General features: G+C 42.9%; 2 pseudogenes; both read left to right on the top strand.

Annotated features, from left to right (window-relative positions):
- Window positions 1–38,763: 38,763 nt before the first annotated feature.
- LOC147442848 (uncharacterized) lies at window positions 38,764–54,880 on the top strand (annotated as a pseudogene).
- A 22-nt stretch (window positions 54,881–54,902) lies between these two features.
- On the top strand, window positions 54,903–55,769 carry LOC147442847 (uncharacterized; annotated as a pseudogene).
- The last annotated feature ends 16,320 nt before the right edge of the window (window positions 55,770–72,089 follow it).

Raw genomic sequence — 72,089 nt, 5'->3', positions numbered from 1 at the left:
GCTATGGTAGTACATATGATACTCGGCGCAACAAACGGGCAAGAGCAGTAAGAGGCCCCCCATTACATGAGGTGGTTCTTGTAGTTTGCATACTTAACACAGTAATACGTGCCCGTGCACGTGCGTGCACACACACACAAAGGCGCCTCACATGTCACTCTAGAAAGAAGGGGCCTGCATTTTGATGGAAGCCCCAGTGCCGTTGTTGCAGCTGAGGCATGCATTGTACTGCTGCGAGCAATTGAAGGCATTGGCTACAGTAGTAATGGTGGCATTTTGAAGCAAGCAAAGGGAGAGCGCGGATGGTGATCCCTTGAGTGGCACGAGAGGCAAATTCTCGCATGTGCACACCTCGATCATGAAGCCGTTGGGGTCGTGGAAGAAAATTTTGTCCACCAGGATTCCACCCTCCTCCACTTGCACGCGAATGTAACGCACTCCCTACTCCTTCAGCCACTTTAAAAATGAAGGACTAAAGACATTCTAAATGTACGTGAGTTGGTCTCATAGATCATGTTGGTCTCATAGATCATGTGTCCCTATTTGTTGGGTGGACTTGCATCCTCCTATAAGTGGTTTTTCTTCTTGAGATGACACCTTAACCTTCTTGCTTCTTTCCTCATATGCTTTGCGACGTACATTTTGTTGCATAAGAGTGCGATCCTCATATACATTACAACCCGTTCCTTTGAGGTAGATCCAACTATTGTCAAGGATGATCTTTCTCTTTACCTCATCAGCCATGGTACATACAATAGGTCTTTCTCCCGAGCGAGGGACTCCTTGTTTTCCAACTCGATGTGCACCATAAGCCATGATTCTTGACATGTCAAAGTGTGTAGAAAAACACTCTTCAATAGCAATCGCAAGAGATTGGGGTGTTTCCATGCTTTCCTCCTTGATTCCACGAATGACGATGTTCTTTGAACGTTTTTGTCGTTCTTGCAATTTTTGAGTGTTCACATTCTCTACATTCTTTGCTTCGACAACGGCTTGTGTGATAGCAGATGTAGAAACCACATTATCCTTACATATATCAGCCCATGATTTGGATGCATTTCTCATCTCACATACATCATGTCGTATTGTATCTATCGTTTCCTCTTTCAATACATGACCACTCTTAAATTTGCTCAAGCGCTCTTTCAGTACATTCATGTCAAGAAGAGAGCGTTTACATTCTTGAACTTCATTCTCAAGATGCATCAAGCGTGCTGTTTGCATTTCAAGAACCTTCTTGAGGTGCTCATTCTCCACAAGGAGAACTCTTAAAGTGCCATTCTCCATTGCAAGTGCGTGCAACTCTTCACCTTGCTTGTTGACAGTTTCTTGTAATATGAGAGAGAGAGAGGAGAGAGAGAGAGAGAGAGAGAAGTATTCTGTTGTGCCTTCGGATTGAACGAGGGGGGGAGAGAGGAAGGTCAACGGGAGTGAGAGAGAGAGAGAGTGTGGATGTGGGTGAGTGGTGGGGAGAGAGGGTGACGGAGTTGAGAGTGTGTGTGTGTGTGTGTGTGTGTGTGTGTGTGTGTGTGTGTGTGTGTGTGTGTGTAGGTGTGTGTGGTGGGGGTTAAGAGTGAGAGAGAGAGTGAGCTCTATTGCCATGCATGGCGGCTAGTTGCCGACACAGGACAAGAAGAGAGAGAGGGAGTTTGATTGAGGGGAGAGGGAGTATGGACGAGAGGGGATAGGGGGGGATGTAGCAGTCCAAGGAGAGAGAGGAAGTGGGCAAGGGAGAGAGGGAGTGGCATGGCGGCCCGCCTTGGTTGACAAACAAAGGAGAGAGAGAGAGAGAGAGAGAGAGAGAGAGAGAGAGAGAGAGAGATGGAGACTCTTGTCCCATTGCATGGAGGCCCCTCGTGGGTTGACGAACGAGAGGGAGAGAGAGAGAGTTCAACTACATGTGATAATGTAGGAGGGAGAGGGGGGAGTGGTGCCAAAGGAGGGGCAGCCCACTGTGGGCGTATTCATGGGAGGGAAGGGGGTGGTAGGGTGTGTGTGTGTGAAGCATTGCAGAATGGGGTTGACGGTCCAGGCCATGAGGGTGATAAGGCTGGCCAAGTGAGGGGACCATGTGACGAGGACATGACCATAAAAGCCAGGGCTACGAGGGCGTGAGGTAGGACAGGCGGTTACGGGCCATGACCAGGGCATTGCCGAGGCCTCTGGCGGTGTTGCGGTGCTTAAAAAAGGAATGTTTCTCTTCTTTTTTTTTCAAAAACCAGCTATCTATATCATTGGTGTAAAACATGCAAAGCTGGTCAAGTGTCTAGTGATTGAACACTAACCTATGAGCCACAGACTCCTATCATCTCATATCGTTTGAGAAGTTGGGAGTAGATGTAATTGGTCCTTTACCAAGGGCCCAATCAGGTAAACTATACATTATAGTTGGTGTAGACTACATTACCCGATGGGCGGAAGCAATAGACACCAGACAAATTATAGCCCAAGAAGTGGCGAAGTTCATATTTGAGCACATTTGTTACCACTTTGGCACACTGCGAGGGATAATATCTGATAGAGGGCCAGGTTTCAGAGGCGATTTAGTGGGAGAATTGATGAAAAAGTTAGGCATTACACGCCGACACTCCACCCCATACTATCCGCAGTGCAATGGTCTAGTGGAAAAGGTAAACGACACGATATGTAAGATCATCACAAAGCAGGTGAATAACCACACAAGTTATTGGGATAAGCATCTCATGGACGCACTTTGGGCCTACCGCATGACATTCCAAACATCACTAGATTCCACCCCTTTTCATCTGGTATATGGAAAAGAGGTCATTCTACCCATCGAGGTATAGATAGCCAGCTTGCGAGTTATGGCTAGTCATTTACAACACCCAATTGCCCATCTCCGCAACCACATCTTGGATCTAGAAAGGCTTCAGCTAGATAGGGAAGATGAAATCAACCATTATGCAGCGCAGGCAGAGCGACTCCGACTCACATTCAATCAAGGGCTTAAAGAAAAGGGTCTGAAGAGAGGCATGCTAGTGTTAAGATACGACAACAGATTCGACACTAAGAAAGATAAGAAGTTTCAACCCAGATGGAAAGGGCCATTTATTGTCAAAAAGCGATGGGCCAATGGCACCTACAAATTGAAGGAAGCAGATGATTTAATTCACAAGACCAGAGTCAATGGATGGAGCCTTAAAAGGTACTTCTTAAGATTTGATCCAGAGTTCATGCTAGATATTCCAGAGGAGGGAGAACCCTCCAACTCCGCTGCGAGGGAATCAAAAGTAGAGCTAGAAGCATGAATGCCTCTATCCATAAGGGAGGGCTAATGACGGCCGGTTTTCAAAACCGCGGCCGCGAGAACCAACCCACTCGGAGGGGGGAGCCTAATAATAATAAACGAAATAAAAAAAACATTTTAACCTGCCACCCCGCCACCCTCCTCCATCCCATGCATGCACCCACAGCGGGCTGTCTCTCATCTTGGTCACACTCTCTCCATCTCTCCTCCATTATCATCAGAGGACAAGCTCTCTATCTCTCTTGCTTGGCTCCGTCAACCCACTAAGACCATAGGGCACATAAAACAAGTTTTCACCTGGTCACTAAGCCCATACGGTGCATAAAACAAGTTTTCTCCCTCTCCATGTTCAACCCAAGGCGGGCCGTCATTCATGGGATAAGAGTCTCCCTCTCTCTCTTTCATTATACACACACACACACACACACACACACATACACTCTCCCACCTTCCTCCCTCATCTCTCCCCTCTTGTCTATACTCTCTCGTCCTCAACATAATATATATATATATATATCTCCCTCTTGTTTGTCAACCAAGGCAGGCTGTCATGCATGCTCATCTCTCTACCTCATCTCTCCCCCCTCATCTCCCACTCTTGCTCACTCTCTCTCTCTCTCTCTCTCTCTCTCTCTCTCTCTCTCTCTCTCTCTCTCTCTCTCTCTCTCTCTCTCTCTCTCTCTCTCTCTCTCTCTCTCTCTCTCTCTCTCTCTCTCTCTCTCATTCTCGGTGTTGGAATCCGCCATGGGGCACGCAGGGCAAAAAATTCCCTCTCTCTCTCTTCAATCTTGACACCCACCACATACACACACACTCACACACTCTCCCTCTCTCACCCACACATTCCCCCAGTGACCCGCAACATGCCCTCTCTCTCCCTGGCCCGTTGACTCCCTCTCAACCTGTCGTTTCCTGTATCGGCTGAACGGGTACAAGCAATAGTTTTTCTCTCTCTCACACCCACACACACACACACATACTCCATCCCTCTCTCCCCATTTCTCTCCCGTGGGCCATCCTCTCTCTCTTCCCCTGTTGTTCAGCCTCCAGGGTGTAGCAGAGAAAAAAAATCTCTCTCTTAGCGCACACACACGCACCCACACACTCACCCCAGCCCCTCTCTCCCCACCACACCCTCATGCAATCTCTCTCACTTTCACTTGCACTTTGTGTGTAGCTAAGCAGGCAACAGGTAAAACTATAAAAAATACATAATATATATTTTTTCTCTCTCTCTCTCTCGTTCACACACACACACACTCTCGTTAGTTACACACACTCTCACACACTACCCCTACACACACACACACACACACACACACACACCCTCACTCCATATCTCACTCACACCTATCTCACCCATCTCTCGCTCTCTTTCCGTACACACATGCACACACACATACTCACAAACACTTACACCCTCACACAGTTACATACCCCACACACGCATTTACGCACTCATAGGCACATGCGCACGTCCACAATCAAACACATCCACTCCATACACACACACAAGAAAATAAAACAAAGAAACTCGACAATCGACGCCCAACACAACAACAAAAACACAACCAAATCACGCGGTGGCAACTCCGAATCAAGAAATGACACCGAAGGCATGCCCTGACCGATCCCGAAACTGGCAAACGTGCTACACCGATGCACCGGCAAAGCTTGCGATTCACCCGTATCTCGTCCACGATGCATCTCCGTAGTAAATATCCATAGGGTAATCTACTTTCCCGGTTTCAAGACAAAATCTTGTATAAAAACCCAGGTGGGCCTTTGTGACCATCACCTAGAGAGAGGTGATAATATACAACTAGGAGATATCATTTTAAAATTTTTCCTAAGACAAAGCAAGGGTCAACCATCTGGGACCAAACTCCTTGCTTTGTCTCTCCTGATTAGGGCCCTAACCTAATCAAATTATCCTAAACTAATGCAGCCTGCACCTATAAAAGGGCACTGAGAAGTCACTATCAAGGGGGTGGCACTTGAGCACTGGGGGTCTTGGGGAGTCAGCACTTGAGAGAACGAAGCCATGCACACTCCCTGACTGTCCACATCCTAGCCGCTCAAAGATAGGTGGTGCCCAGTGTTCATTTCCCGTGACGAGCTCGGCCTGCACGGTACTGGCATTGAGGCCATCGGGTTCTATTTTGTGCTTTACGCTTATCACCGTCATTGAAACATAAAAATAATATTCATGATTGGGAGGACACACAGGAGGCAGTTGACAAATATATAATTTCACCCTGTCAAAAGCTACTTGAGCATCTTCATCCCATTCAAAACCATGCACTTGTTGCGCCCTCTTTTGAAGGGGGTATACATACTATGACAACATACAAAAAAATTGGACAGATACTTCAGCCTGTGCACGAACGACGCCAAAGCATGTGCATTGGATGGAGGCTCCATCAAGAATAGAGCCTTGAACTTTTTTGGATCCGCTTCAGTTCCAATTTGTGACACCACATGCCCAACAATGATGCTTGAGGGTTTGCTAATTTGCACTTCTTGGGGTTCAACTGACCTACCTCTTCATCCAGACTCTGAAAACACATTCGCAACTTTGACAAATGATCCACCCTTGAGCTATAACATCCAATGACATCCATGAAAACCCTAATGAACCTACCCAAATAGGGACCAAACACCTTGTTCATCAAATCTTGAAAGGTGGCATAGGCATTTACTAGACCAAAAGGCATCCGGCGGTATGCAAAGCAGCCCCATAGAGATATGAATGTCGTCTTTAGCTGGTCTTCAAGAGCAATCCCTATTTGAAAGTAACCTAAAAATCCATCCATAATGGAATACCTTTCATGTCAAGCCACTTGATTTAAGATCTCATCTTGAAATGGCAATGGGTAGTGGTTTCTCTTAGTCGCAGCATTCAATGGCTTATAATCGACACACACCCGCCATCTCCCATTATTTTTAGGAGTGATAACTACTGAGGAAACCCACTCTAACTCCTTCACAGGGTACATAACACAAGCATCAGTATGTGATTGCTTTCCTGCCAAAGGGCTTCCTTTTGAATTTCACCCAATCTCCTTAGCTTCTGCACCTTAGGCTTGTATCCTTCCTTGAGGATTAATTTGTGCTCAACACCCTTGGCTCCTCGCAAATCCTTATAATCCTTTACAAATAAGTTCAAAAAAGATGCACACAATTGTACATAGCTTTCTTTATCCTGCTTGGGCAACTCTCCACTTAGCATATTGATCACCCCTTCAGTACCTATGGCATGCACGTGTGCTTGTACCTCCTCTTTTGCACAAGGTTCTTCCACAGTGACCCCAAACAAGTCACCGTCAATCTTGAGCATATCATCCTTGCTTTCTTCTTCCTCTGTATTTATATAACCTTCATCATAGGCCTTTTTAGTCTCATACTCATAGCTGGTGGTGTCATCCTTGTCCCTTGCCGCCATAGGATGGAAATGGATTTCCTTGGTCTTCAGATCTAACACCATCTGCCTCCCTTTTTCTTTATCAGGCAAGTTAAACACCCGGATTTCCCAATCCTGTTTGGCACCTATTGTCAGCAGCCACGGCCTACCCAAGATTATTGAATAAGCATTATCACCTGCTTTCATCACAAAAAATTCAATTAGGCACTCAATGCCCATAACTTTCACTCTTATGTCCTGGGCCATGTGCAAACACCTATCTTTAGTATGGTTAGCCATCCTCATGTGCACATTCAACTTGGCTACCACTTTAGCACGTGTTTCCATCATCGCAGCTTCTGTCATGACACAAACCTGTGCTCCGCCATCTATATAGGCTTGAACCTGCATCCTTTTCTCGATGACAACATCCACCAAATGAAGAACATCCATCGGGCTACCGACCCTCAGTGCCATAATTTGCATCGTGTGCACATTGCCCTTACCCCTTGGTAGCCTAATGCTAATGCTAGTCGACCATTGTTGCCTCAACATTGGGTTCAATGCCAACAACTGTCCAGAAGTAATATTAGCTCTTAAAATTTGGACATCACTCACCAAATCATACTCTGGATGGCCACGCCCAAGCTGGAAATCTGTTTGTTTAATCCTGCGATGCCTTCTTTTCTTTCTAGTTTCAGGCTTCTCTTTCCTCTCGTATACTTTCTCCTTGCGTTTATGAGCTCTAGTCTCCCGCTCGGTTTATGTCTCCCTTTCAGCTCTAGCTCTTTTATTGGCCAGCACTTCAACATCCTGTTTATCCACCCCAATGATGTTCACCCTAGGGACTCAACGCCATCCACTAGGGCTTGTTGCATTGGATTCTCAATTGCCTACTCCCTCAGACCATTAAACTGTGCTTGGCCTCTCCCTTTGCCAAACAATGGGAAGATGCCACCTCTTTCTCTCACCGGATGGGGCCAGTCTGGTGCATAATTCCCTTCTTCACCGCAATTATCGCACCTTCCAGGAACTGGCCTTGCCCTACCCCTTGCTCCTCTTGGTTGTCCCTTGTCCATTACACTCAACCGTAGCTCTTGCTCCGATAGATCCTGAACCGTATGTATCCACTGCTAGGGAATAGTAGTTGTAGCCCTATTCCCTTGATTTTTCTCTTGATTTGACTCTCGAGGACTTTGTGGTTGAATGGGTGCAATTGCTTCATAACCTGCTACGGTCTCCTCTATCTTCTTTTTAATTTTTCTATTTTTTGACCTTGCAATTTCCATAGTCCCATTGTAGTTCTCTGGGCTTTCAAAGTCAACTTTCTCTTGCACCTTTGAATGTAAGCATGCCATAAACTTATCCAATTTAAAGTACTCACCATTGGCTAACTGCATAGACGCTGCTAGCTCTGTCCAACATGCTTCAAAACGATCCAAAAATAAGCTAAATTTCTAGCCTACATCTTGCTTTAGAGCCTTTAGTCTCGCATCCATCTCAACTAGAGATGCTTCTTTGTGAAAATCATGTAGAAATCTTGCCCGTAGAGTCGGCCATGCCTGTCTCGGCTCAATCTCCAAAGCTTCGAGCCACAGTTTGTCCTTTTCGTGCATCACCAACGGGAAGATTTGCATTTTGCTGTCCTCATTAGGCATTCACAAAGACAACGTGTACAATTCGCAAGCCATTAGTTTTAGATTCTCTTCACCTGTAAAAATTAAACCATAGCTTTGGGATGCCATCCTTACCAATACCGCAACCTCTATTTTTTACCTCATCGACGGGAGCAATAAGCGTGGTTCTCAGTGGGGGACACTAGAAGATGGATAGGGGGAAGGGGTTATGCACCCAAAACACAAAAAATTTTCCTCTCTGCAGCTCAGAGTAAACACAACATCCCAATCCACTGGGACTCACCTTCAAAATCCTCCTTCCTGCTAGCAAACCACCAGCAGCACACCTATTGAGTCTAACACACTATATCACAACACGATCAAACGCATACGCACCACATGATGCATTTCATAGCTTCCCACATATACTCAAAGCCTCTTTCTCGCGATTTTCCACAAGACACCTCCGGTTCAATGGGGGCACACTTGCCTACACACACATTCAACACCACGGACACAAGCATAAGAGCAGCAGAACAAAGGGGGGAAGGAGGAATGACACCAAAAATATGGGCAATCCTTGCTTTCCTTTTTGCAAAACAACCTAGTATAAACAACCTCATCAACACAGCCTCGACGAGCACAAAAAGTTGATTATGGCAACCCTTGTTGGTGTCGTCGTCGGAAATCAAAGTCCTCTTGCCTTCGTTGTCGAAGCACGCAGACACGCATGCATGTGAGCTCTTTTGTCTCTTAAGCTTTTGTCGCTCGAAAGCCCTCCCTCCATGAGCCAAGCCAATGACCATGAGCCAAGCCAATGAAGAAGAAGCCCCTCTAAAGCTCGCGTCGTTGCCAAAAAACCTTCTTCTCTTCCAAAAAAAACCCCTCAAGTCTCCTCCTTTTCCCCTTAAGGATTCTTTTTTTTCCCAAAGGGGCCTTAGTTGCTCCCTCTTCTCCCCTTTTTTCCTTAGGTTAAAAAATGTGTTCTTTTTTTTTCCTTGAGACCAACCGTTCAACTTCCTAAGAAGCTTTCATGGCGACAGTGAAACTCCTTTTATTTCTTTCCCTTTTTAGCTTTGGGGCTCCACCTCCTTTATTTTAGCCTTTTTCAGTTTGAATCTATAACCAAGAAGTTTTTGTCCATTCATAGAAGGAGCTTCTCACAACTTCGGCACTTGCACCTGGTTGGACTTACCAATTGACTCTTTTGATCATGCTGCATGGGAGCTCCATCGTCAACTTCGAAATTCCCAGGCTTCTCCATCATCCTGCATCATGGCCTTTGACAACATGCTCAAAAAACTAAAAATAGAAACACGTGATCTCTTTTTGTCGTAGTTGCCTGCTATCCCGCACTGGGTGCACCTTGGTGAACATGACTTTAATCAGCGAGCCACAATTTTTTGGTCAATCTCCCACATTGCATGCAGTTTTCCAAGAATCCTAGCGAGCTCAAAAAAATCTCCTATTGGTGCATCTACCAACACGGCCCATTCAACACACAACTAGCCCCCTTGAAAAATTCATCGGCCTATAACTTGCCCATCCAGATTTTGGTCGGCAATCGAAAAAGACCCGCATGCTCCACAATTTGAGCTCTTCAATCCTATATGATGACGCCAACTCTGACCATCTGTCCCCATTTGCTCTATCGGTTGGGGATCTACAAAACTTTCCAGCTTTGAACTAGCATATCTTTCACAGTGAAGCTCCATTTGACGAGCCGTCCATACAAAACTCTAGATCATCTTGAACGCTGTATTTTAGGACACATTATTTATATTTTGGACACCTTGAGATGCCATCTCGATTATCTCAATTTGGAGGCCCCCTGACCTAAAAACCACTTTGAGCATACATTTTTGTTTCCATTGTCTTGCCCAAGTCTCCTGCATTGGCTTTAGCCCTTTACCATGCACCTATTTATATACACAACATTGCACTTAACATTTTTCAGCACGGATCAACATTGGTTGCACCAACTTTGTTGGGATGGTTTAGCATAGTAAACTAGGATCTAACGTGCTTTCTGGTCACTACATACAATCAAAGGTGAGTTTTGTGTCGGCATGCAAAGCTATGTTTAATTTAGGTTCATACTATTTCTCCTCATTTGATAGTTTTGGTTTCTTCTTTCTGCGTAGTGAAAATTGGACTCTGGCTATATTCAACATTGAAGCGAAGGTCCTCTACTATGAAAACTCTAGGCAAAGCAGGGGACTTCATGGGCGAGTAAAGGCGTAAGGCTTATCTTTATGCTTTTGCATGCAGTCTATGTTTCTAATGCCCTATTGAGCAAGTGCTTATGTATGTAGTTCCACAAGAAAATTGGTTTGCTTAGAACATGATCTAGGTGCTGCCACTGAGCATCAACGGGTCGGCCTGCCCACTCAAACTGATGATTTAAGTTGTGGATGTAGGACGTGTATGAATGCTATGCTCCTTCTAAGCCAAATTTTAGATGTACCAAACGTAAGTATGCATGTTGTTTTAGTGCTTGTATCGCTACAATGCCTTTATGAAATGAATCTACTTCGTTACTTACTTTCTTATTATCACATATCTATAGGACCTTGAATTAAATGACTACAACCCCTAGGTGCATAAATTTTCTATAATGGCCATTCAACATATTATGAATTTGGTGCATAGTCAATTAAGAGAGAAAATTGCACGAGCTGAGAAGTTTGAACAAGATCGCATTGACAAAATCACAGAGAGGTACCAGCAAACTCAAGAGGAGGTTCAAAACATGCAAGAATCAATTAATCAATATTATGTGGACTCTGCAAAAGTAAAGAATTGGGTTACACGTCAACATCAAGGGAGAGAATAGAGTGAAGCTTCACAAGTTCAAGATGCACGGGAAGCCATGGGCGAAGCCCAAGCATTCGAGTGATGCAAAAGGGCACCCAAGACCAGCGTCCACTGAGGGAGAAGGAGCAGCAATCGGGGGAGAGGTGTAACATTTAATGCACTAGTAGCTTGTGTGTAGCGGAAATTGATAACATAGTGAGCATTTCATTAAGAACAAGTTACTAATGAGTATAGAGAGAGTACTTAATTGAGAAAGCAACATAGCAATTTACACCTAGCAAATTTGGCATTGACAATACTTAAAAAGAGAGAGAAATAGAACAATTGACAACAGTTGAGGACCGGATTTACATGGAGCTAGTCCCCCCTCCATAAAGGCTTTGTATTATAGCTTCTCCCATCAAAGGAGACTTTTGTCCCGGGGCAATCACTTATCAAAAGACCCCTATATCACGTGCGTTCAAGAGGTAATTAATAATACCCCAATATACATACTATACTTACACTGTGAGCCTATTTAAAAAACCCCCACCCCCCTCTGTATGTATACATTTTTAAACATTTTGGTCTTTTAATAATCTTCTCCGGTTAACTCATGTGATATCATACACATTCTAAAAAGTGACCGCCCCGGGACTTTTGTACAATACAATTCTTGTGTTCCTTGACAAAACTCGTTGGTGCAATGAAGATGGAAGCTTCATGCACCAAATTATTCTTGAAAATCAGACCTAGTGTCCCAAGACTCAGTCCCAAGACCTCACACACCTTCAAAGATGGTGAGAGCTAGCAGGGAATGAGGATAGATTGAGAGGAAGAAGAGGTATCTTACAAGAAAGAAGTATTTTTCCTCACATAATCACTCTTAATAGCTTAGCATATCTTAGTAATTAGCATGGTAGAGATGACCATGCATTGGAGCTTGGATCTTGGTTGGATTTGCATTACAAAAGCTAAGATTTGTTGGTGTAGGCATCCCTTCTCACAAGCTTGGAGTAAATGATGAGCGTTCTATTAAAGCTTGAGATAGAGATAGTCTTCTTTACTTCACTCATGAGTTAGTGTGAGTGTGTGTGCAATGAGTTACAGTAAAAATCAACCTTCTTTCTCATCTTGGTCGACCCCTCTTGCTAATTGCTCATGCTGGCATCCCATTGGCCCTTGTAAATCCTAGTCATAAATTAGAAGCATAATTGCTAGCCTTGTGATGTGTCCCCATTTCCCCTTTTGTAAGAGATTTATGTATTTAAATAATTCAATTAAACTCTCATTGGACCTCATAGTCTTCTGGCTAATAGGTATCAGGCAAGCCATTGGGCTGTCGGACCCCTTGGTAGATTGTCCAATAGTCTTCTAGAGAGCTTCGTTTCTATTGGTTCTTTTATCAAGTATTTTTAAATTGATTAGACTAAAGTTACTCTAGCCTAATTCTCATTGGTCCACCTATATGGCCATCCAGTAGGATTTGAGGGGAGGTTGGGGGCAGCTAGCCTAGGAGCTTGACATGTGTCCATTATTCCCTTTGTGTAAATGGGGATCCTTTGAGTGTGTGTGTGTGTGTGTGTGTGTGTATGTGTGTGTTTCTCTCTCATCCCCTATAATCTGGGCTTGCCCCCTCCTTCCTAGGGATGTGGGAAGACTTTTTAGTCTTCCCATGACCATCCAATTTTTCCCCTACACTGGCCTTTGGACAATTGAATAAAAAAATTAGGAACCTTAGCCTATGGAAGTCTTAATGGATCTGAACCTTAGGTCTTTTAAGCCCCATTGAAGAAGATTTCTCTATTTGCAGACTGTCTCCCTTTGGATCCCTATTTTCCCTCCTTTGGATCCCTAACAGAAACCTGTTTGGCAGCTTTACCAATATTCTAGCTTTTACTCCCTGGTACTTCCCAATATTAAATGATCATTTTAACATGAGAAAATCATTTGGGATTATTAGATATTAGTTTTTATGATATTATCTCTCTCTTGAAATCATAGTCATCGTCGACTATGAGGTAGAGAAGATAAAGCCTAGTCATTAGTCCATTTGCTAGCACGTAGAGGACCCCTATTTTACCCTACGACATCGTCCCAGAATGGATGACTAGTCCATTTGGTGCTTAAGAGCCTTAGCTGCCGCAAGCATGTCTGCACATTAGTCCATCTTCCATAGTAGAGTGGCAAGCTCTATTTGGTGTTTGGGAGACATCGTCTCCACAAACATGATCCTAAGCATGCATACTCATTAACATGTGCACACAATAAATAAAAAGAGAGTCTTATAAGACCAAAACTTTGTTCATTTATACATATTTACATTTTCTTACTCTAGGGAATCATTGTAAGCATTGACAAGGTTTATGTTATCCTTTAGTTGTATGCCTTGCATCCATCTGGCATCTTCAAAAGGATAATTTTTTAAACTTGATAAGATATCATTGGTGGATAGTCTTACCGCCTCGTAATACCTTGTCTTCATGTCAGAGAATGGACTCGGGCTGTAGCACCTCTTCTTGGTCCTTGATCTCCGGTGGGTCTTCAATAATTGGTTCTTAAGGTGGCTCTCCTTTGTAAGGCCTTAGTAGGCTCACATGGAAAGCATTGTGTATGAGCCAATGGCTGGGCAACTTGAGTTGATAGGCAATCTCATAAATTGGTCTAAGAATCTAGAAGGGATCATGGTCCCTTTTTTCTAACTTAGCGTAGTACTTTTGGTGTCCCGTAGGATTCTGGCCCGTTGTGTACCTTAATCGAGCCTTGGGAAACTTAAGCAGGACCCAATCATTTTGTTTAAAGGCTAGGGCTCTTTTGTGCTTGTCAGCAGCAGCCTTTTGCCTATGTTGATAGATGGATATAGCATCCTTAATCTTTTGGAAATATTCTTGTAGGTCCCGGCTATATTCATCTGCAGCAAAAATCTTTCCATGTAACTTGAGTAGCAAGGAACCTTTTGATATTCCCTCTATCACCTCAAAAGGTGCTTTTCCCATGGAAGTATGTACAGTGTTATTGTAATCATACTCCACTAAGGGTAAGTACTTCGCACCATTGGGACTTTTGATCTACTTCTATGACATAAGCTTTTAGTAGATCAAGAATTGTTAGGTTAGCTATTTCACTTTGGCCATCCGTTTGGGGATGATAGGCCGAAGAGACGTTTAGCTTTGTACCTAAATTCTCAAAGAGACCCTTTTAAAAATTAATGGTCCTTCTAGGATCTCTATCTGACACTATGGACATTGGCAAGCCATGGTATTTGAAGATTTGTGATATAAAGAGGGTTGCCATTTGATGGGCTTTGATAGTCTTTTTGACAGGTATGAAATGTGCTTGTTTGTTAAACCTGTCTACTATCGTCCATATTACCATATTCTCATGGATAGACTTGGGAAATCAAAGATAAAATCCATGGATATGCTCTCCCATGGTGAATTGGGTATTGGCAAAGATTGAAGCAATCCAGGTTGCCTTCCTCTATCAAACTTTGTCTTTTGGCATACCACACATTTTGAAACATACTCTTCTATGTTTGCTTTGATGGCACGCCAATAGAAACATGTTTTTATTCCTTTTAAGCTAGATTGAATCCCTCTATGCCCCGCATAAGGAGGAGCATGAGATTCATATATTACTTTCTCACGTAGTGAGTTAGCAACGCATAGTCTATTTCCATAGAGAAGATAACCATCTTGTAGGGTAAATGGTTCTTCCTTCTTCCCTAGTGCAAGGGCTGAAATCACATCTCAAAAATTGTGATCAATAGCGTACTCATCTACCATAGAAGATAGATCATTGTGAGTTGCTATGAAAACCGCATTCACTCTCCGTCATCTTGAGAGCACATCGAGTACTTGATTATGCTTGCCAGTAATGTGAGCAATATGAAAATGAAATTGAAAAAGGAAATTTTCCCACCTCATTTGTTTGTCGGGCAGCTTGGTCTATGTCATGAAGTATTTAAGGCTTGGTGATCCATCTGCATAATGAAAGGAGTCCCTAATAAATAGTGCTTCCACAAATATAGAGCATGTAGAACTGCTAGGAGTTCCTTCTCATATATGCCTAGAGATTGCTCAACAGGGTTGAGCCTTAGACTTTCATAAGCTATGGCGTGCCCTTCTTGGAGCAAAACAGCTCCAAGACAATCACCACAGGCATCACATTGGACCTCAAATGGCTTTGAGAGATCCGATAGTGTAAGCACATGTTGAGAGATAAGCTTTTTGAAAGCATTGTTCTCCTTAGTGGACCATATATACCTAACATTTTTCTTTGCTTGGTCATGTAATGGTCCCGGGATCTATGAGAACTTTTCTATGAAGCATCTATAGTATGCACACATACCTATAAAGCTTCTTAGTTCATGTAGATTCCTTGGATTAGGCCATCATTTTATTACCTCTAGCTTTGATGGATCCATTTGGATGCCATCTTGAGAGATAATGTGACCTAAATTCTAAATCTCTCACTTTTCTTTCGTTTAATATAAATTTTATTCTCTCATAAAACTTGAAATATTACTTGGAGGTGTTGCTTGTGTTCATCTAGTGATTTAGAGTAGATGGTTATATCATCAAAGAACACTCCAGGAAAGGTTCAGTGAGGCCTGAATAGCTTCTCCATCAAGCGGTTAAATGTGGCTGGTGCATTGGTCAAGCCAAACGGCATGATAATGTACTCATAAAGACCAAACATAGCGAGGAATGCAGTCTTTATAATGTATTGATCAACTATCCTGATTTGACGATAGCCACTTTTTAGGTCAATCCTACTAAAGTAGGCCAACCCTTGTAGCTTATCAAATAGGTCCTCTAGCCATGGAATGGGAAACCTGTTTTTGATAGTGATCCTATTTAGTGCTCTATAGTCGACACACATACGATATGTGTCGTCTTTCTTTTGCACTAATAATACTGGTGAACAAAATGGAGATGAGCTAGGGTTAACCATGCCCTTCTCAACTAGCTCATGCACTTGCCGCATAATCTCCTCTTGTTGAGCTTGGTATACTCTATAAGGAGGTTTACTAGGCGGTGAACTTCCTAGAAGAAGTTCAATTGCATGGTTGTCATTGCCTCGTTTTGAAGGTAGTTCACAACGGATATTGTCAATAAGAGCATCTTGAAACCCCTTGAGGAAATTAGATAACTCTAATTTCTTTTGATTATTTACATTTCCTTTTGCTAAAGAGTTAGGTTCATTTTGAGGATCTTTAACAAAAATCATGTACACGGAAAATAGAGCTCATTATTGACTTATTGAAAGCTTGCTTATGTACAAGAGGTATGGTACTACCCAACACCTTAGCATCTATGTACATATCTTTTTCCCTGAACCTAAAGTAGATTTACCTTTCAGGGAATTTAACATTGGCAGCCATGTGATCGAATCATGGTGCCCCTAGGATTACATCCTCATGCTTGAGAGGAGAGATAAAGAAATCCTCCTTGTCCACATAGATTTGGACATGGAGCCTCAATTTTCCAATCAAGGGAGTGACTGAGGATTCTTTCCCCTTGAAAGAAGATCAACAGGTAGGACATCTCCCATCTCATAGGCTTGGATGCCTAGCTTGGTGGCCAACTTTGTGGTTATGAAATTGTGAGTAGAACCAGGGTCAAAGAGAATAAAATCATCATGTTCTCTTACATTTATCCAAGCATGGCATAGAGGAGATCCTTTGTGATGAGCATCCTCTTCTTGAATTTCAACCAAGGTAGCTCTAGGAGGCTCATTACGTGTATTTTTGTGGGGGCAAGCACGATAGGCATGCCCTTGCTCCCCGCACTTGAAAAACCTCTTTCCGATAATGCTCTAGCTCTTCAATAGAGAGTTTATTTTTGCCTTTATAAACTCCCTTCTCCTTATCTTTGTTGTTGTGGGCGTTGCCTTTGGGAGACTTTTGGACATCAGCCTTCCCCTTAGGCTCGTTACAGTCCTTTTTTTCTATGGGCTTAATATTTCTCTTAGCCCCTTGTTGGAAATTGATTTGTGAAGCCACCATGGTATGGTGTATGATTGCAGATATGGTCCATGGCCTTTGGGAGTTAACATACTCCACCATATCCTCAGTTAAACCCACACAAAATTGTTGTTTTTGCTCTCCAAAATCTATCTTTTTGAAGACAGTGGCTTTGAGATGTAAATCCCAAAACTTGTCTACATATTTGTGAATAGATTCGTAGGGAGAGAGCTTCAAGCTTCGCCATTCAGTGAGTACTTTGTCTTTGGCATCAGTAGCCAAAAAGTGCTTCATAATGGAAGCTCTTAAAGCTTTCCATGTTCGAAGCTTCACCATTTGCTCGTAGGCTAGATCACCATTGCCTGGTAGACTTTTGAAAATGCATAGCTATATGGTGAAGCTTAGAGGACTCCGTGAAGCCCTCATCTCCAAATGCCGCATTGAATTGTTGGATGAAGGCCAAGACTTTGTCCGTAGCACCAAAGGTGCCATTGTAGGTAAGTAAAGAGATGTTCTTTCCTCCCTCTTTGAACCTTTTGAGCTTGGACGAACTCTTCCACGCGGCATAGGATTTCCTATGACCTCTTCTTTTCAGTGGTTGAAGAGTTGCACCATCACTTTCTTCAGAAGAGGAAGAGTATGAGGAGGATGGAGAAGAAAGTGACCTCTTTCTTTCCTTTTTCTTCCCTTGTTCCTCCTTGTCCGCACCATCACTTTCTTTAGAAGAGGAAGAGGATAAAGAAGATGGAGAAGAGGGTGACTTCTTTCTTGCCTTTTTCTTCTCTTATTTTCTCTTGTCCTTCTTTGAATTATGGTGTAGAGAAGTATGTGATGGCCTTCTCCATTTAGGGGGTGTTGGAGAGCGTTTTACCTGCCGTCTTCCTGGAGCCATCTCCGTCAAGGTGGCAGGAGACTCGCTTCTTTCTCATTCTTTCGTGAGGGCTCTACCATTGAAACTTGGGTTCTCCTTTGGGAAGGAGACGCATTGACAAGCACAAGCGCAAAATGGATCCCAGTGGGCTCGTAGCCTCTACGCGAGGACCGTGCATGCTGAACTTGTATGGGAAGTGAACAAGGGGCACCACCTAGATTTGAGCGGCTAGGACACGGATAGTAGTGATTAAAATAACGCTAATACAATGCACCATAGAGAGAGATAGAGATAGATAGATAGAGAGAGAGTAGACATAAACATAGATGATGAAAACTGCTCGGGATGTGAGGGAAATCTTGATTCAAAGTGGTATTTATAGAAACCTTAGTCTTGGTGAGATGGTGATCGTGGTGAGAGAGAGAGAGAGAGAGAGAGAGAGAGAGAGAGAGAGAGAGAGACAGAGAGAGGGAGAGAGAGAGAGACTATAGTGCATTTTCTACGGAGAATTCCATATGTATGGAGATTCTACTCTTGCATGTGGCAAACCTTGGAGTCAGGGTGTGTGCATGGCTTCCTTCTCAAGTGTTGATTCCCAAATGTTGCCCCTTCAATGCCCCTGATAGTACATTAGTTTAGGATAACCTGATTAGGTTAGGGCCCTAATTAGGAGAGACAAAGCAAGGAGCCGAGTTCTAGATGGTTGACCCTTGCTTTGTTTTAGGAGAACTTTAAAAGGATATCTCCTAGATGGGTCTTTGTGACCATCGCATAGAGAGAGGTGGCAATATACAATTGGTTTTTTTAGACAAGGTTTTGTCTTGAAAATGGAAAAAAAATTACCCTATGGATGTCTACTTCGAAAATGAATCGTCGACAAGGTGCTGTGAAGGAAGGAGGAAATCCATACACCGAGCAAGAAAAATCGAGCATGTCATTTTTCTGAGCAAAAGTAAAGAGTATTGTAACACAAATTGCTTTTTAATTAAGATTTCCATATTGTCAAGTGAAAGCAGTAAAAAAAATGATCAATTTATAGAGGACATTTGAAAACTCTAGCGCATGAAGGTGATCGATGCTATAATATAAATCCATACCTGATTCAATTACATAGGCTATCAAAACTCCAGGCACCCCTCTTGGAATGGCAATTGCAAGGAATCCAATAAAATGGCTAATCCATATAGGATCGTAAACCTTAGCTCAAGACACCAATGCTATGCTAAAACTTTGGCCCCACCCAACTCTAGAACAACTCCAATTTTATTAGTGCAGCCTGATGCACAAACTCATGAGTTGTAGTCGAGTCCAAGCCAAGGACACAAAAATAAACAAAGTACATGTGTTTGCAAGGCATGTGTGTGAGATGTTGTTGTCTCTTTTTTGGAAATCCTCACAAGTACATTAAGGGAATTCATGTGCAATGGTCACAGCATACGTCACCTCCTTTTGAATGGAGCCAGGAGTGTTAAAATGAAAACCATGTGATGCAATAGGCACCAATATAACCTCTCTCACTAGCTCTGCTTGCATGCTTTGGCCCAATGCTATTTCGTCATTGAAGTCTTTGGTTAATTTTGACCTCCATCTAATGTGCTTTCCATCTCTAAATTTAGCACGGAAAGAACTATGGTGTGGTCCACATTGCCTAGTAGGGTGGTTATTTGATTGAACTGTTGTGTTATTGCCTTGCAGCACAAATCCATTTTTTTGTAGCATTTCAAACTCCCATGAAAGCAGGCAGATTCCCTCTTCCACAACCCACATCCTTGGGGCTGACCCGGGGGGTCCAATAATCATCTCATCAATACTCCAAGCATGAGTGTTACTCTCCTTGCAAAACCATACGAACCCCTCCACAATTCCTCCTAATTTGCCCCCCATAGTGGGATATTTTCTCCTTCCCCAAAAGCAAGGTGCAGGGACACCATTTTGCAAATTATCCATATTTTTTTTAATGAACCTTTCACAACCTTATTTTTTATTACAATATTAATTTAGGGTTTCACAAGTAGGTCCACTCAATTTCCAAAATGAGGCTCATTAGATGAAATCTTGCTTGATGCTTTGTCTGGCTTGAGGGGGAAAAGGAGGGGGACGACACATGGAGGAGAGAGAGAGAGAGAGAGAGAGAGAGAGAGGGAGAAAGAGGATGCAATTTACAGATATTTTTCATGTGTTGTAGTGGAGGAAAGAGTGTATTGTGTGTGTACGCCAAACAGAACCATGCGGGTGGGAGCATGTTGTAGAAGGCGCAATGAGAGAGAGCAAATATGGTCTAGAGATGGTGGTGGAGATAAAAATGGGTTTTTGTGTTGAGTGTTGTTCCTAGCTTGCTTGCAAGGGAGAGGCATGTGAGGTGCAGGTGAGAGGAGGGAAACACAGAGGAAGAGAGATCTCAAGATCAAACCAGGGGAAATGGCGAGTCTGGGGGTAGGGGAGGGGGGCGCATGCACGTTTTGTGTTCAGGGGCTGCGTTATATTGTGTTGTAGGCTAGGGATCGAGATGAGAAGGTAGACTACGAGCCAAGGAGATGGAAAGCTTTGAGTGCCTTAATGGGCACGCAAAGAGAGCGAGAGAGAGAGAGAGAGAGAGAGAGAGAGAGAGAGAGAGAGAGAGAGAGAGAGAGAGACGTTGGTAGGGAAGACCTGCAAAAAGGATGCAGCAAGTCGCAGGGCATAGAGAGGAAGAATCTCTTTCTCTATAGATACAACAAAAATGAAGGTGATGATGTGGATCCCTTTCTGTAAGTGTAATCACATATGCCTGCAGCTTTGGCCGCATACATGGCGCAACGAAGGAGATTAGTGAGGAAGGATTCCGCCTAGTTTGTGGTGGGCACAGGCTAGGTTGTGTGATGAGCCACCTGTGAGTAGGTTGTTGAGGAGAGCAGGCACTCGACACGAGGGAGGGAGGGAGGGAGGGAGGGAGGGGAGGGGAGGGGGGGCATTCGTCACCATTGCAGTAGGGTTGGAGGAGAAGAGGATGCATGGGAACATGGAGAATGGTATCCTTTCCTTTTCCCAAAGTGCCTTGGGAGCATCTTGACATGTAATTAATGAAAGGTTTCAAAAGTGGACCTAGTATGTGCTACCCATTCACATACCCATTTTTGGAAAGGGAAATATTTTTAAAGGTCTCGTTTATCGCTAAGTCTGTGAACAACATATTTCCTCGCTATTGTTATGTGTGCTCAGAGGAGCAGTTTGTAGGGAAACACGGCCAAGAGCAAATTGCCCTCTGCGGTTGACTGCTTCTTCAAATAAGCGGCAGACATGATGGGGCACCCTCGTCACTATATATATATATATATATATAGGGGGAGGGGGAGAGAGAGAGAGAGAGAGAGAGAGAGATTGTCTCCTCCCTTCGCTGTGCCCAAATTCCCTGAAACCAACTTCACCTTTCAATTCCACAGCCCAACTGCATGGGATCGCCTCTCTCTCTCTCTCTCTCTCTCTCTCTCTCTCCATGGCTTTCGGAGCCCAACCACTCCTCAGCGCTTGCGTAGCCCAACCTCCGAATCAATATATCAAAGCTTGAGCCAGTCGATCATTCTCATGGTGCTCCACTCGCAGCAACCCACTTGCAGCTTTAGCTAGTTGATCATTCTCATGGTGCTCCACTCAGAGAAATCCACTCCTCAGCAACCTACTCACAGGTGGCTCTAAAGACGAACGTTGTGATGGGGTGGTTGGAGGAAGGCCCAGCAGGCACGAGTTCAACAGAGCTAGTGGGTGAGGGATAGGCCCATCAGCTACGTCAATATTCACAGAGGTGTCCAGGTAGTGGAAGTACCAGAGTGCGTGTGTGTGTGTGTGTGTGTGTGAGAGAGAGAGAGAGAGAGAGAGAGAGAGAGAGAAAAAGGTGCACTGATGGAACATCTGCTTGACAATATTATCGGCTAGCATTGGCTGAAACGTACCTTATATAAGGAGCTTCCACCCCAAATGACGGGGCCGCTAAATGGCGTATACAGGATGGCTTTAAAAAATGGAAGTCGTTTGCGGGTGTAACTGGTCCCGCATCGGCGCGATACTCCATATAGCAGAAAATGGGCTGCATTTGAATGCGAGGATGGCATTAGACAAGGCAAAGCTGTTCGCAGGTGTAAACGGTCCCGCGTTAGTGCGGAATAGCATAGAGTAGAAAACGGGTTGCATCTGCATGCGAGGATGTGGTTATTAGAGTTGCGTCCCGCCTGGGACATGCAATGCTTGTAGTGCATTCAAGCGCTCCATGCTTGCAGCCACACACAATTTTTACAAAATTTGTAGCGCAAAGCTTATGCGCTACAGCCCCCACAAAACTTGAAAAAATAGCAAGATTTGCAGCGCTTGGCATGCACTACCTAGTCTCGCAAGTTGTCTTTATTCAATTTACCGGCTCCTGCCCTTTCAGATGAAGCACTGCATACCACTGCATACCTTTTGCCACCTCTTTACAACCACTTTCCGATTTACTTGGTTCCATGCCTCCCACGAGCTGCAATCACTCAAGTACTGTGTGTGACTGGTCCCAAGGGTAACGAGGACAACTTGCAGCACAAGGAGCCATGCCCTGCACGTGCTAGGCAAGACGCAGCTCTTAGACAAGGCAAAGCCCTTCGCAGGTGTAAGTGGTCCCGCATCGGTGCGGTACTGCACATAGCAAAAAACGGGCAACATCTGAATGCGAGGATGGCATTATTAGAAAAGGCAAAGCAGTTTGCAGGTGTAACTCGTCCCGCGTCGGCGCGATACTGCATATAGCAAAAAACGGGCTGCATCTAAATGGGAGGATGGCGTTAGACAAGGCAAAGCCGTTTGAAGGTGTAACTGATCCCGCGTCGGCACGGAATAACATAGAGTAGAAAACGGTTGAATGCGAGGACGGCGTTAAATTACAAGGAAAAGTCGTTCGCAGGTGTAACCGGTCCCACGTCGGCGCGGTACTGCTTAGAGCAGTAAACGGGTGGCTCTGATAAGAATTAAGGTAAGAGGATCATGTCTTCAGTGCTGTAGACAGGTAAACATATGATCCTTCAATGGGGCATCGCTCTATGCAATTCGTGGGCGTCAGATATTTATGTTCAAAACTTCTCCCTCAATGGTGCCATTGCCCAATCCGGTATTGCGTGAGGAAACATGGTTTTTATGTAGGCAGTGGATGACCATGTGCAAATGTATTTGTCATACGAGACATTGCACTATGTGTTACCGCATCGGCGCGGGAGCATTTTGTGCAGGAAACAAGGAGTTGCACTTTTAAGCTCACACATCTTCCGCTTTAAGTGCCATGGGGTCCCAACCATGGGATCAATGGTCCCAAGTGAAAGATCTATCTGGATCATCGATCTACTGAAACTAAACTCGGAATCCCGAGTTTAGATTTTTCAAAACTAATCTTGGGATCTCAAGTTTAGTTTTTACCGGCAACGGGGGCCCTCATCTCGGCATGCTCTTGCTTCCCCAGCCGGGATTGAACCCTCAACTCTAGCTTGAGATTCCGGAGTCTTAACCATCATGCCCGTGTGCGCTTGCTTGAAATCGATGTGCTTTTCCATAAACTTAAACTTACAACAATAGACCTCGACATAAAAACTAACTCAGGATCCCGAGTTTAGTTTTTACGCATTGACGATCGAAATCTGCGAACGCCTTTGATTTTGCACAAGAGCCATTGATCCCATGGTTGGGACCCCGTGGCACTTAAAGCTGAGGCTCACATATTTCAAAAATAGGCTGTGTATTGGTGTTGAACGTCGGTGATGAAAGATACAATGTAGAAAACATCCACTCATGATGAAAGATAGAAGTCACATGGGACATTGCTCCAATTAGTTCCGTGTCTGTGCGGAAGGGTTTAGGGTAGAAAATGTGCGGTCATTAGAGCTTCCAAATTACAAAACTGTGCTCACCGAGGTATGAATATTTTCAGCACCAAGTGCATGGCTTCTCTTTAATGCGTTTGTCTAAAGTTTCTCAACTTGCACTTTGATAATGGATGGCTTGTGATGAGACCAATAATATAATATGAGTCTCTAGAGAAAAGCTAAGAGTTCTAGAAAATGATGGGAGTCCCCAGAGAAAAGCTAAGAGCTCTACAAATTGATGGGTATTACAATAGTTTAGCTTTTTCGTGTCTTAACGTTTCGACTTGATGCTTGAAACACCTTCCTAAATAATTTTGCACCAATGCAGGATGCTAAAGGACAATGTCTAGTGCCACCATGCAATCGCATCAAACGCTTTAGTCTTCATGTAAGATATAAAAATCATATTATGGTTAATCTTTTATGAGTATTATCATCTTTTCTTTCTAGTCAATCAATAATTGTTTCTATTGCAATTTTTTTTGGGCTACTGCCCTTATCCATTCCGTGTCAGCAAGGGATAGTAAAGGGCAATGTTTGAGTGGATAAGTAATCTCTGTAATATAATTGAATCTACAATAGATATGTACATCACCATGTTAAAAGTTAAGCAAAAGTTATGTGTTTATACATTAGTCGAACATTTGTTGAATGAAACATATCTTTTGTTGTTTAAATGTAGTTCTTCTTCTTCTAGGAGAGGTCCTAGAAGACATGGAAGGAGTGCATCCACTCCAAAACCGTTTGTAGTGACTAAGTAAGCTCAGCGATATAAACAAAGGTGATAGAAGATAGCAAATAGTCATTGGTTCAGGCTCTTTGCATGATGTAGATTAAGAGATAGCTTCAGTTGAAGCTCCTATGGAGATTGTGCCATTTAAACTGAGACCTGAAATATCCCAAAGTGTAGCACATGCGGATGATAGCGTATTGCACATGGACATGGGAGAAGACATCCTTAATAAAACAAGAGTTTTTAGTTGCTTTGAATGTCGTGATGTTCCACTTTGTAGGCTTATACCACATGTCATTGAAAGTACATAGTTTGAGGCTAGAGAAGGGTGCATTTATTGTGTCTTTGACTACATGTCAAAAGGAAGAAACTTTGGTCACATGTATGCTATCTAATTATTGCTTTTGATTGTTTCTCTTAATATCTATAATTAAAGTATGTTTAATGTTTGTAAAGATGCAATTATTGATGGATGGGATCGAATCTGGAAGGAAGTTAATTTGGATTTTTGAAGAAGAGGTTGTTGCGCATCCTCAATCTAAATCCCTTGTACAAAATTTTCTTTATGTATGGGAAGGCAATCACAGAACTGCCGCTTGGCAAGTAGCCATTAAAGAAATGTACTTTGCAAACAAAGATAGGGATTGTAGAGTTTTATGTACGATCATTGATGCGACAAAGGTATCAAAGATTTATTTGTTGACAAGTCTTCAAAGAATGAACTTGTGAGTGCACTGTTGAACGCACATGCTTTGGCTACCTCTTGTTGAGAGATGAGCTTGTCAATTGCTCAAATATTTGTGATTCCGACCATAAAGTTTATCTACAGGTCCTTGGTTTTTTGGTTTGCTCGTTAATGTTCGCTCGGTGTTTGGTAAGACTCGCGTCTGTTTGAACTGTGGTCGCTGTCGCGTGATTTTTGTCGTACTTCTTTGTTGTCTGGGCGCCGATGTCGAGATTCTTCTTTATCTTTTCTTCTTGTGCATGCGTACGACGTGCGTGTATTTGTTTGAATGTGTGTGTGCGCTCATCCGTGTAGTGTATGTGTGTGTGTATGGAAAGAGAGGGAGAGAGATATTTTAACTAAAAGAGAGAGAGGAATGGAGAGAGAGGCTGAGGGAGTGTGTGTGGGTGTGTATATGGGGTTTTGTGTGTGTGTGTGTGTGTGTGTGTGTGTGTGTGTGTGTTTCTGTGTTGGAAGTGTGTGTGTGGGACGAGAGAAGGAGAGAGAGATAAATTTTTTACATGCCCTGTCGATACAGAAATGAGGAAGAGAGAGAGAGAGAGAGAGAGAGAGAGAGAGAGAGAGAGAGAGAGAGAGAGAGAGAGAGAGAGAGGGAGTCAACGAGGGTGAGAGAGAGGTTAAGCATGGGTGGGGAACAAGAGAGAGAGAGAGAGAGAGAGAGAGAGAGAGAGAGAGAGAGAGATTTTCCTATGGCCCTTGGGTTGATGAACGAGAGGGAGAGAGAGGGTTTTGGCTGCATCGGATAATGGAGGAGAGAGAGAGAGAGAGAGAGAGAGAGAGAGAGAGAGAGAGAGAGAGAGAGATAATGGAGGAGAGGGAGAGAGATGGTGGTTCCAAGGGGGGGGTGGCCTACTTTTGTATGCGCACAAGCAAGGGAGGGGAGGTGGGGTGGCGGCAACAACAGGCAAATTTTTGTAATTTTTTAAATTTTTCCTCCTTGCATTATAAGCTCCCCGAATGGGGTTCGTTCCCACGGCCGTAGCTTGTCAAAGCCGACCATCATTAGCCCTCCCCTTTTGGCTAGAGGCATTCATGCCTCTAGCTCTGCTTCCGATTCTCTAGTAGCGAAGTTCGAGGGTTCTTCCTCCTCTGGAATATCCCTCATGAACTCTAGATAAGACCTTAACAAGTACCTCTTTAGCCTCCATCAATTGACTCTGGTCTTGTGAATTCAACCATCTGCTTCCATTAATTTGTAGCTCTCATTGGCGTATCTCTTTTTGACGATGAATGGCCCTTCCCATCTGGGCTGAAACTTCTTATCTTTCCTAGCGTTGAATTTGTTGTCATATCTCAACACTAACATGCCTTTCTTCAGACCCTTTTCCTTAAGCCCTTGATTGAATGTGAGTCAGTGTCGTTTTGCTTGTGTTGCATAGTAATTGATTGCATCTTGCCTATCTAGCTGAACCCTTTCTAGATCCAATATGTGGTTGCAAATATGGGCAATAGGGCGTTGTAACTGAATAGCCATGACTCGTAAGCTGGCTATATGTACCTCAATGGGTAGAATGGCCTACTTTCCATATACCAGATGGAAAGGGGTGAAACCTAGTGATGTTAAAAATGTAGTGTGGTAGGCCCAAAGAGTGGCCATGAGATGCTTATCCCAATCACTTGTGTGGTTATTCACCTGCTTTGTGATGATCTTACATATCATGTCGTTTACCTTTTCCACTAGACCATTGCACTGTGGATACTATGGAGTGGAGTGTCAACGTGTGATACCTAGCTTCTTCATTAGTTCTCCCACCAAGTCTCCTCTAAAACCTGGCCCTCTATCAGATATTATCTCCAAAGGTGTACCAAAATGGAAACAAATGTGCTCAAATATGAACTTCGCCACTTCTTGGGCTGTAAGTGGTTGCTGCTTGTGCCCAACCGGTCATGCAGTCTACACCAACTAGAATGTACAGTTTACTTGATTGGGAAACTTGGTAAAGGACCAATTGCATCTATTCTCCACTTCTCAAACGGTCCATATGAGATGATAGGAGTCTGTAGCTCATAGTTTAGTGTTCGATCATTGAATACTTGACAAGATCTTCATGTTTTACACCAATGATGCACATCCCTGTTTAGACTAGGCCAAGAGAATCTTGCATGTAGAATTTTCCTACTAGTAATATCTAGGGCAAAGTAGCCACCACAAACACCATCATGGAAACTTGAGATTACCTCCGTGATTTCACTGGAGATTGGCACTCGCCTGAGAATATGGTTTTTGCTCTTGTAGTATAAGTTGTTGTTTATAAGGCGGTATCTTGTTGCCTTTTGGACAAGGCATTATTTTTTGCCCTTGGTATACCCTTTAGGACACTCTCCTATATCTAAGAAGCTGATGATATCATGCATAGCATTGCTACCATGAAAGAGGGGCAGTTTCAGTTTGATTGCTCCTATGGGAACATCTTGTATTCTTTCCTTGGATAGAGCATCTGCTTCTTGATTTTCTGTCCTAGGGACATGAATAATTCCACTGCTTTGAACTTTCTTAAAAGATCCTTAACTTGGCATAATTGGCCAAGAAAAACCTAATTTTTACAAATCCAAGTGCCATTTATCTGCTTTATCAAGACCATGGCATCACCAAACACATTTAGGCACTAAACTCCTTGGAAAACACATTGTTCTAATCCAAGAATTAGGGCCACGTACTCTGCTTTGATGATCAGTTTAACATGAGAAAATCATTTGGGAGTATTAGATATTAATTTTTATGACAAGAGGGTAGGGGAGCAGTGGTAGCAATAGGGTCAGGGGCATGCGAGCAATGGTAGCAACCGAGGAAGGGGGTAGGGAAGCAATCATAGCAATTGGGGCAGAGGGCAGGGGAGTAATTGTAGCAACACTGGAAAGGGGAAGTAATCATCACCCCTTCGTATAAATTTTGAATGAAAAATTATTGTTTATACAGTCTTGAGACAATAAAAAGTTTGCAATTTTGAAACAATGTTTGAACGACACAAAATTTCTTTGTATTAATCATTTTGGGGTGTACATCTTGGATGGCATGGCATTAAAACTCATTGCGTGCATAGGGTTTGTGATCTAGCTTTCGGCTGAAGCAATCAAGTGAAGTGTATTTGAGAGGGGACTCCTTACATAATGTTGTTTTCTCCTTGCGTCTTGGAATCTGAGAAAAGCAAAGCATTAGTGGGTGGAAGCATGTTAACGTGTCACGCTTTTTGTGCTAGTTAGCATTTTCAAGTATGCACATATTGAAAAAGTGAAACGCCCAGTAACATTTTTACAAATAATATCATAATCTATTGGAGGTTGCACATTTGGATTCCTTGTTTCAAGAGATTTCTACTGATATATGATATATCATACGTATAGATCTTGGAGATGTAGCTCATGTTATTGTACTAGTTAGCATATGTCAAAATTGTTCTAGTTAGCATTGTTTGGGACATGAAAAAATGTGACATGTTAGCATGCTTTCACCCTAGTATTTATATCTTTAAGGCATTAAAGACAAGTGAAATTTATCCATTTAGTTATTACCTTTCTATTGTTGAGGCAAAATGTGTACACTTTTGGTAGCAGTGGCAAGTCTTCATATGTAAGATCTACCCTAAGATGTGCAAGAGTTGTAATTGAAATTCTGTCCATCACATTAAGTAGGCTCTCTCAAAAGTAGATCTCCATTCTAAAGGTTTCTTCTCAGAGTTAGACTCTATATCTTGGTCGAGTGAAATAAGTTGCCCAGTAAGAAGATGATATCTAAAATAGTAAAATGACATTATGAAATTTTGAGAGCTTATAATTTACTTGCAAATTATGGACTTCTTTTGCAAAATACAGATTTTGTCCTCTGATTGTTTTCTATTGTAGTTTGCATCTAAAAAAGTCCAAACAGCTAGTTCCTGTTTTCTCATCGAAGAAGAAATCTACAAACACTTCAACATGCATAAATAGAGTGAGCCTAACAATCTTTGTAGCAATCAAATACTTGCAAGACTTCTATTTATCCTGAAACAACCTATTCCTAAAGCTTTCACTAGTTTGGGATGCTGGCAAAGACCAATCCTTGTTGTCAAACGATGGAAGTAGCAAATGAGTCACACGACCCCAGGCAAATGATATTCGGGGTTCCAAATATGACACATCATAAAAAAATATTCCATTATCTATAAGCTCCTTGTGCGATCTTCCTCGGTACATTTTCTCACCAATAGATGCATGGAAAGCATCAAAATATATATATGTCCTCTATAATCTCTCGTGTGTGAATATTAACTCTCTCCATTAAGTAATCTACTCAATTATCTACTAAGATACACCCTATTTCCTAACATATCAAACATGATATCAACCATAAGCCGTTAGAAATAAACATGAACTGAATGAGATATTGTGGGACGGGTGTCTAACCTCACTTATTGCAGACATAGCAAGAACCGCGATTAAATTGTCAATCCGTGGGATGAAGTTGACTCGACTAGTGCTGCATAGAGGCTACAAGAGACTGTCAATCTCTTAGAAAACAAGAAACGACTCGCATCTAACCCAGGGAGGGAGTAGGAAGTGAGAGAAGGAGAGAAGTGAGCATTGTTAGCTCACGCTGTGTATTTCATTATATAAAATACCTTAGCCAAGGTTTTTGGTGGTCAAAACTAATAATCTGGGAGTCTAGCTAAAGATAGGTAAAGCTAGGTTGATACAATCTGGAAGCTTGTAGCCCCGGCTCATCAATTACAAGGTTTATCCGGAAAATAGGAGTTATAATATTCCCAATTCATCAAAATAATAAATGTTTTTACAACGAGAGCTCTGAAAAATGGTATCCAAGTTAGCTTGTTGCTAACATTCCCCCCTTCGCGCCTGTGTTGTTCCTTGACACAGCTTTATGGGCTGAAATAATCTTCGGGTTGACGGCTGGCAAGGCGGTTTTTAAGTACATGTAAAGATTTTTCATATTTAATCTTTCGTACTTTGTCTGGAACCTGCAAAAATTGCATAATGACTTTGTTCTTTAGCTCGATGATGGAGTATCCAACGAATCTAGAAGTTAAGTTGTTGATCACTGGCCCAAAAATATTCGTTCGCCACGTGAAAAACCCTGTGTAGAACGCTTCCTCAAACGCCAACATATTCTGAGATGGCAAGAACATGCAGCGGGTGTAAAAGCCATAAAGGACTTCTTCTAAAGGTTGTTCGCCACTACAAGAGGCTATTCATATTAGCGACGCTCACACAACGACGCTCAAAAAAAAATTTCCCGGCGTCGCTATGAGCGTCGCAAATTTACAAGTAAATTTGCGACGCTCATAGCGACGCCGGCTGGGCTAAAAAAAAAAACAGAGAGCGCCCAAAAACTCAGATCTCAGATCTGAGTTTTTCGGCGCCCTCAAGCAAGGAGCAGGTAACGCTCTCCCTCTCTCTCTCTCTCTCTCTCTCTCTCTTTCTTCTCCACACACACACACACACACACACACACACACACACACACACACACACACACGAGGAGAGGAAGGAGAGCCAGGTATGCTCCTTCCCTCTCCTCACTCTCATGTTCCCTTCCCCTCTTTCTCTCTCCCTCTCTCTCTCTCTCTCTCTCTCTCTCACACACACACACACACACACACACATAGTGTTTTTGAGAGAGAGAGAGAGAGAGTACAAACATAAACAAAAACGCACACACACATACATAAACAAAGAACACACACACACATTGAGAGAGGAAAAGAGAGAGAGAACATGCATAAACAAAAAACGCACACATTGAGAGAGGAAAAGAGAGAGAGAACATGCATAAACAAAAAATGCACACATTGAGAGAGGAAAAGAGAGAGAAAACATGCATAAACAAAAAAACGCACACACATTGAGAGAGAAAGAGAGAGAAACTAATTTAACGTCGTAGGAAACTAATTAAAATTAAAAGACCTAAAGATCTAGCCGACGAGGAGTTGAACTCAAGACCTATTATTCAAGAGGGAAATGGCATAACCAATCTATCATACTTGGCATGGGTGATAGAAAGGTTATACCATTTATCTCTTTTTATTGGCACACACATCCACACACGTGCACACACACAAGAAGAAGAGAGTTATAACGTCGTAGGAAACTATCATAAAAGACATTAAAGATTAGGTTAGATGTAGATTTACGTTAAATTAGATTTAGGTTTATTTAAGTTAAATTAGATTAGATATAGGTTTATTTTTAGTTAGATTTACGTTTATTTACGCTAGATTTAGATTTACGTTATATTAGATTAGATTTAGGTCTCCATAGACTGCGATGCCTGCATGAAGCGGGTGAAGAAAGCCCTCAATGGAATATAGGGTATTGTTGCCTTCACTCATGGTGGGCTCCGTCGATCCAAAAGTACTGGTGAAATGTCTTCAGAAGATAGGGAAGAAGGTGGATCTTTAGGGCGGCAAGAGTCACTACATCCCCGACAATAACCATCTAGACAACCTCTAGTCATTCAACAGCAACTTCAAAGTTAGTAACAAGAGCAAGAACGGTCCACAGGGCCAATTACTGTCGTCAGATGTGGATGGAGATGAGGCAGCGTCATCGCCGGAAGTTAACTCTCACATCTTTAGTGATGAGAATGCCAACTCTTGCCGAGTTATGTGAAAAATTATGTGTTAAATCAGTTTTAAGGTTCTTATAATCCCTGCTAGTTTAGTTCTTTGTTTTTAATATAACATAATTTACGTTAGATTTAGATTTATGTTATATTAGATTAGACTTAGGTTTATTTAGGTTTATCCACACACACACACACACACACACACACAAGAAGAAGAGAGTTTTAACGTCGTAGGAAACTATCCCAAAAGACGTTAAAGATTAGGTTAGATGTAGACTTATGTTAAATTAGATTTAGGTTTATTTTTAGTTAGATTTACGTTTATTTAGATTTACGCTTATTTACGTTAGATCGAGTCCTCGCAAGAATTACTTACGGTTTAGGGTTTAGAGTTAGACGAACATTGAAAAGATCTACTGTGAAAAGATGTTAAGATGCTGTGAAGTGCTACAGCTAGAGAAGAGGCAAAGGGGTTTTGTCCACTACATGCAGTATCATGTAGACGTGGGTCTGTAGATTTCTTGTACCCACAAATATAGGTATTGACCAATAAAGACGAGATTATAACCCGGTGGTTCTGATCTCCGTGCACCTCTAGACCGAGGTGTGCGGGGATTGGACATGACTAGAGAATGTGAGGTAGAGATAGAGAGAGAGAGAGATAAGACGAAGAATGCCAATAGAATATTAAATTTGTTGTCCAGGTTATAAGATTTTTATCCTCATTATGAGTAGTGACGAGGATGTGGGACCGTCCAACCGAAACACCTATCTCTCAACGAGGGTCTTATGTCCTTGTAATCAATGCAAGCATGCTGTGCGACGGACAAGACGTGTTTCTTTGCAGCACGTTCGTGAATTTGGCGAGTTCGATCCACCTATTATAGATCGTGTTGTTGCCAATTATAACTCGTCGACTCTGACGCTGGCCAACAAGCAGCAATCTTGCAACCCAATAGACGTGTTCGTAGGCGCTTTGGTCAAGCAGCATATGTGAGGCCACAAGATGTAGCCTCTGACAGCTCGGGGGATGATCATGCAGAGCACATTCCCAACGAGGCAATGTTTGAGCCGGAGATTGATGAAATGATCGAGACGATCATGGATTCAGAAAGGCTTATCTATGATGATATGAAAAGTGAAGCCGATACGCCATTGTATAATGGAGCACGTATGTCTAGATTGAAAGCACTCCTGGTTCTTCTCAACAGAGCACATTCCCAACGAACGTGTTTTACTAAAGAAGGAAAGCTTACCGGTTTGAAGTCACACGATTGGCATAAAATGTGTCAGGTACGTTCATAGTGGACTTTAATATCATTGCATAAAATGTGGACTTTAATATCATTGCTGCACATACTTTACAGTTTATTTTACCGGTTGCCATTGAGGGATGTTTGTCTCTCGACGTCCGTAACACAATCTACAAACTTGCAAAGCTGATGCAATGGATCTCACAAAAGGAGATCAACGTAGACTCCATACCATTCGCCAAACTAAATGTTGCGGAGCTTGTGTGCATGTTTGAGAAACATTTTCCTACTACCATGCTAACCATTCAGGTTCATCTTCTTGTTCACATAGTTGATGAGGTGGAAATAGCTGGCACAGTTCATTCCAGATGGATGTTCTTCTTAGAACGTTTCATGAAAACGCTTAAGGGATATGTGCGTCAAAAGGCACGTCCGGAGGGTAGCATGGCAGAAGGTTGGTTGGTATCAGAGTCCCTAGTGTACATTGGAGAGTGGCTAGACGGATTTGATAAAGCCCGGGACACGCTATGGCGAACCATAGATGATGAGCGCATATCTGGGATTGTCATGTGTAATCTCGGTGTTGAGAAGAAGATGACGGAAGATCTAGAGGCTAAAATCAACCGATTTTGCATGCTTCACGATCCAGTGATGCAAAAGTGGATTTCACAATATGAGGATGCAAAGCAAGAGCGACAAAGGGCACGAATCGAGTGGAGACGGGGAAGACGACCACCGATGCACTATCCGACGGGTCTGGAGAGCCTACCAACATTCATGAGCTTAAGCTGGCTGCACAACCAATTGAAAAGCGCACAACAATGCGGTGAAGAAGTGACTGAGGAAGAGTGGGAGTACTCTCGGGGTTGCGCGACCAAGGTAAGTTTGCAATGTACGACTAGCTAGTGACTTTATTTCTAAACGTTTGAACGGCCACTCATAATCTTTGTTCGTTGTAGTATAAGTCATACACAGCAGCATGGTGTAAAGGTCGACATTTTAGGGTGGAACGGATCGACAAAAAGCGTTTTACTCAAGATTGTGGAATCATGGGAAAATTTGAACAGTCTAGTCGACGACGTTCCTCTGATGTAGATCCTGTGGTGGCGGAACTCACTTACTTCGGCACGCTACAAGAGATTTTGAGGATCGATTACAGAGGATTTTTTGTCGACTTGTTCGACGTGCAATGGTTCAAGATAATCATGGAGGGTCGCAACGCTACTGTGCGTAGAGGAGAGTCTGGTTCTCTTGAGGTGGATTCTACTAAGAAATGGACTGACCTAAGAGACACTTTCGTACTACCCGAGCATTGTGAACAATTAAGTATGTAAATAGTTAACATCCCCCTTTTACAAGTTATGTGCTTGAAAGCTCTCATGTAAGTTATGTGGCTCTGGCAGGTAATATTTCATCCTACAAAGTCTACATCAAACTGGTGGTACATCATAGAGGTAGCCCCTCATAGGGCAAGGACGTATGAAGGCTACCATGTGCCAATCACAACTGCATCAATGGAGGAGATCAGAGAATCCTGACAAGTGGAAGCAACAAAAGGAGATAGCCAAAGAGCGAGTAGAGGCAGGGAGCTCGCACCACTTGGGGAGCGGTGGATGGGCATCATTTGAGGCCAATTTTGTAAGTGTTTTCGCATTGCTCTTTATGTTCGATAGTTTAGGGTTTATGAGTTTTTTAATTCTAACATAATGAAATCTTTGTATGTTTTGACAGTGGTCGATGACAGGACGTGATCCCACACCGTACGAGCGCGAGTACGCAGGCAGGAAGGGCTTAAACGCCCTGATGGACATTCTCAGTTCTCGTGGCGGCATGGTTAGTATTAGGGTTTACTCTTTTCTATTTTTTGTATTGTTTTATAAATGTCGTTATATGTTTATACTTACTGAAAGCTGTCTTATTGTCTTTTTTTGGAGAATCCGACAGATACACCGCTTGGACGCGATGAGACGTCTGACTAGACGACGTCAGTTTAGCCGTAGCTAGATAGCATTAGTTTAGGGTTTCTCATAGCTTATGTATCATGAGACGGATTTTATACGTCTTTTTGAACCATGTATATTATTACATTTGTCACCGCAGTTCATTTTGCCAATCAATTCTTTATGCCTATGATGTTGTACAATTGTCATTATTACATTTGCCAATCAATTCATTTTGCCTATGATGTGTATAATTGTCAATTTTACGCTTGTCAATTTTGCAAACAATGCGTCTTGTGGGTGACTATTTTGGGTCTATTATCTACCCTTGCACTTTTTTTAAAAAGTGAATCAAGTACAATATGGTTGATGGGTGGCAGGGCATTCAATGCCCTGTCACCAAAAAAAAATTCTCTTGGGCGTCGCTTTAACCGTCGCTATTTATGGCTCTGGAGCGTCGCTATAAGCGTCGCTATAGACTTCTGTGTAAACATCGCTATAACCGTCGCTATGACCGTGGCTATGAGCGTCTCTATATAGCGATGCTTATAGCGACGCTATTAGCGACGGTTTTAGCGACGCCGGGGGTTATAAAAACCCAGTGTATTTCCGTCGCTAACAGCGTCACAAGAGCACACAACCTCTTGTAGTGCGCTTAGGTCGTAGCATGGATATCCACGGTGCTCCTACTTGCGCTAGCTCATGAAAGACTTTAATGCATGTGAGCATCATTCGGCAAATTTTATAGAGCATAGCACATGAGAGATGAAAAAAACTTTTGAAGAATGACATGGCGCCTGTTAGGGTTTTCACCATGTATTCCTCTGTCGGCATTCCCTTCTCTGGAGCTAGCAATCTCGGATAATTCAACCATGTAGGCCGCTTCTTTGCCATTGCCTCATGTGCTTGCCACATCCTTACTCTTGGTACATGACAAAAAGTTGGGTCTTTTTGAAGTGCCGCAGGTGCTCTTGTGAACAGAATCAAGTATCTAGGATTCTTGTTCAACCACACTATGGAAATCTTCAAGTGTTTACCGCACTGTTTTACCGCATTTTATAGAGAGAAGGTGTAAATTCAATGAGAGAAACAAGAGAGAGGAGAGCGGAGGTTTTCTTTGTGTTTAAAGTATTACTGTAACTTTATACGCTATTATTACCGTTGTATTATCGCGCTCATTACCGTCGTTATATCCGCTGCCCAAATTTAGCACCTAAACTTTCAAATTCTGTCTTAACCCCCCCCCCCCCCCCCCCCCAATTCAAATTTTGGTGTTTCCCGCCTCTCAATAAAAATTAAAGAATATTGTATATAGTTTTCCAAATGTCAAAAAGAAGAGAAAGAAAGAGAGAGAGAGAGAGAGAGAGAGAGAGAGAGAGAGAGAGAGAGAGAGAGAGAGAGAGAGAGAGAGAGAAAGAGAAAGAGTCGGGAGAAGGAGACAGGGGATATAAGATTACACTTGGTTACAACTAAAATAATCATTGTCAATTGATTAACATAATTGAGCATATTCTCAAATCTAAAGAGAGGAAGAGGAGGGAGAGAGAGGTGAATGGATTACACGACCAAAAAACTTCATAACTGCAAAATGTTTATGAAACATCTTCCAAAAGATCTCTATATGAAGCATCATCCAATTTTAATCCCATGGCTCCTCAATCAATAAAGAGAGAAACGGAATTATCGCTTGTGGATGCATTGCCAGCTTCATCATCTTCGAGTTCGCATCCTCCATGATTCTCATCATCTTCATCATCATGACAATCATCCTCACTAATACTTGCTGCCGTCGGACTTGATTGATCAACGTCCCTCTCCTCTATTTCCACCTCATCCAAAGTCAGAGGTGGAAGAGGGTCGAAGATAGTCTCCATTTCATTAATGGAAAAAATGGTTCTGCCTCGAGGTGCTACCGGAATTACAGACCAAAGTTTTGGTTGGTGGATTGTTGGGATATAGATGACCTATAAAATAGAAGCTCAAAGTGAGTAACATTGGTATAACTAACGCTACAAGTAAATAACAATAAAAAAGGTACATGTCACTCACCTGCTCACAATTGCACGGTAAAACTAAATTGTCATACCTTCCTGTGTGATGCACACTAGAGTCCACCATGTAGAAGCCATTATCATGTCATCTAGATACTTTTGCAAACCACTTGCACTCAAAGATGAATCTATGAAAGGTTCTAAAATTAACCTTTAGTATCCTTTCAATAGTTCCGCAGTACCTGGCTTCATCACCGTCTGTGTCAAAGTTACCCATGATGGCACAATCCATGGTGGTTCTACGCTCATCAATGTGGCACGTACAAAAGCGACGATCCTTTGACCACATAGAGTTAAAGGAAAGGCACTACAAAAGAGAAAAATATATTAATTTATCAAATACATATTAAAGATAATTTCAATAAATAGCGAGACAATATGGTTTACGTATATGAGTACTCTACCTTTGGTACGCAGCCTCATATATACTTCCATTCTTTGTTGGTGATGTCTTCTCCGCGTGCTTTTGCCTCGGTCGTTCTCTCATGAATCCACTCTGCACTAATGAGATCTGGGAAACATGCAAGGTGTCTAGGAACTGGGGGGTGCCCTCCTTCCTTCATGTGCTTGTTTCCATGCTTCCCTCTCTTGCAAACGCCTCGCCTTTGCCACTTTCCACAAGTCCACCCACTTAGTCACCATCTTTGCATTGAGAATGCAAAAGTTATCGACCACTCGGGATAGATTAATATCCATATTAAGTAGTTTCCCCGTTTCACTTGTCAAGTGTGAAGTCATCCTTGCATCTTCCTTGTCTGAACACATGCGAGGCATTGAAGGATCAACTTTGTGCCAAATACTTAGATATGTAAACAAATGCCTCTTGAACAATCCACCCTTTGGCCATACATGCTTCTGGTTGAGACCGTTGCCGCACAAAATCGTTGAGAGTCTTTAAAAACCTCTCTAAGAAGAACATCCATCGTGCGTGCACTACTCCACATATATCTATCTCCTACACCACGTGAACCAAGAGGTGAATTTGACTTAGAAGGATCGATCAAGGAAATGCATCTTCAATGGCACACACAGTTTCTGTTGCAAGTATTTGAGCAGCAGGGATAACATCAATTTTGATTTCCTTGGAGCTCACAAATCTGCAAGAAAACACACAAGGATACACTAAGTGCTAGTTGAAATTATTGTGTACATAAAAAAGGTGTAGTTGAGTGGAGTCTTGTGGTGTACCTTACTAGCTCTCCTAATTTGAAAATAGCGTCCCTGACTTTCTTGTCCCGACATATACACATACTCTATACGATGCATGCATCACCGACCTTGTCAATGCGTACTTTCAATGTGCAAGGAATCTTGATTTCCTTGAGGGAAAACTGATTGGAACGGGGCCCACTCTAAGGTGTTGATCGACAGAGCAATATCATGACATGCCAAAACACCATCACCGGTTGAAACTACAAAGATAGTGGATGATGCAATTTCTGGGACTTCAATGTTTTTGCAACGAATCAAATTTAAAGGTGAAAAGAAGACCCTTCGGGTCAAGAGATCACTGGATACAGAGGACAGCATAGATGAAGCAAGGTGCAGCCATCGTCCGGAGTACAACTATGTCACAGTAGACAGACAAGAAGCTATTGTTCGTGGAAAGGACAAAGTAGGAGACAATGCTGATAGCCTATTGCATGATCTTGAGGCATGTGAGGTGGACGTTCATCCCACCATGTGGGCATTAAGGAGAGTGCTGATGGCGAGTAGGATCAAGTGTAGCAATTGGGCATCTGGAAAGAAATGTGATGCACTTGTTTGCAGGGGTGAGATAACACTATGCTTCGGGAGTGACTATCAGATGGTCCAATGAAAGAAGGAGAAGTTTTGCTACTTTTGCAACACAGATGTCAGAAATTGCTGGAACATTAGTAAGGTTGTGCTACATGCTCCTAGTAGTCTTCCCACAATTTGGCCGATTGAAAAAGGGACACACATGAAGATAGTAGAGGCAAAGAAGTTAGTGGTTGGAGGATTTGACTTTGGTTTTCCATTGACACAAATTTAGGCAGTCATTGATGCCACAACCCCACTGACAAGTGACTCAAATGTGGAGGAGAGACAACACCTTCCTTACAGACCAGGTGTGTCAAATCTTGCATATACACAAGTAACTTATGCATTGACTTGAAGAATGCATGTGGAAGATACTGTGGTAAATAAGATTGTCATTGAAGAGGTGTTCAAATTGAAGGTGTGGAACTCAACGGATTCAGATCCAAAGCTGATTGATATTGTGGTTCGTAAGAATCCATCGTGCTCGTGAAAGGAATTTCAAGAACGTTTTTCTTTGTTTATAACACTCTCCAGCGAGCCATGAACCATGCTTAGATTCTCAAAGATTAGTCCTTGGCACCAGTGCATTGGCTATGGGCTCATTGTCCACAAGCACAAAGTTGCACCAACGACTAGCCCTGCGATACCACCAACCAAGCCAACTCTCAAGCTTCCAAATTGAGTTATCCAATGCCTTCCCTGTTGTCCACCATGCCCTTATTCACCTAAAATGCTCAAGTGCATCGGACCTAGTAGATGCATTTCTCCAGCTCTCACACATGTCTAGATGGGTGGCCCTAAAGGGTGATGCAATATATAGATTTGTATGAATTACGAGGCTTTCCTTCCAATGGAAAAGGAAAGATCTCTCTCGACCGACCATCTCCTTTCCATCATTGAACACAAATCTCACTGCACGCCAATTTGCACCTGCTTCATCGGCCATGAACCCTGCAAATTGCGGTTTTTTACCACCATTCTCTATCACCACCCTTACTAAGTTCTCCCAGAACATAATCTGCACCACCTCGTCCTCCTCTCTAAACTCACAAGTGGCAATTGTAAGCAGCTCTGCAACAGTGCACAAACAAGGGTGAAATGGAAATTAGCCACAAAATTTACATCACTGAGCTAGGTCAAATCAATACTTACAAGTGATCATAGACATGCGCCCCCATGGTATGCCAGCCACCCTCAATTCTATGCACGTGATCAAAATAGACCCAAGATTGCCTAAGAACACCGGTACCAGCAGTGTCCATCCTTTTCACTATGCTAACCCCTGATCCTTCACCAGTTGTGGACATTTTGAATAGAAAGCATCTGTCGTCCCCTGAATTTTCTTGTAGGGAATCAAGAACCATGAAAGAATTCAAAATGACATTTTTGCCTCAAGCCCATCACTTGTAGGTCTATTTGCTCGTTTACTTTGCACTACCATTTGTTTCAACCTATCAAGTATAACCATGATAGATTAGCACAAATCAATGTCAAGTTGTCAAGAGTAGTATAATTAGTTGAACCTACTTCTTAAGGTTCACCAATGCATCCATTTCTCTTGACATCTCTCTCAACTCCTACTCAGACATAAACTCAGATGGTCCCTTGTCATGATCTGTGAAAGCACGAAGTACCATTTTCTTTCCAATTATCATTTTTACTCTCCTTGGCCCCGCACTATGATCCATGCTAACAACCTAAGACACAAGCTTATGAAAATTCCTGAGTGAACTCCTGCACATTCTTTTGCGAACATCATGAGAGTGTTCCCCATAGTGGATAAAAAGTCGAGAATGTGATGTGCCTTTGGTCATAAAGTAGTAAGAAATTGTAGGACATTTCCCAATGCAAAGAGGGGTATGCTTGCAAAAGAAACACTCTATATTACCAAAGCTCCTGCAAGCATAGCTACCAGCTATGGGAGGCTTAAGAAGCTGACCACACCAATGAATCTTATTGACTACCCCTGTCCTTGCAAAGAATGGACAATGCTCATTCACACATTTCAGTGAACCACCACACATGCTTTTGCGAAGAGTCAAGTCATTGAGGGCCCTTGTCTAAGTTTGAGGTTTTGTCTAGAGGTTACTGTCGTACTTCTACTCCATGCCCTCGATTTGACATCCATCCACCAATTCAAAGATTGTGTTATTTGGGATTTTTGCAGGCAGCTCACGCACCCTCCCCAACAGCGTGCACTTTGCTATAACTCTATGGAGAATGTCATTTAGAGTCAACCGTCTGACAATCTCGAAGGATGATATATTAGATGACAAATCATCATCCTCCACTTCAATTCTCTCTGCACTACCCGGGGTCGGATTGTTAAAAAGTTTGTTTGAAGGAGTGTTGTCTCTAATTTCCTCCTCCAAAATATTGCACCAAACAGAAGAAATAGGTCAACAAGAAATCCAATAAATCATGGATTGACAAGTGTGTACCAACTCACATTGGGGAAATATTGGAGGCACCAAGCTCGGACTCTACTTTGGTAGAATGCAACCTTGCAATATAGTATTGTGACAAATCACTGCTGAGAAGAAAGTAGCTATCATCATCAAGCCCCAGTCTCCTTTGCAAAACAGACACTGGTTGCAAAACCCCATCACACTTTGCCAATACCTACAACTGAACTGTTCCAATTTCACTAGAGCTTGCTCGAGAGACCAGATTTCAATGCATAGATGAGGTAGAAAAAATTGCTACCCCATCGAGAAAAGGGACTTCAACTGCAGCACCATTGAGATCTCCCAAGAAGATTTTGGCAGTGCACCTATAATCAAATATTTAATTTTTTTTGCATAAAAATGAGAAAATTACTTTTAGAAAAACCAGTGAACATGCCAGTGCTCCAAAAAATACACAAAATTCACTACATGCCTCTTAGATGACCAAGGACCTGCTATTAATTAAGGCGGGTCAAGTAATTAAGGCGGCTATATTAGGTCGGTGGTCTATCCAGGGGGAAGCTAGTCGTATAGGGCTACGTACATTCTATGGAGAAGGGATTACAGCAGAAGGAAGGATCTCGTGAGCAAGGTACGACATCCCTTGAGTGATATCGCAGGGCAAGGCCAAGGAGAACTGCAGAAAATAATTGTAGGAATTCAAGAGGAGGGGCAAAGAAACGTGGCCACCTAGGGTTTTTTCCTACAAAGTGTTCCCACGCCCTCTCATACATCCCTCACCCACCCTTGTCACATTTGCTTGCAAGAGGAGGCGTTCCTCCCTCCCTTGCTTTTCACTCATGACCTCCTTGCCTTTACCAGTTTCCCTAATGGATAGAGGATGCCCTCCCTCCCTTTGCTATTGTGGCTCTACGAATTTCCTTGTCGCATCCCTACCCCTACCCCCACGACAGAACCATTGCAATACACGCCTCGCAACCTAGCTGCCTTGGCTCCACAAACTATAGAGGAAATAGAACCATCCCATCTCCACTGACAGTTGGCCCCATCACAAAACTTAAGCTATTTCTTTCCCTCAAAATCCACCAATTTTGAAGCAAAAGCCCTGCCATGCCATCGCCATCATCTTCGACAAAGACATTGAAGTCTCAACCCCAAGCCCCACCCTTTGTAGTCTTCCATGGCAGAGCGCCCAGGGTGATCATTTAACGAAGCTTGATCATTTGACGAAGCAAAGATCACGTGGCCACCGACGAAGCAAATCTCAAACCAAAGTAGGCAAACAAGTGGAGATTGGGTGGGGCAACCAGCAAAAGGGTGGAGATGAAGAAGGCATTGCTCATGCCATGCAACCCCCTCAAGGCTTTTTCACCACGCAGCAAAGTGAGTCAGCCAGCATGAGTTTCTTTTCTTGTTCAAGTGTGCTGAGCGCACTTGAACAAGCAAAGAAACTCTTGCTCAATTTTTTAATCTTAAAACTCAGCAAACTCAGCATGGTCGGTTTTTGAAAGTGCATGTCGGCCTTCAATCAAACTCTGTTTTTGAAAGTGCTCTGCTTTGAGGTTCTAAGTCGGCCTCATCCATGAATGCATCTTTTACTGCATTACTCAAACACACAGAACATGGGAAGTGACCATGTTCTTCATAATCCATGGAGTTGTGACTGTTTTGGAGGTCCTCCTCAGCAGAAAATTTGTAGCCAGAGAATATTGCCACAACCGGTTGCCATCGTGTGTACCTTAGCCTTCGTATACTTCTCTACAGCATGGATTTTCCTGCCTCCATTAATTCGAGTGAGCGTAGGTTTGCATATCTCAGATGACTTTAAGAACATGCAGAATGTAGTTATGGATCTCTTGAGCACTTGGTAAAGAGGGTAAGTTATCTATTTATGGTATGCTCTATTAAGATCACCAGAATCCACAGGTGTCGAACGGATATTGCAAATTGAGAGTTGCATGTACGAGCACATTTGTTGCATCGGGCATAGCTAATTCTTACCAATGTTCATTACGACAAAATGCTAATGCTAATCACATCATTGTGGTCAAACTATGGCTATGGTTTGCAGGATAGCAATGGCTTTCATTTAGATAGGAATAAAGTGTTCATTATTCATGTAGTAAACTATGACATGGTAGCTTATAAACGTGCATCTCTGTGAGAAGAGATTAGTGAATAATCTTTGATTGTTCAAGTGCGCTGAGCACATTTGAACAATCAAAGACATCTCGGACGTTTTTGCAGCCTATCCACCTTGGAAAGGCGCCATGGAGCAACGAAGGGTTGTCCGACATTAGGTTTTACATGTGACCTTCTTCTATTGTCTTGATGCCTTGATGACTTGGAGGTTTGATGCCGAGGGTGCTTGAGTGTTTGATCATCCACGGATTTCAAAATGACGTGATCACACTATAATTTCAGGTTAATAACAATAGAAATGCAAAATAACAAATATTTTGTTAATTGACATTCACCTTTTTTTACCTCCAAGGAGACCTGGAGACCGGCTCATAGCCCGGCAGGCTAATTAGTTGGCCCGCCGGGCCCAGCGGGCTAGTGAATCTTCCCGACGGTCACGCCGGGTAAAGCTATTTGCCCGCCGGGCCCGCCGTGGCTATATAAAGGTGACGCCGGTGCTTGTCTTTTCACAAAAGAGGTACATTGAAAAGTCTTCACCAAACTTTCTGGCAGCTTTCCACATTCTCAAAGCAGTGTAGCAGTAATTTTTTAAACCCTTCCTTATTTTATTGATGTTTTTTTTAGTTTTTTGCGTTAAAACTTAAAGGTTTAAAATTTCTTTTATCAAATCATCGTACGTGGATGCACTGGCACATGGTTGCAATTGCGGTTAGGTGTGTCATTGCAAAAGCATACGATGATTATGTTTTATATTGCTCCCAGTCATTCATGCTTCGGCACATGGTTGCAATTGCAACTAGGTGTGTTGCTGCTAGAATGACAGGAGCATTTGTTTGAAAGAAGTAACCGTGCATGAATGCACTGGCACATGGTTGCAATTGCGGCTAGGTGTGTCATTGCAAAAGCGTAGGGTGATTATGTTTTATGTTGCTCCCAGTCATTCATGCTTCGGCACATGGTTGCAATTGCGACTAGGTGTGTTGCTGCTAGAATGACAGGAGCATTTGTTTGAAAGAAGTCACTGTGCGTGGATGCACTGGCACATGGTTGCAATTGCGGCTAGGTGTGTCATTGCAAAAACACAAGATGACTATGTTTTATGTGCTTCCCGTCATTCATGCTTCGGCACATGGTTGCAATTGCGACTAGGTGTGTTGCTGCTAGATTGACGGTAGCATCTAATGCATGAATGTGTGCTCAAATAATTTCAGAATGCTTCATATGCTTGAATCTTGAAGGAAGACATCGTGCGTGGATGCACTGGCACATGGTTGCAATTGCGACTAGGTGTGTCATTGTAAAAGAATAGGATGACTATGTTTTATGTTGCTCCCAGTCATTCATGCATCAACACATGGTTGCAATTGCGACTAGGTGTGTTGCTGCTTGAATGACAGGAGCATTTGTTTGAAAGAAGTAACCATGCGTGAATGCACTGGCACATGGTTGCAATTGCGGCTAGGTGTGTCATTGCAAAAGCGTAGGATGACTATGTTTTATGTTGCTCCGCTCCCAGTCATTCATGCTTCGGCACATGGTTGCAATTGCGACTAGGTGTGTTGCTGCTAGAATGACAGGAGCATCTGTTTGAAAGAAGTCACCGTGCATGGATGCACTAGCACATGGTTGCAATTGCGGCTAGGTGTTTCAATACAAAAGCATAGGGTGACTATGTTTTATGTTGCTCCCAGTCATTCATGCTTCGGCACATGGTTGCAATTGCGACTAGGTGTTGATAGCCGTTTTTCGGCTCTTTGTAATTGCCACAGTGAGTTACCTCACCCTACCAAAATCACCCAAACACTGTGTCTATCCCTACCATTTCACTGTACATAGGCGTGCGTGAGTCACGGGACTTTTCCCATATCTTCTTAAAAAACCCTCAATTAGCTAGTCATTGGGCTAGTTGAGCCAAAAAAATAAAAAATATAAAAAATATAAGTATATTATGGCCCATGCGTATGTAAATATTTCTTTGTATATAGGGCCTAAATAAAAGATTTTTCCATAATTATTTTGGTATTTATTTAAATATTTCTACCTAGGTGTGTGTTATTTATGCTCTGTACATTGCCTCACCATTACCACAATTTTTCTTACCATTTTTCATACTCTTTATTCCATATAGAAATATTTTCATGTAAGCTTCTCTTATATTTGGTGTAACTCCACCCCAACAAAAATCCAAAAAAACTAGTTTTATTTATGTGTATATTTTTTCACTATTGTGATTTTTCCCTTCCTACATCTATTTTGTTTTTTTTTCTAAAAAATTAGAACACCAAGAATATTTATCTTTTTATGGTAGCCTCATAATGAGAGAGATTTCTTTTGACCCCTTTATATTTTTTCCACTTATATTATTGACATGTACATATTTTTTAGACCCCTCAATATTTGATTTTCTTAGTTGTACTATTCACTTATATCATAATCTCAACAATATCTTCAATTATAGACCTACCAAATAAGGTCAAGGGTAGGTGGCATGCATACATGCACTATGGAGGGCTCACTCTTGGAGGTATTCAAAAGAATCATCCAAAGAAGGACCCCACAAGGACCTTGTGCAGTGGAAAAAAACGGTCGGTTTTGCTGAATTTTTAAATTTCACTTGCTCTCCGAATTTGAAAAGGTGATACAAACAAAAGTTGTAGCTCGTGGGCTGAACTTTTGCCTCAAATTTTTTCATATTTTTTTGAGCTACGAGCTGTGAGCTATGATTTTATTAGTGGACCCCAGTTTTCCCATGCTATGCAGTCACACTCTCTCTTCCACTTTTTCATTTTCCTCTTTCACACACACTTCTCCACTCATCATCCCCACCTCTCTCACCACTCCTCTCTGCACCCTACTCACCTTCTCCTCAACCTTGAAGAATAAGAGAAACCATGGTGAACTCATACCTCCCACACACAATTCCATTCCAAAATTGACCACCTAGTCTCATTTTTCCTCCTCCAAATTACCCATATCTATAAAAAAAACCACAAAATTCAGCCTCTTCTCTTAAAAGACAGCATCATGGTGGTTGATTACTCAGCTTCAATTACCTTGTCTCTCAAGGAAGGTCAAGAGTGGAGAAAAAATGTACCGTCAAAGCTAGTGGACCGTCAACAAGCGTCAAAATTGGCCCTACTCAAGACACTTGGAGCATCAACCTTGTAAGAAATCCACCTTTTCTTACCTCTTAAGAGTTTTTCTTCCTTATTTGTATCCTACATGGATACTCCCATTGTAAATATCCAATTCCATTTGTAAATTAATACTAACTCTACTAACACTAACCCACTATGAAAAGTCCTATCACCTCCATTTCTCTCCTCTCTCTTTCCCCACCAACTTCTTGATAATTCCAAGCAAAAGAAATTAGATAAATTGCTGAAAATCTAACCCAACCATGGTTAGAGGAGTAACCCTAGCCTTCAAAATTGCTATAAAAGGAGGGTGTAGCTAGCACAAAAGGGGGGAGAAGAAAGAGCACTATGCTATAGCTTGAGAAGCCAAGCTCAACCTCTTGAGAAGGAGCTCTTGAGTGGAATCTCATTGGCATTAGGCATATGTATGTGTTGTATTAGGGGTGATTAGCAAGGAAACTCTATGCCATTGTAAGAGAGAGTGATCATTAAATTGAGAGTAGGAAATCTATCATTTCTCCTCCTAGTGTAAGCCCAACATTTGCTGAATCAAGGAGGGTGAATTTGGACTAAGCATGGATACCTTGTCTCCCTTCCAACGTGAAGTCATGGACAATAATGATGTGTAAGTGTCTTGTTGTTTTATTTAAGTTCTTGATAGCTTTTCTCCGGGTATTGTTATCAATTTAGCCATAAATCCCACATGCTATAAGAGGGCGACAGGGTGGAGAGGACTCCCCTGGCTTTAAGACAGTGATTGGGGTGGCTTTTTTCTTGTGATGTGTTGTGGTGTAATTTACTCAAGCTATGTTGAACACATACTAATCTCACTTTGATTTGTCATGACAGATTTGTAAGAAGGTATTAATGCAACAAGCACCCCCTCCCCCTTTCTCTCTGTTTCTTAAATATATAGTTGTGTTTGCTTGATCATTGCCGATATGTTTCAAAGCAGCCCGAGCACTATCTCTCTCCCTCTCTCTCTCTCTCTCTCTCTCTCTCTCTCTCTCTCTCTCTCTCTCTCTCGTGTTTTAGTGTGTGAGAGTATTCCATTGGTGTTAGGGTTAGTGTAAATTCCTTGCTTGTTTGTGGGTTGCTCTAACGATTCTCCTCTTTTGCGTCCTAGTTCGCTCTTAAACTAGGTGGTGCCCCTTGTGTAGTTGGGATTTGGTTGTGGGTTTGTTGTTTTGGTTTGTGTTGTGTTGTGCCCCAGCCCCATTGAGCAGCACGGGAGCCTTGAAGGGTGTCTAGAGGTTGCTCTTCTTGTTGCCCGCCCCGGACCGCTTCAGTGTATTGCTGCTAGAATGACAGGAGCATATGTTTGTAAGTTGTCGTACAGTGAGGCATTGGCACATGGTTGCAATTGCGATTAGGTGTGTCACTGCAAAAGCGTACGAGATCTATGGTCTATATTGCACTTTTTCTTTCACGTAGAAAAGATCCAAATGTAGTGGCACATAGTTATATTTCATAATGTGTTGTTTGCAATAATACCATTGCAGGCAAAATGGATCCTTCTGCTACTTCAATGATAGAGTTCAAAAAGAAAATTAGACAATTGTTGATTACAATCGTCACTGCACTAGATCCCGACGATATAGCGCAGATTGTTGCAGATGAGTCTAGATTGCAATCATTATATAGTGAGATTGCCCGCAAAATGTTGTTGTTATATCCAGACAAAACAACCGAATCAATAAACTCATTACTGAGCAGTTGGGTGGGCAATTTGCCCAAGGTGGCCTCTGATTTGAAAGAGGAATGCCCTCAAGAAGTAGACAAGGGTAAGGTAGAGCATTGGAACACTAGATGGAGAGCTGAAAAGGAGAGGTCAAGGCGATCATCCCACATAGACACACAGTTTGGCCTAAGCAAGAAAATGTGAATGGCTTTCACCAGAGTTGTGGGGAGCAGCCAAGTTGGAGAACCCTTTATTGAGGAGGCTGCCATTGAGGGAACATTGGGTTCTACTGCTTCTGCCAGTCACCTGGAGAGCAGTATATACAATTCTGAATGTAGTATGACTCTAGGCATTCCAAATAAGTCCATTAAGAAGATCAAGAAACTTGGGCCAGGGGCTTATGGCACAGGGTGGAAAGTTCAAATCAAAGGGATCAGTTTCCTTCCTGCAACGAATACTTATTGTGCCAAGGAGTTAAAAGGACAGGCCAAGCATCAGTGGAAAAGCTTTGCATCAGGAAGTGGGGTAGATCTCAACCATGGAGGGATTGTGAGGAGTATTTCCCACTCTGTAACGTTGCCATGGTTTCTGATATTCCCCTACTTCACTGGGGGAAGTTTAGGTGATCTTATGGAGACAGTGCCCCATCCACATGGCTCTTTCACGACGCTTGTAGCGCATCAAGAGGGGAAAGTAAAGATCCCTGCAGACTTTAAATGGGAGAAGCCCTCTGAAGACCAGAAAACACGTATCAAGAGCCTGTGCAATCATGCTCCCTTGTTGATCCATGCCTTGGTGAAGGCATTGCGATTCGCACATGACGAGGGAGTGATCCACAATGATCTCCGTCCATGGAACATCATGTTGGACTTTACCAAGGATCTCACTCCCCGTATTGGAATAATTGATTGGGGATTGGCTCTGTGTGTTGGCTTAGAGACACAAAAGACCAACAATACCGATGAAAACTGGCAAAAGATTCATCCTTGGCGAGCTCCTGAGTTACTAGATGGCAATCACCCATGCCCATGGACCAAGGCCACAGATGTGTACGCCATAGGATGGGTGAAATGGCAATTTTGTAAGTTTTGTGGAGAGTTCTCTGACTACTACAGCACAGTTTGGTTCAAACATAAGGTTTTAGTGAAGGTACAAGCCATATCTAGGATTGTTGTGGAAGGTTGGGTGAGGAAGAAATCCACAGAGAGAAAGACCTTGGCCCTTTTGGACGAAGAATTAGAAAGATTTGAAGCCCAGTCAGAACGATGCTTACGCCCTCCCTCTGAAATGAGTGTAGCCTTTTTTTGATGGATATATGATGTACTTTATGAAGCAGGGTTTTCTGAGACTTTTGACTTATAAAAGCACTTTTAAAATTTTGGTTTTATGCGCCATGGATTATGTATGAGTAATAAAAACACTTTGTTATATCTCAATAGACAACAATTTTCTATGAGTTTTGTTTTTTCTCTTAAGTTTCAAGCAATAAGCCACATGGAATCACTCATTGTCATTCATTGATTTGAAAAATGGTGGTTACTCTTATATCAATTGATTGTCGTAAGATGGTGGTTATTCTTATATCAATTGATTGTCATAAAATGGTGGTTACTCTTATATCAATTGATTGTCGTAAAATGGTGGTTACTCTTATAGCAATTGATTATCATTAAGTTTGTATGCCGTAACTGAAGAATAGTGTTTAATCAGGATATGGATAATGATAATCAAAGGGCTAAGCACGCTTTTGAGCGTCTCAGATCCATGTGTCAAGGCAGTGGAGTGAATGACACCGCTCGAATTGCAGCTCGTTGCTCCCAGTGGGCCAACCCAGTGGGTACACAATGGAAAGAGGTGAACTCTAGGATTGACCGAAAAATGGTCAAATCCATTGGCCAGGCGTTGCGATGAGAACATCAAGAAAGGCCGACTCAAGCTATCACAATGCATTAATGCAGACATACGAGACAATGGAGAGAACATATATCTCGATGTTATGGGTCATCCTATGCATCAGATGGATTGTCTATTGTGGTTTTCCAAGATGTTATACATGCATTATGTCTTGGGTGAAGTAGTGGACTTCAGCTCAAGGACACCTCATATGACGGTTGAGGACATTCGCAGCAGTGCAATCACCGTCACACGGCAAGAGATGCCATTGGCACTAGAAGGTACATCAATGGAAGTGCACCAAGTTAAGGAGGAGCTTCAAACTCAACTCAGGCAAGCATTACAAGCTACACAAGGCTCTCATGCAGAAGCAACCCTAAATAGAGACTTGCAAAGGAAGGTGAAGGTGCTATCTCGCCACGTAAAAGAGTTAGAGGCGACTATAAAAAAACAAAATGTTTCCACATTGATTGAGCACCCAACATCTATTGAGGCCCCTCCAGCTTCTGGTGAGCACGGTGGTCCTTGCCCCATATGTAGATCATTCTTTCATGAGTGGTGTGGTCACTTCAGCTTGCCATGCGGACATATGTACCATATATCATGCTTGATGCAAAGCATGATGAATAGATTTCATTGTGCTATATGTGAGTATGAGATATCCAAAAAGATATATGCAATGTTCAAAATGTCTGAAGACTATAATAATCTTAAAGGTCAGCGTGAACAGGAGAATGAAGATATTCTCACAAATATTTCACGGGTCAAAGTTGGTTCAATTTCCAAATTCTCTTCAATCTCTTCTAAAGTACATGTAGTTTCTACTTCATGAGATTCCCCTTGTAGCTCACTGTCTTCATCCACCTCATCATTGGTTACATCATAAGTCTAGCGCGGCATCTCCTCTTTGTAGTTCTCAGCTTGCACTCTTGCCAATAGCCGATGGTTGCAGTACATATACACCAATTTTTCAGCTCTTGAATTTAGAAGGCGGTTTCTGATGGTGGAATGTACATATTTATATGTACTCCAGTTTCTATCAGAACTTGCATTGGATGCACATTGGGCTAGGATTCTAACAGCTAGGCGTTTAAGGGTGGGTGCACTACCACCATTCATCATCCACCACTTCCACGCTGGTTGCTCCGTGGCAAGTTTCTGCACAAATTCTGTACCAAACTTACCCTCTTTGAGTTTAAACTTCGTAAGATCAGTAACAGCTGATGCATGCTCATCAGGATCAACATAAAACCTGCCTATCATATCATAGAAGTCTTCTAGCACCTCCTCATCAAGTTTGTCTATTTCCATTGCCCAATACTCTAGATCCAATAAGAAAGCTACACTGTGTAGTGGACTATGTGCTCCAACCCATCGACCATGCACATACTTTCTTAGAATTTCTCTCCTCTTTTGAGTGAATGGTGTCTTCCAAGGCTTCACAATTGGCTCCTGGGGCTCCTCTGGATTTGCAAGGCTTTCTTGAACACTCCACCAAGCCATCCACACCTTACCTATGTTAGGCAAGGCAGAATCCAGTTGGCGTAATGGGAGCATAATTGGCATCATGATATTGTGCACATCCACCACATCATCCCAGAAGTGGCGATCAGCTAGTAGATCTCTGATCACCCCTATTTTTATTTTTATCTTCTCCCTTTGACCGGCCTCCCATTCTGAAAAAGTGGCACAAACAAATGTCTCCATCACAGCATTCTTATTTTTTATTAGTGATTCTACCGTATAGTAGTTGGTGCAAAATCTAGTTTCGCATGGCAGTTTTAACATAGTAGACATCCTCTGACGGTACATGTCAAGAACCCTCTAACGCTTCAAAACAAACTTGACTATTAAGTGAGCATTGTCTACTATCCATTTGAACCACTCTGTGTCATTACTCTTGTACCAATCTTGCAATACCAAGTTCAAGCTGTGTGTATTGCAACCAACACTATATAGGTGAGAGAAGCGACTTTCAAGTATCCTACCTGTAGCCCTGCAATTTTTGGCATTGTCCATGATTACTTGGACAACATTTTCTTTTCCAAGTTCCTCAACTGCGTCGCCAATGATATCAGCTATAAAACTGCCAGACTTTATTTGACCAGATCTATCCACAGCTTTGATAAAACATTCACCACAAGGACATACAAGCAAGATGTTGATCAATGGCCACCTTTGAACGTTTGACCAACCATCACTAACTATGGTGTATCCAGATTGTTCTGTTGCATTTCATATTACCCTTTGAATATCCTGTTGTGTGCTTGTGTAACATTTATCCAACAGTTGGTTTCTCATATGGTGATATGTTGGAGGGGTAAATCCAGCACGACACTCCCCAATGCATTTCCAAGCTGACTTCCATGCATCACGGGTGACAATGGCCAATGATCCCCCAGTGAAATAGACGGATTTAGCTAGTGCAAGTTGTGCTTCTTCTAAGGAAAGCGTTTTGAAGCTCCTCTGTAAGCTAACTTGTCTACTTTTTGACGATCCTACCTAAAAGTCAGGAGATCCATGGTTTGGAGGTGTAGTTCCATCGATATGAGAAGTTGGTTCCCTCCTTTGAGTGCTTCCATTGGTGGGCGTTACACCCAATGATCCTTTGTCTTGGTTTGATCTTATCGATACCGGGGTGTGATGGTCGAAAGTAGAGAGTTTTGATCTTTTGCTCGTGGAAATTAGCTTACCAATTAAAGCTTTTAAGCACATAGCTGCTTCTTCTGCACCTAAGCCCTTGCACTTTCCTCCTTGGATTCTGGTATTGCCACCTAGCAAATGATCCCTTATTCTTGGTGCTCCTCCAGATTTCTCTTCGCCACAAAAGTTACATTTCCAATCTTGATACTTATTTAAATTTGTGGCAAAATTTCACTCGGGTCCTAGACTTTTTCCACCTGCCTTTCGCTTGCCCTACGAAGTGGTGCCCTGCGAAGCAGGACCTGGCATCGAGGTAGGAGGTCTCCTCAAGGAAGCTAGGCTTGAGACACCAACATCACCGCTCACATTCCCAGTGGAAGAAATACTTATTGGATGCCTGCAATACCAATAAACATAGCTCAGTATGCTATCTCTTCTTTCAAGTATTATTCAAACCAAACATTAGTGTTATAATCAATACCACACACAAGCGTAGTAGTGAAGCCTGAAGGGAATAAACCTCACTCTACTCAAACATGAGCAAGCAAATACAACGGTGAATCAAATATGTGATCAGTCCATCCCAAAAGTAGAGATATCGACCCAAAGATTCACCTTCCTACCTCCTTTTATGAATCAGTCCAGTCCAAAAAAGAACTAATGACCCATGATTGGAGCTCTAATCGAAATAGCAAGCAAATACAACGGTGAATCAAACATGTGATCAGTCCATCCCAAAAGTAGAGATATCGACCCAAAGATTCACCTTCCTACCTCCTTTCATGAATTAGTCCAATCCAAAAAAGAACTAATGACCCATGATTGGAGCTCTAATCGAAATAGAAAGCAAATACAGCGGGGTGAATCTAACATGTGATCAGTCCATCCCAAAAGTAGAGATATCGACCCAAAGATTCACCTTTCTATCTCCTTTCATGAATCAGTCCAATCCAAAAAAGAACTAATGACCCATGATGGGAGCTCTAATCGAAATAGCAAGAAAATACAGCGGTGAATCAAACATGTGATCAGTCCATCCAAGAAGTAGAGATATCGACCCAAAGATTCACCTTCCTACCTCCTTTGATGAATCAGTCCAGTCCAAAAAAGAACTAATGACCCATGATTGGAGCTCTAATCGAAATAGCAAGCAAATACAGCAGTGAATCAAACATGTGATCAGTGCATCCCAAAAGTAGAGATATCGACCCAAAGATTCACCTTTCTACCTCCTTTCATGAATCAGTCCAGTCCAAAAAAGAACTAATGACCCATGATAGAAGTTCTAATCAATATAGCAATCAATTTAGCAAATATAACAGTGAACCAAACATGAGATCAGTCCATCCCAAATGTAGAGATACCGACCCAAAGATTCACCTTTCTACCTCCTTTCAAGAATCAGTTCAGTCCAAAAAATAACTAATGATCCATGATCAGAGTTACATTAAGTTTTATTTTTTTGAAAGACTATTCATTAGTTCAGTCCAAAAAAGAACTAATGACCCATGATTGGAGCTCTAATCGGAATAGCAAGCAAATACAGCGGTGAATCAAACATGTGATTAGTCCATCCCAAAAGTAGAGATATCAACCCAAAGATTCACCTTTCTATCTCTTTTCAAGAATCAGTTCAGTCCAAAAAAGAACTAATGACCCATGATAGAAGTTCTAATCAATATAGCAATCAATTTAGCAAATATAACAGTGAACCAAACATGAGATCAGTCCATCCCAAATGTAGAGATACCGACCCAAAGATTCACCTTTCTACCTCCTTTCAAGAATCAGTTCAGTCCAAAAAATAACTAATGATCCATGATCAGAGTTACATTAAGTTTTATTTTTTTTAAAGACTATTCATTTTTTTACCTTTAGTTTTTCTTCTAAATTTTAAAGGATGACCAAATTTAGAGGAAGAGGTGATGTGATGTGATGTCTATAAAAGGGTTATATAGAGCCGCCAAATATGGAGGGGGTACACGACGGGCCTGGCAGGATTCTTGCTTGTCCCGTCGGGCCCGCCGGGTTCCATATTAAACCTGCCGGGCCTGCTGCGATTGTTGGTTGTCACGCCGGTTCTACGTTTTCTACTGGTTTTTGTAGGTCATGACATTAGATATGTTATTAACATGAAAATATAGCAGAAATACCTGCCATGGAGTACGTTTGGAAACACGTGGACCACCCAGTTTACATGTACCAAGATGTGAAACTTGGTAGGGTAAGTATAGCTCTTTGATGATTCAATGATCTCCTCTTGCAAATAATGTTGTCATGGCCCATGACAAGTGCACATTTAATGTAGCCTCTGAATGAGGTGGAGACAAGGCACTGCCCTTGGTGGCTGGACTTGCTTGGTCAATGGGCACCAGAGGAGGAGTTAACGTTGTATGACTTGCACAAAACACAATTGCAGATGGGGACAACAGAACATCAAGAGCGAGGGGGGACTCAATATCTCACTTTGCCTCCATTAGGTCAGCAGTATCTAAGAGTAGTGGCAAGAGGCCTCCAATGCCAGTAAACCTCGACAAGAAATAGTTAATAAATACTTGGTGGCACAACAGCAGTCTGAAAGGGAAAGGACAAACACCTTAGGAGCGTCTAGCGGCAAGGGCACTTATGTTCCACCTGAATTGAAACCAACAAGTAAGGCTAAAAGATAGAAATGTCTTTGGCACTATCAAATACGTGCTGGTGCCTAAAAGAAGATTGCGTGCAGGCACTGTGTTTTGCTTTCATGTTCACGTGGAGGACTGTGGAAGGCAATGACTAACCCAGTCGAGAGCGAGGAGCTGACCTTTAGTGTATCTGAGGCACTCACTATTGTCTGCAGCGTAGGGAGGATTAAAGGGAAGCAAGTAGACAATTGTGTTGATCTAATAATTTCCGACTTTCCTTCTAATGTAGCGGTGGAAGGATTTCCCAGAAGAAGGTTCCAGGGTGGAACAGGCTCGGTGTTAGTAGCTGGACATACCCTATGGAGCTCGGCAGAATATTATTTTTTGTAACCATTCTTTGAGAAAAAACCGACATTTCACCTTTGTAAATATTGGGGCTTACAGAAGTTTCCAGATTGTGTCCCATTTTTGACATTTAGATTGAGTAGATGGTTAAATTGAAACATTAGGGTTTAAGATTGTAAGGTATTTACACCACTTTTGACCTTAATGAGAAAAACCTTTGTCATTTTAAAAAAGTTCTGTCTGTGAGTGAGCGTACTGTGTACGAGAGAGAGTGAGAGTTTCATCTTGACGCTATGCGCGCACTGATGGTCGGAATCGAGTGAGGAGAAGTGCAACATGTTGTCCCCGACGAGAGCTACGCACCGATACTTACATTGCGGGTGTACGGTCTGGTTTTGCGAGCTCGACCTACGAGCTTCATCTGGTGATTCGGTGAGCATACGTTATTCGTTTTCGCATTTCAGCATATCCACGCGTTCGCATTGAGTAGAGATACACATTAGGTACTTTAGTTTTTGGAAACGGCGACCTGCAAATTTCGACCATACATCCTACGTGATTTTGCAGCAGGTGTTTAGGGTTGGGATTTTGGTTTATAGATCTTAGGGAGAGTGACCTATTGGTACAAGTAGGGTCTCCTTCAAGTTCCGGGGCGTTTCAAGAATGTTTGATGGGTATTTCGCTCTTCAAAGCGTTGTAGGAAACCTCCTCTTATGCACTCCTGAAGGCTGTAACTTAGACATTGGGTAGAGACCTCTGTAGGAATTAGTCGAGAGTCGGTCGAGTGTAGATTGACACCCTATGCTTACTTCCACGCGCTGTGAGCAGGATGAAAACACACACAACGTCTCTATAACGACCCGACACAAACTCTTGGGAAGATACACACACACACTATGGGGCACCACTCGGTGTAGACAACACACCTAGCCGAGACAGGGAACACACCTCTGGAGTGAGAGGAGAGAGACTATCCACTTGCCCACTCCACACAAACACACACACACACACACACACCCCAAAAACTCAGCTCAAAAGAGGATAATTTCTGATGTTTAGATACAATTGAGCTTGGGCCAACACCAATGGGGCAAATAGCTCACACAATATGGGTAAAAGATACCAGATACAATCACAAATTGGAGCAGAAACTTCGCTCATAGGAGAAACTTACACAGAAAAACAGCAGGAAAAGAGTGAGAAATTTGGCAAAATGGACAGCTCCATCGCGTCCGGAACGGCCCAAAACCCCAGTCTACAATGTCAAAGTGCTCAAATCCGACCTCGGATGAGCAGTTTACGGCCAAAACAAGCTCCAAAATGAGCAAAAACACACCTGCGGCTGTTCCTCCTCTCTTCTCCACGTTTTTTCTGGTCTTCTCTCAGTTTTTTCAGTTCCCACACTTAGCTTTATTATTTGGGCACCCTTGGCCTTTTAGATGACCTCAAACGGACCCTGAACAGGCCAAAAACTGACCTCGTAGTGCATAGTTGTCACCTTTTTGCATCATCCGCACACCTGGCACTCATTTCTTTTCAATAATGCGTCTCGCAACCACGTGAAGTGTCCCCAAAAAGTGGTCCTAATGATGACCTTTCTCCATAACTCTCACAAGAAAACACCCACGTTGTGTCTTTCCTCATCCGTGTGCAAATATTGACCCCGTTCGCCCTCCTGACGCCACTAGATGCCATCTGACGCACTTGCTTACCTCATGTCGTCGGCCCGCGGATAGCTTCCTCGAGAAGTTTTACGCACTATAAACTCCTCATTATTGTAGAAAAAACATACTGGTACTGGTGATAGTGAAAATCGATGCACTATGTACATGCTGTCCTACCTGTACACATGTGGGCCCCACGTAACCACCTGGCTCTGAAAAATGGGCAATTCTTTATTTGATGCACCATGCATGTATATGTACATATGTGCAATCCCTTGCTCGAAAAAACTCCTGACATAATTTGCCCATCCCCTAGCCTGCTAGATCATTCATGATCAGCAGCAGCAAAGAGAGATATGAGACTCGCCGCATCGCAGGTCTCCTCATCTCTCACCAACATTGCTTGATCCACAGACAGCTCATCTTGCTCCACCATCATCAATCTAGCATGATACAATTTAAGACGCAATCCATTTACCCTTGACTTATGTAGAACACCATCCAGGTTAGCCACCTGATATGTGCCATTTGGAAAACACTCCACTACCTTGAAAGGGCCTTCCCACTTAATTTGAAACTTCTTTTGGAAGGTGTTGTCCAGCTTACTGTTGTAGCGCAAAACGAAGTCATGTTTCTTGATACCCTTACTTTTGACCTTTTCATTTATCTTTGCCAAAGCCTTATCCTGCATCTGCCCATAATGCTCCAATGCGCTCAGCCTATCCAACTGGACCTCTTGTAACTGCAAGAGCCTCTCTTTGAATGCATCACTAGGCGGCCCAAGCAACTTCTCTAACATCTTGACCGTAGGCAACTCTACCTCCACAGGCAATAGTGCTTCCTTTCCATACACCAAATGAAATGGAGTAAACCCTATACCTGTCTTCACCGAAGTACGGTAAGCCCATAATGCACTAGGCAATTCCAAATCCCAATTCTTTCCTTGGTGCTCCGTCACTTTAGAAAGAATTTGTACCAACTCACCATTGAATCTTTCATTTAAGCCATTACACTGCGGTTAATAAGGAGTGGTATGCTGGTGCCTAATCTTCATCTTTGTGCATAAGAAGTCTAGCAATTTAGCTCTAAATCCTGGCCCCTTATCTGAAAGTAGCTCTAATGGCACCCCAAACTTGCAACATATTTCATCATACACAAATTTTGCCACATCCTTTGCAGTGATCTGTTTTACTGCTATAGCCTCTGCCCATCTAGAGAGATAGTCCACTGTCGTCAAGATATAGCCTTTGCCCCTGCTTGTGATAGGTAACGGGCCTCTTGCATCAATCCCCCACTTTTCAAACACATCAAACGCCATAATGGTTTTTCGTAGCTCTGTCTTCAACACTCTCTTCCCAAATGCTTGACACCTATTGCAAGACCTACACCAATGGTGAACATCCTTGTGCAAACTAGGCCATACATACCCCTCTTGCAAAATCTTATGCAAGGTGATCTTTAGAGCAAATTGGCCACCACATGTGCCTTCATGATTCTCTTCCAACACTCTGTAAAGCTCCTCCCGCCAAGGTACATGTCTCAACACGAGATCCGCCCCTTTCATGTATGAGACATCACCAATCAATTTGTACCTGTATGCTCTACGCACAAAGCCATACTTCTTAGACTTCTGAATCTCCTTTGGAATGATTCCTGTTAGCAAAAACTCCTCTTCTTGAGCCAAACTTTCCCGGCCATGATAAAGAGGTAAAGTGGTCCTCAACACAAATAGCTCCCCAATCATGCCTTGAGCTGCTTCATGTGCCTCTCCATTTAGAGCACGTTCAATGTGTCTGATGATCCATGCTTCGAACTTTTTTAACAGGCCTTTAATTCTGAAGCACATTTCCTTCAATGAGGTGTTCTTGCTCTTCCACACACCCAACACTTGCTTCACCACTAACAAGGCATCACCTTTTATGCTCAACCTTCGAATCCCATGCTTCAAACAAATGTGTAATCCGGCTTCCAGAGTAGCATATTCAGCCTCATTGTTACTATGAGCATCCAACTTGAACCCTCTCTTGCATACTAGCTTCCCCTCTGGATCATAAAGTGCTATACCCCCTGAAGCTGCATCATGGCTCTTTCTGTATGAACCATCAAAGAACAACACATGTGCATTGCTGATCTGTGGCACTTCTTCAACTACCTTTCTCACCACCTCTTCCTTAACAATAAGGGGATTCTCCTTGTAGGTCAACAAATCAGCTAGGGTAGCCCTTGTACAGTCTTCCACTAGAAAAGAGAACTCAAACTCTTGCAGCTCAATTACCCATTTCTTCACCACATTTGACATGTTAGTACCATTAATTAACTGTGGCAAAAAGGCATAACTCATCAAGAAAACAAAAGGCCATGGTAGCAAGTAATGACGAAATCTTCGACAAGCAAATATTACACTTTCTCTCCGCTACCAAATTCACTCGGCTTGCACAATACACTGGCCACATATAATGGCTGCCCTTCCCCTTTTGCAATAGCATGGCTCCAATGGCATCATCCCGTACTGATGGATTTACATAAAACACTTTCTCCCAATTAGGAGCTTGCATGGCTGACAACCCCCCTAACACCTCTTTCACCTTTTGAAACACTTCTTCACACTTGTCATCCCATTGCAATGGATCATGCTTTGCCACTTGTTGTAATGGATAAAGAAGCTGCGAAGACAATAGAATAAACCGTGCCATGTACTTCACTTTGTGTATAAAGGTTGCCAATTGCTTCGTACTCGTAGGTGATGGAAGAAGAATAATAGACTTAACCTTGTCTGGATCAGCCTCAATGCCATTTTCTGACACCATATGGCCCAATAACTTCACCCTTGGCTGTGCTAGATGACATTTCTTTGGATTTAGTTGTCCTCCACATTCATCATATCGAGCCAATACCATCTGCAGCTTCTCATGGTGTTCAACCCTACTGCTATAAAGACAGAAGTCATCCATAAAAGCTTTAGCACAACTACCAATGAATGGTTCCAACACCCAATTTGCTCTCTCTTGATAGAAGGAAGGTCCATTTGACAACCCAAATGGCAATACTGTGTAGCAATGGCAGCCCCATGGCGTAATAAAAGTGGTCTTTGTGCGGTCTTTAAGAGCAATCTTCAATTGAAAATAGCCTGAAAAACCATCACACACATTGTACCTCTCATAACCTGCCACTGAATCCAAGATCTGATCGATGAATGGAAGAGGATATGGGTTCTTCTTAGTGGCTGTGTTTAAGGGTTTAAAATCTACACAAATTCTCCACTTCCTATCCTTCTTTGGACTGACTACAACTGGACTCACCCATTCTGTGGTCTCTACAGGGACTATGAACCCTGCCTTCAATAACTTGTCCACCTCTTCTTGCAAGGCTTCCATTTTCTCTTGACCCATCCTTCTTAGCCTTTGCCGCACTAGCTTAGCACCTTCTTTCAGCTCTATATGCATCTCTTTGCTCTTGAACCCTCTGATCTCTTCATATGAAGTAATGAACAAATCAGGAAAACTAGCCAGCATGTGCAAATATATATCCTTCTCCATAGCTGAGAGGTCTCCACTGATCATTTGTGTCAACAATTCCTGCTTCTTTGACAACTCAACCTTGGTTTTCATTAGCCCTTCAATCACTTCATAACGCCCTTCACTTTCATCTTCAACCTCATTCGCAAATGCAACTAAACCAAACTCCTGGATTTCTTTGTCCATCAAAAGAAATGCAACATCAGCATCCTCATCACTGCTGGTAGTGCTATCACTGTCCTCATCTGTCACCGTGGAAGAGTCTTCATCACTAGACTCATCCTCATCTTCATAAAGCTCCTCTAATCGTTTCCTTGTGTCCATATTATAAAGCTTCTTGGTACCTGTCTTTCCATAGATGCTAATCGTACCATGTCGCCAATCTTGAACAGCTCCCACTGCACGTAACCATGATCTTCCTAGTATAATATGATATGCTCCCAACCCTGCTGGCATCACATGAAAATCAACCACTGCCTTTGCATCATATGCCTCCACTTCTAAGCTCTTTACAACACCCAAGCATTTTACTTTTTGATGGTTTGCCAATATGATCCGAAAACCTGACACCCTGCCACTGTGAGACCCATCTTCTTAACGCATGAGTGTGTTATGACGCATATTTGGGCTCCGCCGTCCACATAACCTTGTCCCAAATTTTTCCTTTTATGCCACACATCTACTATTGGACAAATGTCCGGTAGCTCTTCCATTGCCAACACCTTTACTGAACCTCTCTCTGGCTCTTTCTCCATTGGGTTAACCATCCTCTTCCACTGTCGCTTTAGCTTAGGCACCATCTCTATAAGCTGCCCAAAAGTAACATCTGCCTTCCTGCTCGTCAGATCCTCCTTCAAGTCATAGCTTAATTTCCCATCCCCTAGTGGAAAATCTAAAACATGAAACTTTCGACGAGCTCTCCTTTTCCTCTTGGCCTTGACATCCTCGCCTTCATGGCTCTTTCCTTTCTTCTTACTAGGACCTGGGGCACTTCTTCCTTCCTTATCCTCTGTGGTCCTCTTCCCAATAGGCATCACTAATGTATCCTCTAGCTTTGATGCCTTCTCCAAGGTGACTACATGTAGCACTTTTGTCTTTCCCTTTTCCTCCTGGGTCAGTCCACTGGTTCCTTCGTCTCCCTTAATTTCGATGCCATAATCATTTGACCTAGTTAGCACCTGTCTTGGCAATGGATACATGTCTCCCCCCATCCTTGGTGGCTTATCACATTGCGGGCTGATGTGACCCAACTCTCCACAATTATAACATGTGGGCATCTGCCTCCAAAACCTACCATTGCTTTGTCCAGCACCATTCCTAGGCCTTTCTTCACCTCCTGGCTGATTTGCAAACCTCCCTCGACCTCGATTATTTCCCACTTGACCTAGCATGTTTAGGCTGAGTTTCTTCATCAAATCTACCACTTGCCTCATGTCTTTCCTTAGCCCATCATCTTGCACCGATGTAGTGACCACTGCTAGCATAACTTGAGTAGTAACAGGAACCACTGGTTCATGATGAACCCCTGACATGCGACCTTGTAAAGACTCTATAGGCTGAAATTCAGACCTCATGGGCAAAGACTCCACCCCTAGCTGTCTCATTTTCCTCAACTTCCACTCTTTGTTCCTTGCTACCTCTAGTGCATCTTCATATGTCCTAGGCTTCTTTAGCTCCACTCTCCAACGTATATTCTCCCAAAGACCAGCCAAGAACTTGACCTTCTTCATCATGTCAGACGGGGGTACCTGTGGTGCTAAGGCCTTGCACATCCGCTCCCATGCCAATGAGAACTTACGTATGTACGCATCTACTGGCTCACCTTCCTTTTGCACCAAACCTTGTACTTGTTGCCACACTTTGTCAGGATCTTCTATCTTCACAAACTCCACTTCCAACCCATGCCTTAGATTGTCCCAACTCAATCTTACAGGTGGATCCGCTGCACACAACTCCTCTTCAAATGTTTTGGACCAGACTCGTGCATCACTCTTCAAACAAATTTGGAGAAGACGTAGCATCTGTGCAGGGTCATGAATCTGGTTGCTAATGCAGGCAACCTCCATCTTTTCCAAAAAATCTTCCACATCTTCATCACTTCTTCCATGAAACTCCGGATAAGAGAAAGCCATGGCTACCCAAGTTACAATGCTTTGAGAACCCCTTTGAACACACGTGCAAGAACCCAAAACTTTTGACTACCCAATCCCCAGAAACTTCAATGGAGCTCAACTGTAGATAAGGACAAACACATGCACATCAAATGAGTTTTCATAGTTAATCATTAGAATGAAAACAGGCAAAGGACATTCCAGGATCTCTCTCAATCTTCTTGGCCCGAACATAAAGACTATGCGCTGCTGGAAAAAAATCTTCTTGGACACATGAACATTTATATGGATTCTTTGAGTTAAATGAAATGGAGTGAACTGAGGTCCATTTTGATCATCCATTAAAGTCAACCATGCAGCTCCCAAGAAAGCACACCTGTCTTTTCCTCTGATTTTGCCAAAATTTCAGCATCATAACAACATAAATGGCTCAAAAGACCAAAAACCAGCCATCATAACTTGGAAAATTTTTGACAGAGTTTCCCCAGAAGTAGAGTAGTGTGAACCCAAAATATAGACCATATATGTATGCATAAACTGTCAACAATAGAACCCGAGCATCAAATAGGACTCACGAGTACATAGCCTATGGCGAGGTCACGAAAAGGGTGCTCTAGCTACCTGTATCACCAAAAGGATCTCCACATTTGAGAATCCCCCAGCTCAATAAAAACCTCACGCTATCGACCCTCACACGAAGGCTAATGCAAATCGCGTATAGTCAAGTCTCAGAAATGATTATCTTCCAGACCAAGTCTCAAAAATGGCTAGGACTGCCAAATAAAACCAAATATGGCTCCACAAAGGCGTACCATGGCAGTTTCCACAAGTAACGTACAATCCGGCAGACAATGCGCTCAAACAGGCGCCAAGTGATGCATACCCACAACAACTGCAAGTGACTTCACCGATAGTATACCACTGTACTCCAGCTACCTGTACCTGTACCTGTAACCTGTAACCTGCAACCTGTAATCCCGAATCTCGAAGCTTGAAGCTCGAAGCAGAAGGTACTCGAAGAAGATCCTCCATGGGGGCTCCAAAAGAATGTGAGCGGGATGAAAACACACACAACGCCTCTATAACGGCCCGACACACACTCTTGGGAAGATACACACACACACACTATGGGGCACCACTCAGCTTAGACAACACACCTAGCCGAGACAGGGAACACACCTCTGGAGTGAGAGGAGAGAGACTATCCACTTGCCCACTCCACACAGACACACACACACACACATACATCCAAAAAACTCAGCTCCAAAGAGGAGAATTTCTGATGTTTAGATACAATTGAGCTTGGGCCAACACCAATGGGGCAAATAGCTCACACAATATGGATAAAAGATACCAGATACAATCACAAATTGGAGCAGAAACTTCGCTCATAGGAGAAATTTACACAGAAAAACAGCAGGAAAAGAGTGAGAAATTTGGCAAAATGGACAGCGCCATCGCGTCCGGAACGGCCCAAAACCCCAGTCTACAATGTCAAAGTGCTCAAATCCGACCTCGGATGAGCAGTTTACGGCCAAAACAAGCTCCAAAATGAGCAAAAACACACCTGCGGTTGTTCCTCCTCTCTTCTCCACATTTTTTCTGGTCTTCTCTCAGTTTTTTCAGTTTCCACACTTAGCTTTATTAGTTGGGCACCGTTGGCCTTTTAGATGACCTCAAACGGACCCCGAATAGGCCAAAAACTGACCTCGCAGTACATAGTTGTCACCTTTTTGCATCATCCGCACACCTGGCACTCATTTCTTTTCAATAGTGCGTCTCGCAACCACGTGAAGTGGCCCCAAAAATTGGTCCTAATGATGACCTTTCTGCATAACTCTCACAAGAAAACACCCACGTTGTGTCCTTCCTCATCCGCGTGCAAATATTGACCCCGTTCGCCCTCCTGACGCCACTAGATGCCATCTGACGCACCTGCTTACCTCATGTCGTCGGCCCGCGGATAGCTTCCTCGAGAAGTTTTACGCGCTATAAACTCCTCATTATTGTAGAAAAAACATACTGGTACTGGTGATAGTGAAAATCGATGCACTATGTACATGTTGTCCTACCTGTACACATGTGGGCCCCACGTAATCACCTGGCTTTGAAAAATGGGTAATTCTTTATTTGATGCACAATGCATGTATATGTACATATGCGCAATCCCTTGCTCGAAAAAACTCCTGACAGCGCGTGCGGGTCGAGCTTCGTCCTTAGCTGACAAATCTTGCTAGGTGAGTTCTCGCTCTACTGACGTCCGTCGTGGCGTATTCGCCAAAATTGGGCACCCCAATTTTGGCGAATACGCCACGACGGACGTCAGTAGAGCGAGAACTCACCTAGCAAGATTTGTCAGCTAAGGACGAAGCTTGACCGTAGGCGCGTGGAAGCAAGCATAGGGTGTCAATCTACACTCGACCGACTCTCGACTAATTCCTACAGAGGTCTCTACCCAATGTCTAAGCTACAGCCTTCACGAGTGCATAAGAGGATATTTCCTACAATGCTTTCAAGAGCCAAATACCCATCAAACGTCCTTGAAACGACACAAAACTTGAAGGAGACCCTACTAACACCAATAGGTCGCTCTCCCTAAGGTCTTTGAACCAAAATCCCAACCTAAACACCTGGTGCAAAATCATGTAGGATGTCTGGTCGAAATTTGCAGGTCGTCGTTTCTAGAAACTAAAGTTCCTAATGTGTAGCTCTACTCACTGCGAGCACGTGGATATGCTGAAATGCAAAAACGGATAATGTATGCTCATCGAATCACCAGATGAAGCTTGTAGGTCGAGCTCACAAAACCAGACCGTACATCCACAATGTAGGTATCGGCGCGTAGCTCTCGTCGGGGGCAACACGTTGCACTTCTCCGCACTGAATTCCGACCACCGGTGCACGCGTAGAGTCAAGATGAAACTCTCACTCTTTCTCGTACATAGTACGCTCACTCATAGACAAAACTTTTTTTAAATGACAAAGGTTTTTCTCATTAAGGTCAAAAGTGGTATAAATACCTTACAATCTCAAACCCTAATGTTCCAATTGAACCATCTACTCAATCTCAATGTCAAAAATGGGATACAATCTGGAAACTTCTGTAAGCCCCAATATTTACAAAGGTGAAATGTCGGTTTTTTCTCAAAGAATAGTTACAAAAAATAATATTCTGCCGAGCTCCATAGGGTGTGTCCAGTTGCTAACAGCCCCCCCCTCCTAGTTCATGTCATCCCCGACATGGCAGTTGAGTTGCTTCTTCAATGTAGGCTTTCTCTCATCTTGAGAAGGGACTCATATCTCGCATGCTGAGCCAGTAGCGTCGGGCCGAATATATCTGTGCTGATTGTGAAGAAGCCCATGTAGAAGGCTTCTTCAAAGGCCTGGAGGTGATACGAAGGAAAAAACATAGTTCTCTGGTATAGTGCATGTATCACCTCGTGAGAAGGCTGAGCAGACAGATCGTATGCACATCTGTATGTATCTTGAAAGAAAAAGATATTGTCTGTCGCCTGGCCTAGTTTGAATGTTTCGAAGACTGCCAAAAGGGTTTTACATATCTTTCTCATCATGATGCAAGATAGGTCAGGCGAGCCAATGAACAATTTGATGGCGCCCCTTAGGGTTTTCACCATGTATTGCTCACTTATTCTCTCGCCTGCCTTCAAGCCTCGCAGCTTCGGGTAATTTAGCCAAGTGGGTTGGCTTCTTTGCAGCAGCTCGTGGGATTTCCATGTCCTCATCCTTGGTAGAGGGCAAAAACTGACATTATCTCTGATCACTTTAGGTGCCTCTACCAGATGGATTAGATATTGAGGATATTTTGTGAGCCATGCCTTTCTCCACCTGGGCTGAGAATCCACTATCAGCTTGACCCCTTCAGGTTTGGAGATATCTCCTTTGTACGATGGCACTGTTGGCTCCTCTTTTATCCATTTGTTGATAGTAGCAGCTTCGTACTTTAGCCGAGGATATGGGAGAGAGGACTGTAGCCATTCACACCGAAGGTTACTGGCATCTATCTTCTGAATAGTCATCGATTTAAACACTCTCTGCTCCCATTCCAATGCTTCTTTGGCTGTGTATCTGATTGCCGCTTCTATGGCCTTTTGCAGCTTCTCTTCTTCTTCTTGTGTCAGATCTTGTGGCTCTTGTGAGGGTCCCACCAGGATTTCCTCTTGCATGGTGGTGTCCACTAGATCTGACACATTCTCTACATCGATCCCCTCCATTGTTGCTGGCCCGGTGCTAAATTGCTGCTCTTCCGTTTGCTACTGGCCTCTCAGCTCTTCTACTTGCTTCTGAAGTGTCTTCTTTTCCTCTTCCGCTTGCTCTCCCATGTTTACTAGGAGGTCATTCAGATAGGCATTGATTTTGTCCGCCTCCTCGAGCTTTGTCTTGATGGCTTCTAGCTCATTCTTCATGGCATGATTCTCTTCTTCTAGGCAGTTTTGCATTACTAGAGACCCCTCGGCCAGCATCAATCTTTGCCGCTTCTACATTGTTAACTCCTTTTGGAGTTCCTTCATTTGTTTTTCATACAATTTAGTCTCTGACGTGGTGTCAATCGAGCTAGCAGCTCGGACTCTGGCCGGAGATGCTCCTAGCCGTTGGATGGTCTGATCTTTGACTTTAATCTGATCTTTAAGCTCTATTACCTCATCTTGGCTCGCATCATGCTCTATCTCTACCTTTTCCTTGGAATTCCTCAGTGTTACCACTTCTTTGGATTCTTCAGCAAGTTGTAGAGTTAGGTCGTCCCTTTCTCTCTCTGCATCTGTCAATGACTTGCTGATTTTCTTGTATTCCTCTTCAGCTCTTTGAAGCTTGTTTTTGGCTGCTTGATTTTGTTGTTCCATCTCCTGGCATCTTTGTAATGCCGCATCCAAACTAGCTTGCAGCTTTGTTTGTTTGTCCATATGCTCTTGGCTCTGTCTTTGTAGTTAGTTGACTTCAATCTTGATCTGAACTTCATTGGCTTTGAGTTTATCAATCTCACTCTCCGTGGCCATTGATCTTGCTTTGAGCCCGGTTAGCTTTTGCATCACCACATCCCAATCATTGGTCGGTGGTTGTAGGTTCACTATATTGGTGGCCATCTCTTTCAGTTCTACTAACCGAAGGCTCTGCATTTGTTCCTTGGGCCTTATGCTTGCCAATTCAAATGCTACTGTAGCTGCCTCTTCTCGAGAGTAACCCGCAGCTAGTAGATCAAGAAATATTCTGAAATTATTTTCTTCTGGATCTAGCTTCTCCTCTTTTGGTTCAGCTTCTTCTTTCTGCTCTTCCTCTTGGCTCTTCTCTTGCTTGGAATCTTCTTGTTCATCCTCCTTTTTTTGGGTTTGTGGAGGGCTAAGAGGAGCTGGTGATGGGGGTGGGCTGGGGACTCCGGGCTTGACGGGGGCGTTGGTGGAATTTTCTTGAAATCCTGGTCCACCTTGGTCTTTCTCTCTCTTTCTTGGCCTTCCTGCTCTTCTAGCAGTTGCCGTCTTACTTCGTCCACTTCTTCTTCTGTAAAAGGGACATTCGGGATATTTTCGGTTGTAGCATCTAAAATATCAAAATTTTTTATGTAGTCTTCAAACCGATCTCGGTGCACCCTTCGTGATGATCCTGACATGGCTTCTAGTGATGGCTTCCACAGCTCGCTTAGATCTCCCTTGAGTGCTCTTTCGGCTCTGAAGATTTCCATTACTCGTTCTAGCCGTGCCGCTTTCCGTGACTTGGTCTCTTTGATCGGCACTTGTAGACTCTCTTTCTTTCCTTTCTTCGACTCTGGTGGCTCTTCTAGCACGGTCTCTAACCGGCGCTTCAAACGTGTGGCTACTCTGGGTGCCCTGGGAGTTTCTTCTTCTTTATCTTCCTTTAGCTTTAGCCAATCATTATGTGAGGGAGGTTCAGGCCAGTTTCCCTTGGCATGTAGTGCTCCATAGACCACTTTTGTTATTAGCTCACCAGGTAAAATGTAGGTGGGATTTTTGTTCCCCATCTTCACCAGGTTGTCATGGATGTAAGCAGCATAATTGATCACTTTTGGCTTGCTCTTCTGCATTTCCCAGGTGAAGGTGGTGGCAATGGCTCCAGGTGGCATTCTGTATTTTTGTGGCTGCTTTGTACACATGTGGAAGTATTGGTTGTAGAGCTGGCTCATGATAGCCACTTTTGGGTTTGCAATATCTTCAAATGTGTAGTTGTTCTTCTTTTCTGAGTAGACTTTGACTTCATCTCTTCTCTTAGTCACACTATCTCCTTTGTTGGAGATGTCAAGTGCGGCTGCCACCACCCTCTCTGTGATGACAATCATGGTATCTGGCTTGCCTTGAAGATCAGTGACTCGGGCCACTCCATCTTCTTTGATAGTGGTTACAAATTCCCACACTCTTTTGATGTCAATCCCCGCTGGCAAAGCTTCAAAGTAGTTATGTAGATCCAGCTTTTCCAGGTAATCTCCCATCTTGCTTCTGACAAACTCATTGAGCTCCCGTGGTATCATGGGTAGCTCTACTGCATTTCCTTCAGGATCTTTGAACACGCCTTGGTAGATCTTCAAATCATTGGACTCTAGAAAATCATCCTGAATCCATGTGCTGGTTGTCTTTAGCGTTCCTTCTCGGATCACAAATGGCTCTACTTCTTCCAAGTAGTCTTTTATTTTCATCCTCTTCTCCTTTGCAGGTGATTTTGTGGCTGCCATGGATCCTATTGCACTCGGTAGTCCGAAGTTAGCATTTTTTCCATATTAGCTGAGAAACTGAGTTCTAACTATCCAAATGACTTGAAAATTGAAAATAAAACTTAAAAGGAACTAGGGAAGCTCTGCATGTGCTCATAATAGCTTTCTAGCTAAAAATTATCATTTAGACATCCTACACGTAGGATGTCTACCTTGCCTGTTTTTTGTGAAACTTGGCATGATGGTGGCCCTTGACCTGTGCAACATGGCTATGTGATTGGAATTGGGTTTGGGCATTAAAAAGTGCAATTTTGGGAAGATTCAGGCTTTAGGCTCACAAATTGGGTAGGATGTCCTCAACAGGGGGAAAATGATATTCAAATGGGTTGAAATTTGATATACAGGCTTCTTGCACCATGTAAATGGCTCCTATGAAGTCAGATCTTACACAGTAGGTCAAAATCACACTGGAGACATCCTATGCGTAGGATGTCTTTTTCATCAAAATGACTTGAAATTGATTCTGGGGTTAGCTCTTGGCATGTGGAACATGCCCCTGCTCTTGGATTTTGATTTGGACAAGAATTTGTGTTGTTAAGAGCATTTGTACTGTTTTTAGGCTCAAAAAGTGCACCTTGGAGGTGTTGGGGGCCAAATGTGATGGGAATGGCTTGAAACTTGATACATGGGGTCATAAAGGTGTTATAGAGAGATCTGGAACTAAAAAATGCTAGCTAGGGGCCAAATTTCTCATTTAGACATCCTACGCGTAGGATGTCTATTTCATCATTTTTCACATATGACCCCACAGATAGCTTGGCAATGTGCTCATGAGTATATTGTGAAAGTTTCATGTGATTTGGACTAGTTTTGGTAGGTCTATGACCCATTATTGCCTCTATGCTCTGACTTTGCGTTTTTTGATGCATATGAGGTCAATTTTTGTCCAAATGTGATGAAACTTGGTGGCTAGCATGTACAGGCTATCCAGAAGTAGTGTGTGATGAGAGATATTGGGGTTGGTGCCCAGAATTGGCCTTTGAGACATCCTATGCGTAGGATGTCTCCTGATGAAATTTATGTTGGAGGTGCTACTGGTGCCTGCCCTGAGCCTCCCTAAGTCCCTTTTAAGCCCTATTTCAACAAAAAAATTCAAATAGATAAAAAGAAACTCCCTGTGTGGATTTCAAAGCTTCCGAGACGTTTTCTGACTCTTGGAGTGCTTTTTGGCGATGAAATTTCTTGATGTTGGTCTCCATAGCTTCACGGTCCCTTGGGGCTCCTCGCCATATGGTTTTTGTCGACTTTGACTTCATCGGAGCTCCGTTTGGCAATTTGTCGCTCTAAAAGCACCCGTGGTTGCGTTTACATGTCGTCGATGACTTGTGGTGGTCTACCACCATAGGACTTGGTTGTTGATGGTCTAGGAAATCCGCTCGTGAATTTTGGTGGCAAACGGACATACGGTTTGGCCGTGAGAGTTATTTGACGCTTTGTGTGTCCGATGCCATTTCTGAAGCTTAGTGCCGCTTCGGGTCACCTTATGGCCATGTGGGCTATATAGACTTGTCGAGCATGTCGAGATGCTCCTACCCATGAGTTTTGGTAGCATTTGGGCACCTTTCCTTCGATTTTCCATTTGTTGGCCTCTTGCGGGGCTCTAGAAGTTAGGGTTTTTCTCAATGGTTTTCTACCTCCTTTGGTCATTCAAAAGTGGTCTCCTATGCTAGGGTAAGCCTCCGATGAAGCCTCATTGCTTTTGGGTTAGCCGTTAGGTGGTCACTTCTACCTGTAGGTCTCTACTGCCCTCTGCCCGTGTGAACCCTACGCTAGTTTTTGCGACAAAACAACAAACATGCGCGAAAAGCTCAAGGTGGTGAGCCTACCTCTCATGTCTGGAGCCTTTCGGGTGGTCGTGCGCGTCGTAAAAGCCGTTGGAAGTCCCGTTCGCTCTAGGTGGCAGGAGCTCTCTCTCAAAAGGCTATAGTAGAAATGAGCTTAAAATGACGTGGAAAAATCTTATAATGGGGTTCCCCGAACCACTTTCCATGAAATTTGACATGTTGTGAGATGCGGTTTAGGCTCAAAAATTTCTTGATTTGGACTCCATTTGCCCAATTTTGGAGAAATTTGACGTTTCGGTCAAAATTTGGCCAAAACATGCTTTCCGCTCCATTCACATAATTGTACCCCCATTGTACCATAGATTGTCCTATAGTCATTGATTATCCCCATATATTTTGTGTTTCATTACGATCGTTTTTCACCTGCTTTTTGTATTTTTGAAGTTTTTCTGTCGATAATTAGTAAAACTAAAAAGAAAATAGCAAATTAAACCCAAAAATCTCCAAAAATCATAATAACTCAAAAACATCACCGCAAAACACTATATACACTCACCTGCAATTTTTAT

The sequence above is a fragment of the Adiantum capillus-veneris genome, chromosome 14, assembly GCF_014529385.1.
Source record: "Adiantum capillus-veneris isolate H3 chromosome 14, ASM1452938v2, whole genome shotgun sequence".
NCBI classification, from domain to species: domain Eukaryota; kingdom Viridiplantae; phylum Streptophyta; class Polypodiopsida; order Polypodiales; family Pteridaceae; genus Adiantum; species Adiantum capillus-veneris.
The sequence above is the reverse complement of the archived record's forward strand: the minus strand, read 5'-3'. Positions and strand labels throughout refer to the sequence as shown.